Here is a 72,089-nt window from a genome sequence, read left to right as displayed (position 1 = left end):
AAATAAAGACTGTGACAACTCGGATCCCCAACCCCAAATTTGGGGGTGTTACAAAAATGGCATCAGAGCTAAGCGTTATAAACCTCAGAGATGATGTGTTGTTAAAATAATAGGTTCACTAAGATAATAAGAACTCTTGACAAGTTCATAGTCAGACTACCTAACGTAGTACTGACAGTTAAAACCCTTACGGGAACCCGTATAAATACTATGATAATAACATAGTTCGTTATCGTATAGGGTAGCGAGGCACCGAACCCTGAGGTTGAGGAACAACAACATGATGATGTTTTAGTGCATATTGGAGATCTTATCATGGATCCGATAGTGTACCCTAACGAGGGACTGAATGAGATTCATATTGAGGATGTAGAGGTTGAGGATGTTATCCTAGAAGGGATTGTTACTGAGGAGGATCCCATGGAGAATTTTAACAAGACCGAAGAGATGATCACTGAGGAATTGATGACCTTAGTCAGGGTGACTACCAGAGCTAGGATGGCCGCAAGGGCAACACTAGAGGATGGAGAGTTACCAAGGGAACAATGGATAGTGAGGGCAGATGGAGTGGGGCTTCCATGGCACCAGTTGTACCAGTATTAGACCCTCTCTAGGAGGTTCTTATAGACATCCATGAGATTCCACCAGTTCATGTTCCCTCCCCTGTACAGAGCCCAGCCCCTACTGAGGAAATGCCTCAATTATCTCCTGCACCACTGACACCTGATATTGTGCTCGGTTATCCGATTGAATCACCCGGGTCTGCATCACCTGCACCCCATGGACTGCTAGATGCAACCATTTAGGCTTCTTTTATCACTGATTACCACATAACTTTGGGCGGCCTGTCCGTGGCCCGTAATGTTAGAAGTGAGTTGTTGGATCGACTTACTACACCGAGGAGTGAGGGCGGGGTACTTCCGGCAGGCTTAGTTTATAGCCTGGATAGGATTGAGGCTACTACCAAAAGTACATCTAGAGACCATCTTGAGGGTCAGGTTGATCCATCTCTACTTGAGACTATGCTAGACCGCATCACCTCTTTGATGGAGTAGGTTAGGAATGTCGTTCACACCCACATTCCTTGATCCAGAGTATTGTGCAGAGTAAACTCGATCAGACAAGAATCTTCATTTAGCAACACTTTTGGAGGATTAGTCTAGATTGACTAGATGATTATCTGCAAAGTACTATTGGGATAGATCAAATCTGATGATGTAATTCTCTTCCATGTGTTTAGTTGTTATACTCTCAAACCAAAGATTATGTATATAATTGTTTCTTTTAGTTCAAATCAGTTCTTTGGCGATAAGATCGCAAGTTTATTCATATTATTGATTGAACTGTTGATACTTAAAAGTGTTATGAAGTGTATAGAACTGGGGAATTTATATTTTCCCGACCATGTAAGGACTCTACGAGAGAAAGACTTAAGCAAAGTAAGTAAAACCAATATAAAGAGTCTCTCAAAAAATTTCCAAGTATTATGCCCCCACAAGGAATAAGATTAGGGAAAACCCTGAGTTTGATAATCAGGGAGGTCACAAACAAGATATAAGGAACCCAAAACCTTGTGAAGTGGAAAATGAGGATTTAAAATATATATGATGACCCCGATTATGGGGAGAATGATGGAACATTTCATACTAAGAAAACAGAAGTCGAGTAAGGAAAGGAGACCCAGGCCGATACTCCTATGGGTCAATTCATGGACCTGCCTAAACAGAACTTAGACTATTATCCCCAACCACCACCCTGAGGAATCAATGCGGTGGGAAATTATTTTAGGAACTTTATATCGCTTAAGCTCTCAGAGTTCCACGGAATAGCTGACCCAGCCAAGACAAGATCATGGCTAAAGGAAATAGAGGAATCATTTTAGATTCTACATGATTGATGAAGCATAAAAAGACTGTGTTTGCCACTGTCCTTTCAAAAAAGGAGAGGCCAATCACTGGTGGAAGGCCAAGAAATATATAAAAATGATGTTTTAATAAACTGGTTAAGGTCCAATCAATTATTTCGGGGAAAGTACTTCCCCGGGTATAAGAGAGAAATATGAGAACAGTTTCCAAGAACTGAAGAAAATATTGGTGATGACCCTTATGTCGACGTTGCCGGATAAAAAAGGAGATTTTGTTATTATTATGACGCCTTGAACAAGAGATTAGGGTGTGTGCTTATGCAGAACGGAAAGCTAATCGCGTACACGTCCAGACAATTAAACGGATATGAAATTCAATATCCTACCCATGATCTTGAGCTCGTGGAAATAAATTTTTCCTTGAGGATTTGGAGGCACTACTTGTATGGAGAGAAGTGCGAGAATTATGCCAACCATAAGAGCCTCAAGTACATTTTCACGCAGAAGGAGCTTAACATGCGCCAGAGGAGATGGTTAGAGCTAATCAAGGATTATGATTGTGAGATTCTTTATCATTCAGGGAAGGCCAATTTGGAGGCTGATGCCCTTAGTAGGAAAGAGAGGCTCAAGATGATATTGACTTCGGGAGAGCTGATAAGAGATTTTGAGAAGATAGAGAGATTGTGTAAAAGTTTTAGAGACAGATCAAAGGCGAACGAGTATACTGAATTATGAATCTAGGTTCTGGAAGTCATCAAGGTTCGGTGAAGGGCACGGATCCAGAATGAAGGGATGTTTGAAATCGATGCTTATGTTGTGATTGGTTCATGAAATTATTGTATTAGAGATGATAAGTTGGGAGTATTCGATTAAACTTCGAGATAGATCGATGGGTTAATAAGGAAACACGGATAAACCGAGGAGACATGAAAGCAAGAAATTAGGAAATTGGATGAAGGAACTGACCTTCAAGAATGTGAAGTGTATGTAACATCTGTGACTTGATACTCAAAAGAGAGACGCTAGGTATAAAGATATCCCAACAGTGAGAGGACTGTTGAGATAAATAAAAGAGGTAAATGAGTAATTAGAACTAAACATTTCACGTTGAACACGACTAATATCTTCCAGAACATCCCTGATATCATTACCAAATCAAGCAAGGAAAGCGGATAACCGTTGTTATCTTTTGGAGGCCATATGGATTGATCCTAGTTTGAAAAAGAATGCTATTGTGAAACTAGGTATAAACTATCAAGGTAAGAATGATTGAATAAGATACCCTTATCCGGGATATATAACTTGATTTATCCATGGAAAGATGCAAGTACATTTTTAAAGGTGGAAGTAAGGATAGAACCTCGATAACTTGAGATGAACACTAGGGAATGCATAAAGGTTGGCATTTCACCCTTAATAGGGGACACAATGAGTTTTGAGAGTATGAATTGGAAGGATTAAGGTGACAACAACCTTTAAAGATCAGTGGAGAAATTTTTAGAACTATATAGACAATGGTTCTAGTATTAGCAAATGGTATCTTGATATGCCCTGTACCTAGGGAGTACATGATGGAGGATTTAAGGATAACCTTATAGGTTTTACAAGGAGAAATGTAATATTCAAAGTTCTCAAGAATAGAAATTTTGATAAAGGAAATATGACATAATTATAATAATGCCAGGTAGGGCACGTGTTGAACCATAAGAAAGTATAGATCGACCGAATGAAGGTCGATATTGGTGAAAATAAGAAGGACCTAAGATAAGAGACGTCCTAAGTATGATCGAGAGTCAGCCGTGATGTTGTCCACATTTAAAGACTAAGGCAATAACTTATGGAAAAATGGTGATATTTTTTTTTACTCACCAGAACTTAAGAAGAGCATTTTCACATCGGCAGTGATAGGAAATGAGGTAGAAAATTTAGTTGAAGATGGTCAAAAGTCATTGATTGTAAGGAACTATTACTATCAGGAAAGGCCAGTGAGGTGGTCGACACTTTAAGTGCAAGAGAGCAATTAAAGGCGCTCTTGCCAAAGGAATACAATAATGCTGGTTAAATCTGCGAAGGTTGTATTAAGGTGTGGAAGATTTACATTCCTTTCTGCTGACTGTGTAATACTCAATCGTAATAGTAGGTTGATAGAGGTTTAATTCATGTTTTCGCTGTGAGCGAGCTACCCATCTTGGAAGGTCCTACCTAGAGATAAGTTAGGACCATCTACCAAAAAGGACTAAACGAACCCTTGAGTTTCCAGTCTCCTAATGAAGACATATGATTAGTAATGGTATTAACCTATTATCGTTGCTTTGATTGAAACTCTTCTACAATTTTATCTGCTTTATATTGTATAAACATCAAATTCGGAAAATATTGTACATGGATCACAAATGGTGATTATATTATCTCCTTAGAAGATTTCGATATGATATATATGGATTCCGTATTATTAGCCATTAAGATTTCGAGGAAAACGAATGACTACAGTAGGTCAACGGTGGACTATAGTAATTCAGCAATGATTCTGTTAATAATGAGACGATAACAACCATGAGAGTTGCATTGTAATGGATGTTGAGACTGAGTACCGGTAATCGGGTTATGAAGGTGTATAAGTTATCATTGATAGGCTAACTAAGTCGATTATTTACTTATTGAATATTTATTCCTTCTTCTCGACAGAGAGTCGTATTACTATATGAGGAAGGTTGTGGTGAAAACGTAGGATTCTAGTAACAATGATGTCTAGAATGAAATCACAGATTTTATTTTCGATGTCGAGGGAGTTTCAAAGGTGATTGTTTATAAGCTTGAGCAAGAGCATGGGTACATGGAATGATGGAAGGAATAGCAAAAATTTAGGCACGTGAATTGTGAAGCGATAATATTTGATATCGATATATATACATGTATATGTGTTTCATTCTCTGGTGATAAACCTCTATAGTTCAAAGATAGATTGCAAGCCATATATTTTGTGACCATATATATTTTTTATATATAATTCTATTAAATTCGTTCTTTTCTCTCCTTTTCATTTCATGCAAACTGAGAAGAACAACCCTTCCAGAAGGGGAGTTATTGCCGAATGACTATCTATTTGAGTAATAGAAGCCTAGTAGGATACCACATATCATTTAGTTGCTTGTCAAGTACTAAAGGTTGGCCACCTTCTGTACTAACTATGCGATGTAACAAGTGTTAGTGATCATAGTGATCTCTCAATAAATTCCTTTACTTTTATACGATGGATCAAGCTTTCGAAGATAGAAGCAGCTAGAAAAGAAGTAATGTCGGTGCGGTGGTATTCGGAATCTAACGCGTTCGTGATACTAAGGTTGACAAAATTATTAAAAGGTTATAAAATGCCAGCGAATAAAAGTATAGAGCGAATAGTATTATGAACGGAAGATAGTATCGCTTACGAAATGGAAAAGAATGAGTCTTGGGAAGCGAAAGTTGTAGCGCTAGAAGATATGTTGAGGGTTTGTCCAATAGACTTGAAAGAAATTTGGAATGATCATTTAGCATGGATTGAGTTTTCTTACGACGATAGATGATATGTCAGTATCGGGGTGTCACCTTATGAGACCCTTTAGGAAAGGAGATGTTGATCTCCCTGGTATCGGGATGAAGTTGGAGAGCGCAAGATGCTCGGACCAGCAGTGGTCCAAAGGACCAAGGACATAATAAATTCAATTTGAGGACGGTTGGTAGCAACCCCAGGATGGACAGAAGAAGTATGCTATTTGACTCGAAAGGACAAATAGTATGAAGTAGGGGACCTAGTGTTGTTAAAGGTATCGCCTTGGAAAGAATTGATGAGGTTCGGAAAGAAAGGAAATCTAAGTCCATGATTTATTGGACCTTTGGAGATATTAAGGCGTATTGGGAAGTTATCATATGGACTAGCCCTATCCCCGAACCTACAGCAAGTTCATAACATGTTCCACATATCATTATTATGGAAGTATAATCTGAATGTCGTAAATATAAGGGAATACCAGCGCATAAATATGCAACCAGACATGACCTATATGGAGAAACCAGTAAGGGTTATGGATCAAAAGTAACAAGTGCTTAGGAACATGGTTATCAAACTAGTAAGAGTTTTGTGGCAGAACCATAATATGGAAAATTGACTTGAGAGTTAGAAAGCGCAATGCTAGAAAAGTATCCCCAACTGTTTTCTATCTGATTCCGGGACGGAATCCTTTTAAGGAGGGGAGACTGTAATAACCCCAATTTTTGGAAAATTTTGGAACCCTGATGAATAATAACTTTTTGCAGATTGTGCTGATTAAAGAAAATTGTCAGACCACCCTATATAGGGGTTTTTTTATTGATATTCTGAGATCATATTAGGACTCAATAATGTAAATGAGTGTATGTAAAGATCGTCAAAATTCAAATTCGAACACTTTGATTTTTCCCGAAAAATTTACCAGATACCGAAAGAATTAAGTATAAGTAACATGATTAAAAGGAATTAAATTTAGGGATTATAGTAGAGGATCATTAAATGAATATAAGATGTTAAGAAAGGTTAGGGAAGCCCGAGTAATAACATCCCGGATATATCCCTCAAATGAACAACGAGAACAAGAGTAAGCGAATCATAAAACAAATAAGTGACCAAGGGGCAAGCACATGCAAGTAAAATATGAAGGAAGCTTCCAAGAGAAGCTAAAATATGTGGTTAAAAGTTATGCCACCCTCACACCATAAGATTTGGACACGTGGCATGGAGGTGATGTCATCTAGGTGATACAAGCACTTTAATAAAGTAAAGATCAAGATATTTTAGCATGGATCAATTACAACCAAGCATTTTATTCACACTTTCCAAGGAAAACCAAGCAAGCTTCTATTTCTCTCCCCAATTTCTCTTTACAATCGACCTTAACATGAAAATAGAAGAATAGATTTTCAAAACTCAAGCTCTAGGCCATGAAAAATTACAAGGTTTGTCTCTATAGATTCCATATTTTATTACTAAGATAAGCCATGAGTTTAAGCTCAAGAAACCATGCCTAGCTTGTCCAATTAATTCATCAAAGATGATGATGAATAGTAGTGAATAGTAACTTACTTTGATTTTCTTGGTTTTCATGAAAGCTTAAAGTTGATTAAGCATAGATCAAGGTTCCTAAAGGCTTGTTAGTGACTCTCTGCTCTCCAAGAAAGGTATAAACTCTTGAACCCTTAGTTTTAAGTTTTGAGATTGGTTGGATGATAATGGTGATTAGGATGTTGATTTGTTGGTGGTTGATGTTTGGATTGGTGTTGATCGGTGTTGGTAAAATTTGGAAACTGTTAGGTTATGGCCGTGGTAATGGACGATTTTCCTTAAGTATTTTGTGCATAGAGTTTGGACCCGAACAACCACTTCCATGAACTCACCATTTCCATGCTTATATATTTTGGTTTTTAAGCTTCATTTTGATATATGGTTTGCTTTACTCCGATATACGGTTTAGGAGAAACAAACGTTTTAAGTAACGACATTTTGCGAACGAACCCTTACCCCCCGCATAACTTTGAGACCTTGTTTAAGGCCCTTAAAAGACTAATTGGAATACAAAAAAAATTATGTAAGGTTGATTAGGCAGTTGATAGAGTACTCGAAAAAAAGTCACTTTAAAATGCTTAATAGTTAATTTTATACAAATGGTGGGGCCGAGGGTACGCGAGCGACCAATGTGAATCCTTAAGAGCGTTAGGGTATAAATGGATAAATCTAGTTTCTTAAGAAATCGTGAATGAATTACGGCTTATATATTGTTTATAGGTTACTGGACTCACATCAGAGCTATTTCCACCCCAGATCGCTCAGGCAAGTTTTCTACCCGTATAACTGTTGTTGCGATGTTATATCTACCTATATAATAATTCCTGATCCCCAAAAAACAAGCCATTTTACACCCCATGCCCCAACACTTCCCACTAAATTACAGAATATGCCATCTGCTGAATATTTCTGCCTTCCAAGCACACGTGCGGCCTATCACAGAAATCCTACTTTGTTAACTCAGACACACAACCATGCACAGCTTCCCACCTTCTCCTTTTTTATTCTTAGCATGCCTACTTCTGATTAATCTACCTATTCTTCTTTTACCTATTATTTTGTACATTTTTTGTACTTCAGGACATAGGCATTTTAAATTTCAAATTAGAAAGGAGATCTAATCCATCACTTTCACCTTTAATATTTCTTATCTTCTGTTTCTTTCAAAACCAATTGAACATGAAACATGTACATGTTCTTAACCTGTCTTCTCAGTTTTTGTATTGTTTAAAACTATTCCCGTATTTAATACTTTTTCATTTGTTTTTTGTATTAGTTTTGTTCAACTATATGATTTCGATTAGTTGTGTGTATCGTGTATACATTTAATTTTGTTGTTTCAATAATGTTGTGTTTTGCAGGGAAGTTATGAGCATTTGAAATTGGATAATTTCACCTCTTTAGGTAAAGATAAATGTATCATTTCATACTTTCTAAATTGCCTTTTGACTTAAAATATGAACTTTGTATTTAAGTATTGATTTGTAATTGTTAACTTTATTTTAGGTTTCCAACCTAGGAAATTTAGGAGAATTGAACAGTTCTGCCAGGCAAGCTGTGACAACGTTAATAATCGTGGTGATACTGATAAGAGTAATGGAGGTTTGTGTTTCGTTACACTTCTAAGGATGTTGAGTACAACCATTTTATTTTTATAGATATAATATTCTTCACGCAATTTTAGAAATTTAGCTTTTTAATTTCATGTGTGCAGTTGTTTTGGAACGCACTCCTGTTGGCCAAACAACTAGCCCAGTAAAGAATTGTCAGAATATATGCCTTGAGCATACAGGATTTACTTCGTCATCTTCTGTGAACAACAATGTTTCATATTATAAAACCGCTGTTACACCTGTTGCATTTAGAGTTCCATTTGCTGATATCACAAACCAAGACAGGGGTTTTACCAAAATTCTGTTTCATAATTTTTTTGATTGAAATACCACTCTTTATTCTTGATACTTTGTTTTATCACTTAGATTCCAATCAGTTTGCTAAAGAGAAAGGAGGAAGGCAAAAATCCAAAATTCAAGGAGTAGTTAATATCAGAAATCAGGACAGATGTTATACAGAAATACAAGGTAGTGTTTAAGCTCACAAATTAGGGCACTTTTGATACAGAGACCTTACCTCGCTCACTTAATTCTCCGTTTCATGAACTATGAAAATTATAATACTGACATAGGAATGCATTTTTTCTAGAAACAAATCAGTTTTCTACATTCAAACCCCAAAAGGTTGGAGGAGTTAACCTTTCAGAAACAACTCATAGGGTTGATTATGCAAAGTTTTCTCATAGCACGAGGCGTTTGTTTGATGATAATGCAACTGACATTGACTATGATTCAGCCGGTTGTGTAGCTTTTCTTCACCCTCTTTTTCATTTTGGTGCTATTATTGTATTGTTCATTATATGACATTAGAATTTATTATCTTTCTAGAGCATTCTACAATAGCAGAGCTACAAGCAGACGAGGGTGAATTATTTTGGGATGATGGTAATTACAAACTATACAATGTCATGAATTATCTCTACTGCTTTGATGGTAAATATAGTTTACAAATTGAAAAGTTTAATTTTTGTAGACCACGACATCCACGAAGCAGAGAATATGAACATTGAAAATAATCGTGAAACTTTTCCTACAGGTTCTTAGATTAATATAATTTACATTTACCTTATAAATATTTTTTTAAAGCAAATTATGAGTAAACATTCTACCTATTCTGTTGCAGTACCAAAGGGTTTTGCCAGTCTCGGACCCCCAACTGCTTCATGTCAAAAATATGGTGTTGTTATGTGGAAGGAAGAGAGGACAAATAAATATGTTAAGAAAGGCATTTTGAAGTTCAGTTTATGTTATGCACAAGGTCAGATTAAACTCCCCCCACACCACCAACACCTGCCTATTTGATGGGGTTGTATAATGATCCTGTAAAATGCAACTATTTTAAAAGAAATATTCGTTTGTATAATGCAATGTTTGCTTTTACTTCGATGGGGGGTAAAGTTGATCGCACCATTAATTGTGGTAGAGCTCCTTACGTTTATCGTCTAAATGGTCAAAATCATCATGTTTTTGGCATGCTTATACCCAATGAAGGAGATGATCCTAAATTTTGTCGATTATACGTTTATGACACCGAGCATGAGGTTCAGAATCGAATCAAATGGTATAAGGTTGATGATGGTGATGTAATTGCTACTGAAATAGTTTAAGGTTTGGTAAAAATGTTAGATGACTCTAACCAGTTGGTAAAGAAGATTAAAATAAAAGTAATCCGTTCTGAGAGTGGTCGAGAAAACTTAATTGGCCCATCTGACGAAGTTGCTTGCGTGATGGTTGGTGATATTGAGACTACTGTTGGTGAAATGGATATTATTGTTGAAAAACAGCCTGATGTGAATGTTAGGGATATCATAATGGAAAAGAGTGACAAACCCCTTGAACGTATCTCTAGCGTTCATCCATCATTGATGGAACTTCAATATCCCATTTTTTTCCTCTTGGTGAAGACAGATACCATGACGGAATTTCTGATGTGGATTATGAGACGCAGACCTAAAAAAGCGTAAGAGAATTACTATGAAGGAATATTACTCATACATGTTACAGTTTCGCAAGGATGAAGGTGTGTTTTTCATATGATTAAGTTTTTAATATATGTTTTTAGAACCAACATATAACCTATTTGATAAAAAAAATATTTTACATAAACATTCGGGTCTTCATGTTAGGCTAGCTGGACATCTTTGTCAGCAGTATGTAGTTGATGCTTTTTCTTGTGTTGAGCAAGCACGTTTGTGGTGGTTGCGTACACACCAAAATAATCTTAGGAGCGATCTTTATAACTCCATTTCTAAGAAGACTGTTAGTGGTACAAATGATTCGTCAAATATTGGAAAAGGTTTTATTTTTCCTGCCAACTTCTTAGGTTCAACACGCTATATGCAACAAAATTTCTAAGACGCACTTGTTATTTGTCGCGTAGTCGGTCATCCTGACATTTTCCTAACAATGACATGTAACTCTTTGTGGGATGAGATTGTTGAATTGATGAAATTGATGCCTGAATGCTCTGCGAGAGACTGCTCTAATATAATTGCATGAGTTTTTCATCTCAAACTAGAACAAATATTAGATGACATTAAGAAGGAAAAATATTTTGGAACTTGTGTTGGAGGTAATTGTTTAATCTCTAATATGTTTATAAAACCTTATATTTCATGAGCTTGATATCTATCTTATAACAATTCAACCTCTAAGTGTAACTATTTATCGGTATTTTAATCGTTTACAGTCATGTACGTTGTTGAGTTTTAAAAACGCAGTCTTCCCCATGTTCATATGTTGATTTGGCTTGATGGTGCATCGAAGAGGGAACTTGCAGCTAATGTAGACAAATATGTAAGCGCTGAGATTTCTGATCCTCTTACCAATCCTGTTGGTTATGACGCTATTAGATCTGTGATGATACATGGACCATGCGGTCTTCAAAACTCCAAATCTCCATGCATGAAGGACTTCAAGTGCACCAAGTATTTTTCTAAGAAGTAAGATTCAACTTTTCTTGATTCATTATAGTGAAGAAATAAAACATATGCAAATTTTAAGTTGATATTATATTATTTCAGGTTTTGCAGAGAAACCTATTTTGATCAATCAAGCTTTCCAATCTATAAATGACGAAATCTTGGCATCACAGTAAGTAAAGGAAAATGTGAACTTGACAATCAGTGGGTTGTTCCATATAACAGAGATTTGTTGGTAAAATATCAATGTCACATGAATGTAGAGATCTGTTGTCATGCACGCGGTTTAAAATACTTATTCAAGTATTGTCTCAAAGGTCATGACCGTGCTATTGTTAAAATTTCGTCTGAAAGAGAAAGAACAGATAAAGCGGTTGATTGTCTAGTTGATGAGATTAATCAATATTTTGATAGAAGGTATATTTATGCATCAGAAGCTGCCTACCGGATATTTGGTTTTCCCATACATTACCATTCAATATATGTTCTTCGTTTATCTTTTCATCTGCCCGGTGAGCGAAGTTGTACCTTTTCTGAGAATGAGTTGCTTGAGAAAGTAGTTCGTCGTGAGCAGCACAAACATAGTCAGTTAGAAGGTTTTTTCATACTGAATCAAAGTGATCCTAATGCTCGCCAATATACATATGATGAAATTCCACAACATTATGTATGGAATGACACTGACAAATTGTGGACTGTTCGCAAATATGGTAGACAGATTGGTCAACTTCTGTATACTCATCACAGTGCCGAAGAGCTCTGGTATCTTCATTTGTTGCTTTAAAATGTCAAGGGTTCAACATCTTTTCAGTCTCTTAAGACTGTTAATGGTGTGCGTTATGTCACATTTAAGGAAGCATGCCAAAATCTAGGCTTGCTAGATGATGATAATGAATGGCATTCTGTAATTGGAGACTGTACAGTAAGTAGTTTCCCTGAACATATTAGACAGCTTTTCGTTCATATAATAGTGAACTGTCAAGTAACCAACTTGGGCAAATTGTGGGAGCAACATTGGAAACACATGGTTGATGATATTTTGATGAAAAGGCGTTATTCTAACAGAGACGCGGAAACTACTTACTCCGATAAACAACTTCAGTATTATGCCCTCGCAGGTAACTAAATCTCACAATTTTCAATATTGTTTACCTTTCTCTTTTTCCAGATTCTATACTGTTATTTAATTAACTGACATTATTTATTTAAATTTAATGTAGAGATTGGCAAGTTTCTTAAATCAATTGGTAAATCATTGAAACAATTCAAGTAGCTTCCTCAACCTCCTATCAGCTATATTCAGAGTGGTTTAAATAACTTGGTTGTTGAAGAAACCAGTTATAACCTTGATGAAATGGAAGCTCAGTTTACCAATCTTTTCCAGAATTGTAACCCTGAGCAACTTGATATTTTTAATGCTGTTTTGGAATCGGTGCAGAGTAGATCTGGAGGTGTTTTTTTGTTTATGGTAGTGGTGGTTGTGGGAAGACATTTGTTTGGAAGATGATAATATATAAGTTAAGGTCACTTGGTTTAATTATTTTACCAGTTGCTTCGTCTGGAATTGCTGCGACATTAATGCTTGGCGGAAGGACTGCACATTCCAGATTTAAGATCCCTATTGTTCTAGATGATTGTTCTTCCTGTGCAATAAATCATGATTCTGATATAGCTGAGCTCATCAAGCATACAAGCCTCATCATATGGGACGAAGCCCCTATGCAGCATCGTTATGCTTTTGAGTGTTTGGACTGGTCTCTATGAGATATTATGAAAGCTATTGATCCCAAAAAAATATAGTATGCCTTTTGGTGGCATTACTATTGGTGGTGATTTCAGACGGATTCTTCCTGTCATCCCCCTTGGATCTCGTGGTGATGTTGTTTCTGCATGTATCACCATATCACGGTTATGGCAACAGTCCAAGGTTTTGCTCCTTTTTCGTAACATGAGGTTAAACCAATCACAAAGTTCTGCGGAGGCAGAGGGCTTCAAACTTTTTGCGGAATGGGTTCTAAAGATTGGAAATGGTGATAGTCAACCTTGCAAAGACAGTTTATTGGTTTATGAGGAAGACAATATTGTGATTCTACCTGACTTTTTTGATCCTGAAACAAAGAATTATGTTCAAAATATGATACAATGGACATATCCCGATTTTATCTCAATGTACAAGTCACCAATATATTTAAGTGAGAGAGCCATCTTAACTCCAACTAATCATGTAGTTGGTCATTTGAACTCTGTAATTGTTGATACTATTCCTGGTGATGAGTCTACTTACTATAGTGTTGACAGAGCCGAGGATTTTGGGGGCACTGCATCTGAATTGAGTTTTGCTTTCCCTCCAGAGTATTTGAATTCTATCAACATTCCTGGCCTTCCACCTCACGAGCTAAAGTTGAAGCAAGGTGTTGCTTTCATGCTAATGCGAAATTTGAATCAAACACTTGGCCTTTGTAACGGCACTATGATGATGATTACTAGATGTTTGAAACAATGTGTGGAGTGTGAAGTTATATGTGGTGCCTTTGTTGGTACCAAGCATTTTATTCCTCGAATGGAACTCTGTCCCACCGAAATGAAGTTACCTTTTAATTTGATTAGGAAGCAGATGCCCCTACAGATTTTCTATTCGATGACTATCAACAAGTCACAAGGTCAATCCCTTGAGCGAGTTGGGTTGTACTTGCCGAACCCTGTGTTTACCCATGGTCAACTTTATGTTGCTTTTAGCCGTGTTACTTCTCCTGCTGGGCTAAAGATATTCATTGATTCCAAGGATGGTGAATCAACTAATGTTACTAAGAATTTTGTATACAAAGAGATTTTCTACAACCTACCTACATAGTTTTGTTCCGCATTGAACAATTTGTGATATAATTTTTGGATAAATATGAATGTAAGGAAGTAGAGTGAAAGAAACTCTGAAGTGTGCAATTAATTATTTATTTTGTTTTGGTTATTTGGTTTAAAGATGAAGTCATTTTGAAACTACTTGAATCATGGTACACTCGCTTGAAATGAGTGTACCTACTTTGTCTTCCCCGCTCTGAATTATTATATTTGTTTTTCCACTTTTCAAATAGTAGATGGCATCTTGATGTAGTTTCTATTTACAAGTTAAAAAAATAGCTGAAGAAAATAATTCATACGTCATATGCAAATAAATTTATAAACAGTACATGACATCTTTATGAAAATGTCGATAAATGTTATGCTGCTAAGTCGAAGTGTAAATGTCGATGCATTTTATGTTGTTGAATAGAATAAACCAATTAGTACCATTTTTCGTATTAATAATGTGAATACTTCAATTAACCGCAATTACAGTGGAGTAGTAGAAGTTATCTTTATGTAGATGCCCTAATACCGATATATATTTTAAAAACCATATAATTGGTTTTTATATCTTATATAATTTTACCTCTATTTTACAACTTTTATAAATATGTCTGGTACTTAATTCTATAAAAATTATGTTAACTGCATTGTGTAATTTGATTATTGTTTTGAACCTGATAGTAGAACTTTTTAATTTGTCGGGCTTTATGTTAACATATATCAATTGTTCTTATTTAAAGTTGCAAATATATATCACTGTTGGATTAACTTAGTGTAGTAGCAATTTAAACAACCATTTTCAACTTTACGTATTTAAAGTTAAACCATTTAGCACTATTACCTCCATTGTAATTTTGCATAAATATCAAAATTACTGAATACCCTGAACCATTTTATTACGCGTACAAATATTGTATAAATTGAGATATTAAGTTGAAAAAGTAATAAGTTGTTTTGCTAAAACCATAAACGCATTTCTACACGTCATAGCCAATAAATATTGGAATTACCTTCAAGAAAAGCAAGGTACATATATGTAAATGCTCTTTCACACTGCCTATATTAAAAATGATATAATTGGTTTGTTTAATGTTATACTATTTAATGAGGCAGTCTTATTTTTCTGTCGTGCCATGTATACATTGTCTCCGATGTACTATTTTACTAAAGTTGAGCAATATTTTATTAATTTTAAATTATATACGGTGGTTAATTATATTATTATGATTATTTATACCATCGATGCTTTAAAACATATTTACCAAATCTACGTAAGTTATGATGTCGGTAAATGTTATGATGCTAAGTCGAACTGTAAATGTCAATGCATTTTATACTGCTAACAAAAGTAAACAAATTAGCACTATATTCGTATTAATAATGTAAAGACGTTAATAAACCGCAATTACATTGGATATTTGGAAGGTATATTTATGTAAATGCCCTAAAAACCGTTTTTTATGTTAACAACCATATAATTGTTTACATTGGATATGTAGAAGGTATGCTTATACAATATTACCTATATTTTATGTTTTTATAAAATATGTCTGGTACTTAATACTATGAAAGGTATTATAACTGTGTGGTGTAATGTTTGTATTATTTTAAACCTGAGAGTAGAACTTTTGATTTTGCTGGGCTTTATGTCAATATATATTAACTGTTCTTATTGAAAGTTGCAAATATATATCCCTATTGGATTAACGTAATGCAGTATCAAAATTTTCAACCAATTTCAACTTTACATATTTAAAGTTTTAAATATTTTTCTTTGGTATAAAAAACATTCATTTTCTAAAGTAGTATATTACCGAGATGTATTTTATGTAAGTATTTTATTCTGAAAATATTATATAAGTTAAACCAAGATGCACTCTTACATGTATTATACTTTTTTATTAATATCAAAAGTACTTAATACCAAAGTATTTTATTCTGAAAATATTATATAATTTAAACCAAGATGCAGTCTTACCTGTATTGTACTTTTTTATTAATATCAAAAGTACTTAATACCATGAACCATATTATTACGCGTACAATTATTGTACAAATTGAGATATTAAGTTGAAAAAGTAATAAGTTGTTTTGCTAAAACCATAATCGCATTTCTACATGTTATAGCCAATAAGTACTGGAATTGCATTGGAGAAAAGCAAGATACATATATTTAAATGCCCTCTCACACTGCCTATAATAAAAATGATATAATTGGTTTTTTTAATGTTATACCATATGTTTAGACAATCTTATTTTTCTGTCGTGAGATGTATACATTGTCTCGAATGTACTATTTTTCTAATTTTGATCAATATTTTATTAATTTTAATTTGTATACGGTGGTTAATTATATTATTATGATTATTTGTGCCATCGATGCATTGAAACATATTTACCAAATCCACGTAAGTTATGATGCCGGTAAATGTTATGATGCTAAGTTGATGTGTAAACGTCGATGCATTTTATATTGCTATGCAAAGTAAACAAATTAGTACTATAGGCGTATTAATAATGTAAAGACTTTAATAAACCGCAATTATATTGGATATTTAGAAGGTATCTTTATGTAAATTCCATAAAACTGATTTTTATGTTAAAAACCATATGATTTTTTTTCTTATACAATATTACATATATTGTACATTTTTATAAAATATGTATGGTACTTAATGTTGAGTATACAACAACGAAAGCAAAACCCAAAGCGAATAAACAGGAACAAGAAAATAAACGACAATCACACAAGACAAATATTTACGTGGTTCGGAAATTCCTACTCCACAAGCGCACTAATTTTGTATTGATCTCTCACAATTTGTTGTGTTATGATTTTATAATTACATGAGTATTTATAAGAGAAGAAACTAGGCCTCAATCAAAATTACAGTCCAAATCTGAAAAGTAGACTAATCCATAAACTAATCTGAATATGAATCTGAATAGTCTAATTTCATGGGCTTAATTAATAGACTCCACAAAACCCAACAATCTCCCACTTGGAGTCTGGCCAATCTTCACTTCACTCTTGTAAGTCTAGTAAAATCAATTCTTCAATCAATAACTCTAACTAGTGCAGCGCCTTCTCATCAATCAATTCTGAAGGCCAGTTGAAGCTACGCAAAGCTTCAACTTTTCATTCGTAACCACCTTAGTCAACATATCTGCAGGACTCTTTGAACCAAGGATTTTCCTCAAGGACAAAGTACCATTGTTTATCAACTCTCTTATAAAGTGATATCTCAGCTGAATATGCTTCGTCCTAGCATAAAACATAGGATTCTTCACAAGATGATAAGCACTCTGACTGTCTCTATACAAAGCACTGTCCGCCTGTTTCTTTCCCAACTCCTCAAGAAAAATCTTCAACCAAATCATCTCCTTGCTAGCTTCAGAGATAGCCATATATTCTGCTTCTGTGGTTCAAAGAGCAACACTCTTTTGAAGTCGAGACATCTAACTAACTGCGATGCCACCCAAAGTGAAAATATAACCAGTTGTACTTTTTCTTGTGTCCAAACATCCACCAAAATCTGCATCGGAGAACCCTTCCTAGATAACATTTTTTTTACTGAAACATAGTGCAACCTTGGATGTGCCTTTCAAGTAGCGTAACAACCACTTGACTGCTTCCCAATGCTCTCTTCCTGGATTAGACATAAATCTGCTAACAACTCCCACTGCATGAGAAATGTCTAGCCTTGTACACACCATAACATACATTAAACTGCCAACTGCAGATGTATAAGCAACTTTAGCTATATCTTTCTTGCCTTCATCCGTTTTAGGTGATTACTTCTTTGTGAGATTAAAGCGACTCGCCAACGGTCTCTTCGCATCCTGGACACTGAATTTCTGTAACAATTTCTCAACATACTTCTCTTGAGATAATTTTAAAGTACCTTCAGTTCTATCCCTTATGATGCTCATACCAAGTATTTGTTTTGCTGCACCCATATCCTTCATCTCAAACTCCTCAAACATCTGTCTCTTTAACCTATTGATTTCCCTCATATTTGATCTTGCTATGAACATATCATCAACTTACAACAAAAATATGCTATAAGATGAATCAAACTGTTTAAAGTAACAACAATGATCCATAGCACTCCTCGTGTACCCATTCTTCATCATAAAGCTGTCAAACTTCAAGTACCATTGTCTCGGTGCCTGCTTTAAACCATAAAAGCTTTTTATAAGCTTGCAAACAAGGTTTTCTTTCCCAGCTACCTGAAATCCCTCTGGCTGAACCATGTAGATGTCTTTCTCAAGATCACCATGTGAGAACGCAGTCTTAATATCTAGTTGCTCTAGATGTAACTTTTCTGCAGCCACAATACTTATCACAATTCTAACTGTAGTCATCTTAACAACGGGAGAAAATATATCGATATAGTCAATACCCTTTTTTCTGTTGATAACCCTTGACTACTAACCTTGCCTTGTATCTCTTGCTGCAATCATATTCTTCTTTGATCCTGAACACCACTTATTTTGTAAAGCCTTATTTCCTGCTGGTAACTCTGTTAAAGACCAAGTCTCATTCTTCTCAAGAGAACTCATCTCCTCATCCATGGCTGATTTCCACTGAACTAAATCATCCACTTGTACTGCCTTTGAATAACACTGAGGCTCCCCGTCCTCGGTCAATAACATATAATATGCTAAAGGAGAATATCTTTGTAGTGGCCTCACACTTCTGCTAGATTTTCTTACCTCAGTCTGTGGAGTTACTGGAACCCTGTCATCAACATTCTCCGAACTCCCACTATTTCCTGCAAGATCTGTTTCTGTAATATCTTCAAGCACTGCATTCTCTTTCTCAGGTTGTTCCTTTGTAAACTCAGAATCGACTACAAGCTTATCCTTATACACTGCATTCTCATTAAAAGTAACATCTCTACTTCTAAAGACCTTCTTAGTCAGTTCATCCCAGAAATGGTAACCCATATCATCTGAGCCATAACCAATGAAGATATACTTCTTTGCTTTCGGATCAAGCTTGTCCCCGTCGGATTCTTTAACACGCATATATGAAACACAACCAAAAACTCGCAAGTGTGAAAGATTTACCTATTTTTCCTGCCACTCTTCTTCAGGAATCTTGAACCCCAAAGGACTTGAAGGTCCTTTATTTATGAGATACGTAGCTGTACTAACTGCATCAGCCCAAAACATCTTTGGCAACCCTGCATGTAATCTCATACTCTTGGCCCTCTTATTCAAGGTTCTATTCATGCGCTCTGCAACACCATTCTGTTGTGGTGTCTCTGGAATAGTTTTAATCATTCTAATCCCAAATTCGGCGCAATAACTTTTAAACTCATCACTACTGTATTCACCTCCATTATCTGACATCAATCTTTTCACTTTTAAACTGGTCTGATTTTCAACTTCAGTCTTCCACTTCTTGAAAGTAGCAAACACATCTGATTTATTCTTCAAAAAATAAACCCATACCTTTCTAGTGGAATCATCAACGAAAGTGACATAGTAGAGAGATCCACCCAACGATGCAACTGTTGTTGGACCATATACATCTGTATGAACTAGCTCTAACTTCTTAGCTTTGGGGGTCCTCCCTGATTTTGCAAAAGTAACACGTTTCTGCTTTCCAAGAACACATGGCTCACAGAATCCAACTTCCACATTCTTCAACTCTGGAATCTTCCCCTTCGAAGTTAACAGCTTCACACCTTTTTCACTCATATGACCAAGCCTTTGGTGCCATAAATTTGAAGACTCAATCTCATCACTAACTGCATTTGCTTCATAGCTAGATTGTTCAATAATGTATAAAGTCCCCTTTTTTCTCTCCACGAGCAATGACTAGATTCCCCTTTATAACCTTCCACTGTCCATCTCCAAAAGTAACTCGATACCCTTCCTTATCTAACTGACCCACAGATAACAACATCTTCTTCAATCCAGGAATGTACCTTACATCTTTCAACGTCCAGCTAGTTCCTAAAGAGGTTCTGAGATTAATATCTCCCATGCCCGCAATATCCAAAGTCTCATCATCAGCAAGACGAACTTTACCAAAATTTCCAACTCTGAAATTTAACATTAAATCCTTGCAAGGGGTAGCATGGAATGATGCACGAATCCATAACCCATAATTCAACCGAACATTCAACACAACAAATCAAAGTATCGTCATCCTCCACTTCTTCAACTACGTTAGCTGAATTATCCTCTTTACTCTTTCCTTTTGGAGCCGCGGGAGCCGTGCACTGATTCCTGAAGTGACCCTTCTTCTGATAATTCCAACAAATAATATCCTTACGATCTTTGGATTGTCCTCTCTTCTGTGACTTCGATCTGCTACGCCCCTCATTCTGCCCCTTTTCGAACTTTCTGCCTCTACTCTCAGCACTCAACAAGGAACCTGACGACTCTCCTGAGTTTCTCCTACGAATATCTTCTCCAAGAATCGAATCTCGAACTCCATCAAAAGTCATCTTACCGCTTCCAGATGAATTACTAATAGCAGTGACAAATCTCGACCAACTGTCTGGTAATGAGGATGCCAACAACAAGGCTTGTACTTCATCATCGAATTTAATATCCACCGATGCCAATCTTTCCAGGATGGAATTAAATTCGTTCACATGATCAGCAACACAATCTCATTCATTCAATCTAGTGGCAACTAACAAGCGAATCAAATACACCTTATTTGAAGCAGACGGCTTCTCATACATGTTTGACAAAGCCTTGATCAAACCATAAGTTGTTGTTTCCTTGACGATATTGTAAGCAACGTTCTTCGCCAAAGTCAACCTGACAACCCCCAGAGCCTGCCAGTCCAAAAGCTTCCAGTCTTCATCCTTCATTGCAGTTGGTTTCTTCTCTTCCATCGGTTCATGTAGTTTTTCTGATACAAATAATCCTCAATCTGCATCTTCCAAAACCCATAATCTTTGCCATCAAATTTATCGATCTTTACCTTCCCGTCTTCTGTCATCGCTCCCACTCGCCTGAAAACCTAGGCTCTGATACCAGTTGTTGAGTATACAACAACGAAAGCAAAACCCAAAGCGAATAAACAAGAATAAGAAAATAAACGACAATCACACAAGACAAAGATTTACGTGGTTCGGAAATTCCTACTCCACAAGCCGCACTAATTTTATATTGATCTCTCACAATTTGTTGTGTTATAATTTTACAATTACATGAGTATTTATAAGAGAAGAAACTAGGCATCAATCAAAATTACAGTCCAAATCTGAAAAGTAGACTAATCCATAAACTAATCTGAATCTGAATAGTCTATTTTCATGGGCTTAATTAATAGACTCCACAAAACCCAACGATTAATACTATGAAAGGTAATTTAAATGTGTGATGTAATGTTTGTATTGTTTTAAACCTGAGAGTAGAACTTTAGATTTTGCCGGGCTTTATGTCCCTATATATCAACTGTTCTTATTGAAAGTTGCAAATATATATCCCTATTGGATTAACGTAATGTAATATCAACTTTTTCAACCAATTTCAACTTTATGTATTTAAAGTTTCATATATATTTCTTTGGTCTAAAAAACATGCATTTTCTAAAATAATATATTACCGAGATGTATTTAATTTAAGTTTTTTATTCTGAAAATATTATATAAGTTAAACCAAGATGCATTATTACCTATATTGTACTTTTTTGTTAATATTAAAAAACCTTAATACCACGAACCATTTTATTACGCTAATAATATTTGTACAAATTGAGATATTAAGTTGAAAAAGTAATAAGTCCTTTTGCTAAAACCATAAACGCATTTATCCAAGTTATAGCCGGTCAGTACTGGAATTATAATGGACAATAGCAAGGTACATATATGTAAATGTCGGCCTATATTGAAAATGATATAATTGGTTTAGTTTATCTTATACTATATAATGAGATAGTCTTATTTATTTGTCGTGACATGTATACACGATCTCGAATGTACTATATTACTAATTTTAAGGAATATTTTATTAATTTTAATTCTGATAAGGTAGTTAAATTTTATGAAGGAATATGCATTTAAATATATTCACAAAAACCACGTAACTTACAATGCCGATATATGTTATGCGGGTAAGTCGAAGTGTAGTTGTCGATGCATTTATTGTTGCTAACTAGAATTAAATAATTAGTACTAGAATGACTAGAATAAATTAATTTTATGTTGCTAACTATAATAACTAGAATAACTAGAATAAATTTAAAAAATTCTCTTAAATTGGTTAATTTTTTCGTGAAAAACAAGAAAAAGATTTTTTAATAAAAAATTTCCATGTATGCTTTCTTTATTTTAAAATTACAAATTAAATTTGCGAGATGCTGACTAAAATTTGGACCCGCGTGCACTCATGCAGTAAATATCCTACAAATAGGTTAACTAGGTATAGGGTAGACTGTGTACACGGTAAAGTAAATTAAAGTAAAGTAAAGACGCAGTGACTCCACATCTCCCATTAACATTGATATTTATGCACCCTTTATGTCCAATGTATAATACTATATATTACTTCCTGCATCCGGTTACTATTCCACATGTGATCCTGTATATATAGGCACTTAGCTGTGTAGTTGACAACTACAACACTGCAACTTTTCTTTTGGCAGCAATATACTCTTTCATATACTCTTTGAAGAATATCTGTTCCAACCATGGCCTCACCCTCTGTACCCAAGTATCCAAAGCTTAGCTTTTATTATATTATAGTCTTTACAAATATGTAATCTTTATTGAATTTTTGTATGTATTTGGATCTAGAACAATGTGTCAAAAGGTCTCTGTAGTAACAGTGTTATTTTGTAATAGTCCTTTGTCATAGTTTCAAACATGCAAGCTCTTTAACTTTTATCCTTTTATATGATCTTCACATGACCTCTGACTCCAGCAATTCGGACGATGAAGACATAATGCAGCAAATTAACAACTATCAGGAAGATCCACGTGAGGTTCTTGAGAAGTCGATGACCAACTATAATGTGAACACAACTATAATGATGGAGAAGGTGATCAAAATGAACCGTAACCATAAAGAGTTCTGTATCAACTTTGTGAAACATGTTGAGATGTTGTCTAAAGTGATAGGAAAGTTAAGGGTTGAAGGTCGAATGATTCGTGAAGAGATGAAGTTTATGTAGCTATTAAAGGCTCTGGATCCATAATGAATCTTTTTATGACGTTTCTTTAAGTAATTATGGATATTAAGTTATGTGATGGCAATATCTAAGTAAAAAAAATTTGGGTGGTATGACATGAATTATGCGACTTAATGTTATTCCTGTAGTAATTTTATATTCCTCTATTATAATTCATTGAAAGGCTATTTCTACACATCTGTGATATTATTCATGTTGGGCAATAGAGTTTTTATTCTTTAACAATTGCACAAATTTAAGTCTGTTACCGAGATATCCGGACATTTTATTGATGATTAATATTGCATATGAGACCAAAACTTTAGCCTGTTAAGGTACAACTGTTTAGATCCGAATGATACATAAAATGTAGATGTGTGTAATATTTATTGAGAAATTGAATATATAAAATATTTTATAAAAAACACGGGATATGAATATTTTATGTTTTTTTAAAAATAGAAATATAAGTTATTAACCTAATATAAATTGAAAAACGCACCTTATACAGGGTACATAATGCCACCAAATTAATATTATAAGAATTGTAATACATTGCAATATTCTAACAATATCTTTTTCAAATGTAACAAATTATAAATGTGATGTAAAAAAATGTATTCTAAATTTATTTTTTATAGTTTAAATGTAATTTTTATATATTAGAATCAAACATAATCTATCAACCATGTTCTGACCCTAATGTGTTAGAAAAAAAAGCATATGAAACAAGATTGGGTTAACATTTTCCATGAACTTTCTTCCTTTTATAAAATCATACAGAAGAAACCATATTTTCTACATAATTTGGAAAAATAGGTCTCTGTGGCCTTGAATAACTATAACAGTCTTGAAGAATTGGAACCGAATGTAAAAGAAGATTGGCAAATAAAAGCAAGAGTGTCAACGAAATGGAGGAAAGTTCATCGGCATACCGGCCAAGTTACTGGATTATACTTGATCTTGGTTGATGAAAATGTGAGTTATTTCATAATATTCTTAAACACTAAAGTCAATTTTTCTTAATACCAGATATTATACTGCAGGATGCGAGAATACATGTGTGGATAGGTAGTCAAATAATGTCTCAGTTCGATGATCAGATTGTCGAAGGCGACACATACTCATTTGAGAATTTTCAAGTGAGGAATGACATGATTAATGTCATTGACATATGTTTCAAACATACTATGCATGTTGCTTTCACAATTACGACTAATATAAGAAGACTTGATGGTGCTCATCCCCTTATTTCCACGCATGTATGGAAGTTCACTACACTGGACGTGATTTTTGATCTAAATGAGCAACCAAGTTATCTCATAGGTACACCTTCTATGAAGCAATATCTGTTTTCCATTTCTTAATACCAAACCTACAAATTCTATATTTCCATTCTATTACAGACGTTATAGGTGTGGTTCAATCAATCCAACCAATTCGTGAGTACGCCAACCGAAACAATATGGGTGTGAGGTATTTGTGTTTCGAGCTGTGCGAATTGACCAAGTACTAGATGTTTAAATAACTGTTGAAACAAGAACTAATAAACACAAATAGATAGACACGCTGTATATATATATAAACCGGAGAGTTTTAATTTATGAAGAGAAAAGAAACTCTTTTATTCTCTCTTGACATTAAAATGAGTACATGGCTGATATAAATAGATAAATACATAAAGGTAGTTCCTATAAATAAGCAACTAATCTCCTATCTAATCTCAATAACTCTAACGTGCTTATATTTGCCTAGAAAAGCTGAGAACCTGCAGAAAGACTCGGGCTCTGCAACAAAACAAACTTGCATACATGCACGTTTGCATGCTTGAATTATTAAACTAAAACCAAAACATTATCTAAATAAATAAATAAACATATGAATATAGAATTAAATTCCAACAATCTCCTCCTTAATTCTATATTCATCTATCAATTCTTCAGCTACTCGTATGGCATGCCTTGAACTGAAACAGCTTCTTCATGCCCGTATGGCAAATACATTGATCCAGCCCGTGTGGCCTTTCTGTGCCCATATGGCACCACTGATCACAGCTCCTTTTGGATTCCTTGTTTGCCCGTCTGACAATTTATTTCCTGCCCATATGGCATTCATTTCACAGCCCTTATGGCTTTTATTCACAAGCCCTTATGGCTTGTCTTTGTTGGCCCATATGGCCTCTACAACAATGCTGGTTCGTCGTCATGAAACTGTGCTAGATTTGCTTCTTGACAGTGTTCTTTCTTTCGTCGAGGTTTGTCACACTCTGAGGCGAAGTGACCATAAATGTTGCAATTGAAACATTTTATCTTGCTCTTGTCCAGTCTGCCCTTCCATTTCTTAGCTAAGAGAAGCTGTTGTTGCTCACTTTGTTCACTCCTACCTTTCATTCTTTCTTCATGGGCCTTGAGACGTCCCACCAGTTCTTCAACTGACATGGCTTTAACATCTCCAAATTGTTCAATGTTTGAAGCTATTTGGAGGAACTTATCTGGCACAGCACGTAGAATCTTCCTTACAACACTGGATTCTTCCATAACTTCTCCCAGAACTCGAATGTTAGTCATAATGCCACTCAGTTTCAAGCAGAAATCTTCTATCTTCTCTGAGTCTTTCATCATGAGAGACTCGAATTCTCCCTTTAATGTCTGCACCTTTGCCTCCTTCACTCGCTCTGCTCCCACACACATCGTTTTAATGGCCTCCCAAGCTTCCTTGGCAGTTTCTTTCTCAGCAATGGTCAACAAAATATCCTCTGGCAGACCTTGATATATCGCAGCAAGGGCCACCTGCACCGTTCTTTCATCCACGGTTACTTTGGGATCCTTTTGTTCGATTGCACCCCATACTCCTTGCGCCTTCATGAACACTTTCATCTTTAGGGACCAAGTTGTGTAATTGCTTCTCGTTAACATGGGATAGCTCAAACCCACAACACCTTCCTTTGCCTTGGACGTTTGCATAGTGGTTTCGCTTGTGTGTTTAGGTTGATATTTGGGCATAAAAGAAACTGAACACCAGGCTCGGATACCACTGTTGAAACAAGAACTAATAAACACAAATAGATAGACACGCTGTATATATATATAAACCGGAGAGTTTTAATTTATGAAGAGAAAAGAAACTCTTTTATTCTCTCTTGACATTAATACATAAAGGTAGTTCCTATAAATAAGCAACTAATCTCCTATCTAATCTCAATAACTCTAACGTGCTTATATTTGCCTAGAAAAGCTGAGAACCTGCAGAAAGACTCGGGCTCTGCAACAAAACAAACTTGCATACATGCACGTTTGCATGCTTGAATTATTAAACTAAAACCAAAACATTATCTAAATAAATAAATAAACATATGAATATAGAATTAAATTCCAACAATAACATCATTCCCGGTAGTCACATTCATTATATTGAACGACGTGCTGTAATATATAATACTTAAATTCTTCTTTACAGGTTCTTTATCAATGTCATGATTTGGGATGAATTAGCTTTGTCATTTCAAACTGCATTTCATGAAGAAAATGAACAACCGGTGGTAATTGTCATCCAATCTGCTAAAGTTCTTATATTGAACCATTTAACATATTTGACCAATGTAGCTGCCACACGGTTCCACATTAACCCAAACATGAATAGGATAAAGAATATAAGAAGAAGGTACCAATACCGTAGTGATTATCTGTTATTGGTGATTGTAATCCCGTTTTCTTATTTTATACTGTTGTCGTTTAATCACTCTATGATGTGCAGGTTTCGAAATGTCCATGGTGCTGAAGTATGGCTCCCAACACAGAACTGAGTCCCGTGTTTTTCCTCAACATATCCTAATCTATCTTTAATCAATGTATTTTGTGAATCTTATTATTTTAATTTTGTATTAGCTTTGACTTTGTAACTTTCACATTTGTGAAAATGACCATCAACAAATTATCCTTTTCCATGTTTTCTATTCATATACTTAAGAAATTTAACTTAAGATTCTAACTGTCAGGTCATTATAAAACTACTAATCAATCCTGGTATACTTAAAAAAGGTTCTGTAATTTATAATATTTATTTGGTTTAAACCTGAAGGAATTGAAATTGAAAAAAAACACTGTATTTCAAAAACCATTAAAGAATAAGTTTCTGAATACAAGTTATAATATTTACCATACATGGTTACATTTTACATTTTCAATACCAGACCTATTATTCCCTACGGTTTTGCCAAGGTTGCAAATCAACTCTCTGCGAGATATTGTAAAATTTTAACCAAATAGTTAGGTTTGTTCTATGCTCACTCATTATTTTCCAACTACTTTCACCACTCATAGTTTCCCACCAGTAAGTAAATCTTTTATGTAGATTTCCATGTACTATAATTTACTTTATGTCAAAGCCATACTTTCTATAGCCTCTACTTCATATTGGCAGTATTCCTACTTTGTAGGTGTTATGTGTCATATGTTGTCATGAAATGCAGAGATGGAGCAAGGCAAAGTATACAATTTGTTGTCACAAACCTATTCATAATAATTAAAAAACCTATAGGTATACACCTGTAATAAATTTCATTTTGTCACACCCCCAACTTAACAAACAAAATAAATATAATTATTACAATATTTAGAAGAAAGTAAACATAACTGAATCCAAGATCTTACAGTTTAGGGTTTGGAACAGCCCAACATTACCATCTATTACAACTGATTTTAAAATCGAGTCCTCACACAAAACTATCTCTTATTCTACCTTAGGACATACGCATCAGCGTCACAGGTCTTACGCGCTGTCTGCTGGAATCTAACCATAGCTGCTAGCTGTAATATTAGAGTAAAGTAAGGAGTGAGCCAAATGCTCAACAAGTGCTAAACAATACGATACAAAACATAAATCGAGATATATATTAAAGAATGACAATGTGAAGATATAACTAATAATAATCAGATATGAAATTTTTGGGTGATGGCATCATTTGCTTGTATCAAAACATTTTCAAAATCATATCTTAATAAAAATCATTTTATGACGCTACGAATTACAGCCGGTGATCAGCCGCGAAGTAATCCCAAACCTCGCTGGGTTCTAAAACATTAATGGGATCCCTAGGCAACTTTTAAGCCTACAATAATAGTGTGGAAAGGACTCGCGTCTCAGTCCAGATCCACTATTCAAAGAAAACATTTATCCCCCTTTGGGACTGAAAATCCACATTTTAATCATTTCAAAAACTGATGCCGATTTATAACAAAATCTCTTAAGTAGTAAACATTTTTTATCAAGGGATTATAGATCAACTTGAAATACTGGAAATATGTCACAAAATCTTAAGGCCATGATCCACTAGACTTTACTCTATTAGGGTAACTGAAAGGTTTTCATATACAAGAACTTGGACAAGGAAATTTAGCAAGGCTATTGGATATTATGAAAGAGTAATGCCAACTAGGCTTAAAGCAATGGTTTTCGACAAGGTACAAGTGCTAGAACATCAAGAAGATAAGCTTCATGAATACTAAGGGTGTTAAGGTATGAAGAAATGATCTTTAGCTCAAGGTATATCAGGATTGTCAAACTTTAGGGTAAGAAAGAGGGGTATCAATCAATTATGGACAACTTTGATGAATATCTGGCTTTTAGGTATCAAGGTAAAGTTTCTATAGGGGTTCAAGCATCAGGGTAAGATATCAATACTTTAGGAATCATTAGCATGTTAATCAAGAGGATCAATCAAGTATTATAACAACTCTTTATTTTATCATGGCATTCCAATTACTTTAATATACTAACGTGACAAGACCTTTAATCTACTTGCAATACGTACTTGAGGGTTCATGGCATTTCTATATAGTTCAAAGATAGACTTAAGAATCACTTGGTTCAAGTATAACAAAATGACTCAGGATAATCGCATCAATATATATGAACTAATTGTTACACATTTGCAGTGAGTACAAAAGACAGGTTGAATCACTTGCCTTGAGAAAGGCTGGACTGGTCTGGCTGGTAGGAGCAACTGGAAGCTTCACTCGACCTTTATGGCAAGTTTACCCTCGTCTCGAGATCCTACATAAATAATAATAATCCTCATTATAATATATTCTCACCAACTTAACCTATTTACAACACAAATGGCACTTAGGCCTATATGCACGCAATTTATATTCACCTTATAAATATAATTGTACACATAGCCACATATACTCACATATCATATTTTAATACCAAATAATATCACACACACCAAAATGCAACACTAGGCTTGGATGATCTCGATCCCCAACTTAAGTCACTTGGTCGCTAAACTAGACAAAGTTCCCAAATTTTGGCTTCCTTACTCAATGTGCCTTTACTTAACTATCCAAAACCTATTGACCCTCACTTGGGCCTTTTACTCTACTGGCTTTATAATATCTTGGAACCATAGTGGTCAACCTAGATCTCACTCCTAAGTGTTCTAAAACTATGTGATAAGTGAAAGTGCTCACTGGAGTAAATTTCCGAATGACATCTATGGTTTCTTGTGTGTATTAGACACTCTTAAACTACAAGTTTACCTCCAAAACTTTTACAATAGACTCTTCTGACCATAAGGCATCTCCCAAACTTGATGTGGCTCAAGGGCCTAGCTTGGGCCTCCTTGGGCCTAAGCTTAAAGTCCATGGTTCCCCTATTTTTCTGGGCAGAAAACGCCCTGACTTGAATTAACTTGAGACACATGGTTCTAACTAAAATCCTATGAAATATGGCTGGAAAAACTCCTCTGACACTCCCGCTAACTAAGGCCCAACATGGCCTAATGAGGGTCTACCCATGACATGGTCAAAACTTCCTATTTCTAAGTTGCAACAAAACTGTCCCCTGCTGGACAGATTTTATGATTTCACTTGTGCACCTAACCAAACGACTTGTAAACCTTCAACAAACACCTAAAACCTTTTATATACTCATAATGCTAGTTTCTGGTGGCTTGGTCCTCAAAGTGCACAACAAATGCTCATTCAGAACTTCCCCATAACTAGTGCATCAAATCTGGAAAAATAAAAAACACTAACTATTCCCTTTCCACCTTAACTCCCACTTAATAACCAAGCATCCAACTCTTTCCAAAGAAAACCTAGTGTCTTAATGTCCTAAAATAGTGCCTCAACAGAAGGGGAGATCATCCATGCCCAAGAATCAACAACATGCAACTCATGGAAAACACATAACAAGATTTCGGCCAGGCATAAAGTTTAAATGCTTGCAAATTCGGCTTGTACCTATTACTCATCCTTAATAATCATGAAAAATATCTTCTTTTAACTATTAATAAGAAATTTATCGTGGCAACAATCTATTTTAAGCACACATATTTCGAATTTATAGATTTTTTTGACATAGCAACATGATTTCAAAAAGAGTAGCATGAAAAGCATGGTTGATCATCATTTTAATGTCTTGAAACTAGCATGCATGGCTAAACATAAATATATAATGAAATTTCAGTAGCATGCAAAGGATTTTAAAGCATGATATCTCCATAAAACACTTAGTTAGCACATATATAAAATATATCTCATAGAGAGCTCTTGAATTCACAAGAATCAAGAGTTTCTCTTTGGAGATCACATAAGAACTACACATGCATCCATGGAACTTCAACTTCCAAGTCACAAAACTCTTGGAAAGTATATAAGATGAATGTCGGTAGAAGATTTACACTTGGGAAGATGAAGAATGAAATGAAAAATGGAAGGGGGGTAGGGGAATGATGCTTCGGCCGAGAGCAATGGTGGGAGGGGGAGGAGAGAAAAATTGTGGTGTGTTGGAGTGTGGAGTGAGTGGAATGACTTCTCTCACTTTGATTTTATTTTTATTCTTTTTGGTTGACAAAATAATGAGTGGAAGTGAGAATGTACAAAAAATATCCTCTAACTAAAGTTAGGCCATTTTGCATGCAAGACTAATGTGGTAATTTGGTAATCAACAAATGAGTTAGTGGGGTTGGAAAGGTCTTATTTGCCCTTTGAGAGAATAGAAGGGTCATTTGCATGCAAGGTCTTCTATATAATTTGCTAATTATAACAAATAAAATTTGTAAAGATTTATTTTTATAAAATAAAATACAAGTTCAAAAATTATAAAATTTATACCATAAAATAACTTGGATTTTTAGAAATTTTATAAAATCACTTTCGAAATTTGTGAACAAAATAACTTTTAAAAGAAAATTTCTCCGAGGTTTAGAATATTCCTTATAAATCAAGAATAAGGGAAATAAATAAACTCTTGCTTTGAAAAATCATACACTACATGAAGCAAATTTAAAATGCAGAATTTTTTCATTCACACAAGGTACAACCATTAAGTATATTTACTTTTGGCTTTAATATCACACAAAATCCACAGATAATATTACATAAAATGTCGGTCGTAACACATTTTCTATTAAATTAACTTAAAACCTGTCTAATAATTTTGAATAGTTTTGTACACTTTTCAAAAATATGATATACAAGATTTATTTAGGAAATAGATAGAAATTTAAAATTAAATTAATATAAATTAGGAAATTTATTGCCTTTTTCGTCAAACATTATTTCCATCTTCCTAAATAATTCTGAGATGTTACGAATTTATTCTGTAACATAGATTTCTCATTTTGTAATGCTTAGTTTTCACTAAGGAATACTATAGATAAACTAAATTCACTTCATTTATATACAAGTACAAGTAATTTTGATAATCAAGGAGATCACTTTTTTATAAATATACGTCTAAACATTGTTGTCCAGGTTGTCACTCTTTGCCAATTGTAGAACCCACTTTCCTGAATACTTGCTCCTTCATAGATTCAAATAAATGGGTCACCAATATCATACTATGTTGGAGCTGACTACTGATAAGATTATATGGTATGTTCGTGTTAGAGCACAAGCTGTTTGGAAAGGTATCAATTGGAGAACCAGTGAGTTTCGTGGGTTCAATATAATTTTTAATGATGCACAGGTATGACAACAATATAGTTATTATTTCAAATTTATAGTTGCTCAACCACTTTTAAATATTGATAAATATTGCTCTCATATAGGGTTGCATGATCCATGCATTTATTAGTGAGAAGATTGCTATTAGGTTTGAGGCTGATCTTAAAGAATGACAATTATACCGATTATCAAATTTTAAAGTCTGTCGATATAACGGTGATGAGAAAAACAGATGCTTGCGAAATGACCAACATATTTTCTTTGACAACCAAACTGAAATGAAAGCGTTACCTGAGGAATTGTGCACTTTCAAACCTTATTCGTTTGATCTATTTGGTTTGAAAGACATTCCTAACTTCTTAAGTGATGATAATTGCTTTTTAATTGGTATTTAAACTGCATTTAGCTTCTATATTTACCATTGTAGTATTATATATTCTGCAAGAATATAAAGTAAATAATCTAATTGCTATTCATATAAAATTCAATGTCTTCAGATGTAGTTAGAATGTTAAATACCTCATCCGTCAGGTCTTACTGTACCAAAGATGAAACTAGCAAATTACATGTGAAATTTACTATGGCTGATGGGAGGTAATATATAGTAGTTCCATGTTGATATATGCCTCAATGTTAAGTTTGATATATTTTTTGAGTAATAGAAATTAAACAAATTTGTACCAGGAATGAAGTAAACGTAACCTTCTTCAGTGATTTTGCTTCAACTTTTGAAACTGCTATAAAGTCTCTCTCATATGATAAAATAGTGATTATTTTGTCCAGTGCCAACGTCAATAAGTATGAAGGTAAAATTTTAGTACTTAAACTTTAACATTTTTGCCGATCATGAATATGACTTTAACATTTGTAATCTACAACGGTTTTTAGCTACAAAAGAAATATACCTTACAAATTATCCAGCTACTCGGTTCTACATCAATCCATCACACTAAAGTGTAGAGATGCTACGTCAAAGGTATTGATTTCAAATTTATATAAAACTGACACATACCTAGGGATTTTTCCAGTTTTTTATATTAAAGTCATGATATTTACATTTTAGTATGGAAGACATTAATAAGTTGGATGAAAAAGACTCCAAGATTACATGGTTAAAGAAATCAAAGAATTTACAGAAGATTACCTTCAGGTTTAAAGTTTTGTAATTAGTTTCTGTAACTCATAAACAAATGAACAAGGTTATTTATTATTTGTAAAACACTTAAATGATTTCATTTTCTTTTGTGTAGAGAAATGTTTTATGTCATATTACTGTGAAAAAGGTTAATCAAGATTGTAATTGGTTTGAGAACTTTCATGTCAACTGTGACACGGAAGTTATCTTAACAAATGGGAGGTATCGATGTAACAACTGCAACAAAAATTTACCATGTCCAGATAAGAGGCATGCCTTTAACATTAACATAAATATAATGAAGCATTTTAATATTTAAATTTTTATACTTATAACCATTATTTTGTAAATGTTGTAGGTTAAAGTTATCCACAATCTGTTCTGATAGCACTGGGTTCCTATCCATCATATTCCCAGATGATGAACTTCAGAAACTTTATGGCAAGGATGTGTATGAAATTGAAAATGAAAACATGGAGGTTTGCCACCCTTATTTGATATATCAATTATTACTGGATTAAACTAAATTAGTCCATACTTATGCAAATTTCCTATGTTACAGTCCGGTGATGAAAACAGATTTCCCCCAATAATGAAAGGATTACAGAACAAGGAGTTCATCATCACGTTAACACCCGGAGCTGACAATATAAAGAGCAGGTCCAATGTTTATGTTGCTAAATCAATCACGAATCCTAATGATATTTCTAAGGCAAGTAACCCTGCTGAGCCAAAAAGCCCATAAATACAAGAGTTGTCTACCAGCACAGTGAGTACACTATTATTATTTACTATGACATTTGTACATATTAGTGATTTTACATATTCTTAGATTTTTTTACACCTTTACGTATAAATATTTAGGAAACTAAATCTTCTAACTCGTTGATCCACCTCACAAGCCCTCCCACCAGAAAATCTACTAACTGAAACTGTGGTCATAAGAACAAAACGGTTGTGAAGTATGAATTGGACAATACACCCAGGGTTTTGAAAGTGAAGAAGTGCTAAACAGTAAGTTAATAAGGTTGTGATTATGTTTGCTATTGTCTTGCGTCCAAAGTTAATATTTCTGTTGGTGTGCAGATTTGAAGATTTCGCATTGGATGCCTGTTATCAATTCTTCCATGTTATTTATTTTTAAGACTTTTGTTTAATTACTAAGATTGGATTTTTATCACTCATATTTAATTTGATGTAATTTTGAGACATTGCCTATTTATGATGATTAGACATTGTACTAAGCAATCCTTTCAATTTAACTACTGTATTTAAATTGTGTAGCTTCCTACTATGTTATTTCTTTAGTTGTTGAAAATTAAATTTGCTATAAATTTTCATATCATCTATAGTACTTTAACTAAACCACGACTACTACAAGTGCACATAAGAGAGTTAACTTTCAAACAAAGCAGTACTCCTGTTTCCAAACATGGGAAAATACGACTGTATGGTATCTGCCAGAGTAATGAATCTATGGAGGGGAATCACTAAAAAGGAGAACTCTTCACTTCCTTCAACTTATTACTTTTGGATAGTAAGGTAATATTTGATGTTAACATAGTTTCTGCAATTGCATTTTCCCCAAAGTTAACGTCCAAGTAAATTTCTACTTTGTAGCGCTGCAGAATTCATGTTTTTTCCCTGGAAACATTGCTGTTATGTTTGAACCAGCTATTGAAATAGGATACATCTACTTATTCAAAAATTTCACAGTTAAAGATTATAAAGAATTAGATAAGTTTCGATGTGTAATTAAAGATATTCAAATTGTTTTCTCCTTCGAGATAAAAATATGTGACTTTGATGAAAAAGAATTATACATTGAGCCTACCGTGTTTGATTTTTATGACCTTACTGATCTCAAAGACCTAATAGAACAAAGTACTTATCTAACAGGTATATTATAATTTTTTTAATATGAATTCGTTGCAATATATATGTCAATAACTCTGACCACTATTAAATGGTTTCCTACTAGATGTTATTGGTGTAATTCAAGAACCGCAAATCAACATGTCAAGGTTCAAGAACAAGTTAGGGCAAGAGCAAACCTAGATGAAATTCCATATAACTGATGGAAAGACCTCTGTTAGAGTAACATTCTGGGATTCTTTTGCTGAATTGTTTGAAGATACATATAAAGAAGATTTTGAGTATCCTTTAATCATTATAATATCATGTTATAGAATAACGAAGTGGCAAGGTACGTTATCAATTTATAATCGTCTACTTTAACAATTTGATGCCTCCTACTAACGAATTTAATTTTACATTACAGCTATAGTTGAAGTAGACATATCAAATGTATTTGCAATATCCATTTTTATCAACAGTAAACACCACAGTATATTTCAATTGAGGAAAATGTAAGATGTCCAACACTCATTATACAATTTCACCTCAAATCCATTATTTTTAACCAGTCATTATAAATCAAGTTGAGATAACCAGAGTTTGCAAGCCTAGCTTCTGTAAAATGACAGAACGAAGCACCCAAACTATTCAACCTTAAAGAGATCACTGAACTTGGTGATGAGTACATTCAGGTACAATTTAAGGTCTATTGCCAATTATGTTTTTATAAAAAGTATTCAATATACAAACTAATTACACCCATTCATGCAGAAAAAAGTATACTGCAAGATCACTATTGAAGCAGTCAAAGAGTCTAAAAAATGGTATCGCAAAATCTGCACTTCCTGCTATAATGAAACTACTGTTATTGATAAAGTTCAATTCTCCTCAAACTGTAGAAGAGAAGTGCTCTATCCCCTCATGTGGTATATTGTAAATATTATGAAGATTAGTTTTTTTAACAATATTGTTAACAATACTCTCATTCTAATTTGAATCCACCATTTCATAAAACCAGGTATGACCTTTGTGTGCAAACATCTGACCATACCGGTGTTGTAGACGTAATTCTTCAAGATCTGGCGGGACATAAATGCTATGGAAAAGACGTCTGTGACATTGTTGACATGGTACTGAATACAGAGGACATTCATTATATTTTCCATTCCAGAATCTACCCATTTGTTCTTACTGTCCCTTGAAATTTTGTACAGAAAATTGAAAAAGCTTTTCCTGTTTTCTTGAAAACTATCGAGAAAAGAAAGTTCATGATGACAATTTTGATAAAACATGAAACATTCGATTCAATTCAACCGTTTATCAGGTAATTGACATTGTCAATGGAAACTCTCCACCTTATGTCGAAGAAAACCAACCAAGGCCAGTTCAGGAGTCATTTATGGAGGTTAGTATAACAATATATGAAGATTTACTTTGTATAATCAGTACTGCAGAGTTGATTTCTATTGCTATTAAACATTTGAAATTTATATTAATTAACTATACACTGAAGAAATCAATATCTACCTATCAACAAGAACCTGTTTCAGAGACTAGCTAGATACAAGTGAGTCTACCTGATGAAGATCTACTTTGTATGATCACTCCTGCAGAGTTGAATTTCTATTGCTGTTAAACGTTTGACATTTATATGTTATTAACTATGCACAGCAGGAATCCAAAACTAACTGTTTTGATATATATGTATTATAATTTTGGTGCGACGACCATGTGTTATGAATATTATCAGATCTATATATATAACGCATTATTAAAAGATTCCATAGCAATGTTGCAAACTTAACAATAAATTAAGGATAACTGAAATATGAGTACATGATATTAGACGAACAAGACATATTTAACTAACCAACAACAATTACTCTAAATGTAAAATCACCCAAATACTGGAAGAGGAGATTTTAGTTAATTGTTAGACTATTCTCTATTGCAAAATTGTCCCATCCAACTCCAAATCTACATTGTTTTTTGTGTTTGCGAGCTTCAACATCTCACTCACGACCTCTGAACAGCAGAATTGTGTTGGTTATGTTTCCCCAATTATGGTAGAAATTACGGAACTGAGGAGGTATATACTGCATCATAGAAAGGAATGTTTTGAATGTTATGTAGAATACAACATGAATCAAACACATGACATAATCCAAAGAGATTCTTACAGCTCCGTGAGATTTACTGTCGAGATGAGACTTACTTATCATCACATTGAATTCAAATTGCACTTCTTCATATATTTCTTCGTCATCTGTAACCATGAAAGAGTTTTACATATTGATTAACTCTGTTTAATTTATGTTTACATAACATTGTATTCATACCTCCACTTCTTTCACTTCCAGTAGATGAAAATTGCATTCCCGTGTCATCACTTTCTAAGCCTATTAGCAACACAAACAGTAACAACCATGCCACATTAATGTGTTAATTATTTATGCAAATATATCTATATAATTGACATGTGCTACACAACTAGATGTAATTTCATTCTCTTATAGATATATCGATAAAAATATTTTGAACCTTCTGATAGAGTATTTGTACTATCTGATATGTCAACAACGTCAACATCGTAACCAGGGAACATAAAATCTTCAAAACGGAACCCACCATAACAATGACGTAAGTGATTCATGCCTTGGGTATAAGTCGATAACTCAAAACTTGAATTTCCTATGTAATTGAAGATCAAAACATAATTTGTATTTATGTCATATTTTTTAAGAAAACGCATCATTCCGTAAATCTTCTTCTCGGCGGAGCAAGACATGAATTTTGCCGTAAAACTTTCACCAAGTGATACTTCAACTCGATTCTTAAGCTCACCGCCATATTTTTTTACAAACAGATGTGGTACTTCCTGTATTTATTTAAGTTAATTCAGTATTGTGCTTAAAATGGAAATAAGATCATTGACAACAAACAGAACATACCAGCTGTCCAAATTCCAAGGTATGCTCAATTATGACCTTCATAAATTTTGAATTATATTCTACTGTTTTCAAACATCCTGCCAAATATTACACTTAAAAAAACTACAAATGAAAGTAAGTAATTATTTGAAGTTTGAATACCAAAAGATTACCATGAATAGGAATATGTAGTTGTAGCACAGATGAATCAAATATAAAAACTTTAAACTTGAGAGGTTTATCAGTAAACTGAAGAAACATCATATCACCGACTTTAAGATTAGAATCCTCTACAAAATAATTCCATTTTTTGTCAAACAATGGCATGCCTTCATCCCATTTCACCATAATATTCCATTTATGTTTTTTAAAGGAAAATCTGAACATTGTTGATTTCTCATCAAAACCTAGCTTAGAGGCTACTTTCGGTGAAAAAAACCTAAATGATAGTCATGAATTAGGATACAGAAATAGTGTAACTTTATTAAATTTAAGTTGTAGACATTAAAATTTACCTCAGTGAATGAGCACCCTAAAAGATGTTTTTCCTCAATACATAATTGATGCACGACAACAAAATTTCCCAACGTATTGAAAGAGAAATTTGATAAGAGTTTGTCTACCTCAATTGGTCTGCAAAACATGTTTGATGTTGATGCATGTACTTCCATTGGATATATCATTTCAACCGCATAAGGGTTAAAAACTTTGAATTGGAAATCAGTTCCACCTTCATACTTTAGGAGCACCAAATGATGGGGTTTAATTTTATAAGACGACATCATCGCACTTATCTCTGTGATGCTCTTTTTTTTTTATCAATTCTCCCAGACCAAACATTAGAACAAGGACCATGCAATCTAACCTCACTTGGCAAATCTTCAACGCAGTCAACATAAAACACCAATGGAAGTTTCTGCAAAACAACAGTGATATTATAAACAAACCATTTTCATTGATATATATAAGGATCATAATATAGTACAATTGAAACTTACCAAAGAACTAGGGTTGTAATCAACCTCCACATTGGGGCAAATGAAACTGATTTGATTTTCTTCCAACTCCATTTCTAAAACTTAACCCCTAAACCAACAATTCGAAATATTAATTAACAACTATATATATAATAGAATGGCATATGTTTGTTTTAAAAACTGTTGCACATTATGTAACCCCCCAACTAATAGTGAATTGAATGAAGTCATCAATATTTCTCACACAAATCAAGTATAGCAGAACCGTTACACCATTTGAATTTGTTAAGTTTTTAAACTGATTTAATTGAATTATACTGCTTATTCAGTCATATCATTGTTTATTCTAATTATATTTAAAAATTCAGTCATCTCATTGAATTTTACTGTCATTTCCTATTAAAATTTTGAATAAAATACAATTTCATAAAATGTTTAAATTGCGTAAATATTTATAAGTTTTTTTAAAATGTTTCAATTATTCAATAAGTTTAATTTATGTTAATCATACTCATTTTTTGAAATCTAAAAGTGAAATTTATAATTCATTATTACTACACTTTTTTAAGATCTTTCTAATTTACATGTAAATTTAGTATGCTAACGTCTTCTTTAATAATTATGCCTCGGCGTAGCGGGCACATTGACTAGTATATATAAATGCATTTCTTGAGATAAGTGCATGATTGTTATTAGAAAATCTTGCTATATATTGAAGTATGTTGATATGATATATATATATATATATATATATATGCATGCCTGCTGTGAAATCTTGATATTTCATTGTCAATTCAATTATTTATAAACTACATTATACATATGCTAGAGATAAGCAGTAGTGGCGTATACCCTTAGTATAGGGGACCCAAAGTTGAACATTTTTCCTAAAACCGGGAGGCGAGGTTCCCGAGTATACTTTATATAGTTTTCTATAACTATTAATCGAATAAGGTATATTCGATACTTTTGAATAATAATCAAACTTTATTTTCGATTATTCAAATAAAGATCTTACTTTCATATATGTATATCCTTTGTTATTTATTATTCGTTTTAAGTATTAGTTTCAAAATTTTACTTCATTTATTTTTATAAAAACTATTCTTTATGGGAATATTATTTTAATAAAAATATTCAGACATTTTCTAATATATCGGAACTGATTTATTTTATTAAATCATCCTTACTCCAGACGTTTTCAAAAATATTTTCGAGTCTTCAAAATGATTTAAATATTAGAGCGGATCCCAAAACTCATTTTTATTTTAAATCTTTCTTTTCGTTGAGGGATTTAAAAACTCGCTCAAAACCTAAGGGAGCCGGATCCGTGGTATATTTTTATCGCAAGAAAGTTATTGATTGATAATAGAGTCTTTAATTACTTGCCCAACATTCGGGAAGTAAGCCTAATCAAAATGCATCGGTATAGGCGACATGGGCTCAGTGTGAGTCCATCAAAGTGTAAGTGGCTGAGTGGCAGTCCATTAATACGTAGGAGGCCGAAAGACGGTCTAGCATAAGTTCCTAATGCGGGCAGGGTGATGACCAGTGGGGAATTCATTCATCTACTAGTAGAAAATGTGATTGATTGATATCTGTTAGGTCACACACACTGTAGAAGGGGGTTGAATACAGTGTATAGTACAATCAAATCGAATTAAGAACATAAGTATGAAACACAGAATAATCTTATTAATAAAACAGTATTACAATGAAATCGTTCTCTCTCAGTGATGAACAAATATCACGGGAGCTACTAGGGTTACAATGAATTCTCGATTAAGATAACACATATAGTGTAAACCCTATGATGTGTTTATATAGACACACAGTTACAAGATAATCTTCTAATTTATATCAAATATAAGTCTGCATCCTAAAATATATCAATTAGTTATCTTTTCCTCCAAGTATTCGATTCTTCATAGAATTCTTCTCCATGCATATCTCTTCTTGTTTTAGTCTTGATCTTCTTTCCTTTCAATCAGCCGCCTTCTTTATCTGAAAGTCTTCTTAAGTCCTGATGTTATCTCCTGATAAATATCTTCTGATATCTTAAGTTCTAATAACTTAAGTCCTGATATCTTAAGTTCTGACTTCAATATAAGTACTGATTTCCAGTTGTCCTGATTTGTCCTGTTAGTCAAGATCTGAAAACTAAACACAAATCACTATTAGACATGACATCACAAATATATCTAACAATCTCCCCCAACTTGTAAATTAGCATAATATACAAGTTCAATAGATATTTGATGATGTCAAAAACAGTAAGTACAAATGCATATAAGAATTTGACTAGATAACTACAACTCACAGTCCTTGTAGCTTTTACCATCCTTAAAGTCTGATATCAGCTTTAGCCTGTATATACTTCTAAATTTATCAACCGTAGTTCTTGACTTGGCTTCAGTGTGTGATCTATTTAATGTCAGGAGTTGTTCTGAGATAGTTCTTCAACAGAGTTCTCTCAGCATATTCAAGTTCATTCTGCATCCTCCTTTTTGCATCTTTAAGTTCAACTGTATCTTCACTTGTCTGAAAGATAGCAGCCCTGAGATCATTTATTTTTGCTTTCCTTATCTCCTGATCCAGTCTGATGACATAGGCTTTATCAGACTCTATATTGAATTCAAGACCCTTAATACCAAGAAATGTAGTGATTTTGGCAGTATTAGGCTTCATCTAAACTATATCACCATTGTGAGCTCTGTACTTAGGATAGTATGGCCTGTCAGACTTTACAGAGTATAATTTCTTCTGTCTTTCAATATTAGACTTATGTATCTGGCAGCACCATCTATTGATCTGTTCTTCACTTGATGTAGAAATAACACATGTTGCAATTCTTCAAAGTACTTCAAATGAATAGCATCCTTTCTTATATGGAATACCCTCCCATCTGTCATGAAATATAACATGATATCTTCTTTTAGCACAGAGTGGTAGACCATTTGTAGAGACTCTAGTTGATTCAATCTTTCAGGAGTTGTTCCCACTCCTGGTTCACTCAAAGAGGTTGGATCAGAGGTAGTATTATTTACTCTCTTTTCTTCAGAACTACCCAATCCTGATTTATCTCTAGCTTCCTTTCCTCGAATAACTCTTGCTTCAAAACCACTTGATGTAGTCTTCAAAAGTTGAGTAGATTGTTGAGCTTTAGTAAACCCAGGTAGTAGAATTTTTGAAGGTTTAACATGAGCAATGTCAGAGGTTTCCTTTCCTTTATCTTCTAATATCAAGACAACTTGAGCTCTATCAGAGGTTGCTTGCTTCATTTTCATCTCAGAATTTACTAAGTCCTGATCTTGAACAACAGGAGCTCTGTCAGAGGTTGTTTAAATATTCTTTTTCTTCTTCAAAATCAGACTAGTATCGTCATCATCCTTTGCTTCCAGATCCATAATTGGCAGATAGATTTTTACAGAATCATCAACTTTAGCTTTGACCTTGAATCTAGGATCTACCTCTACTTGTGATTTGGCTTTGGATTCAGATTTGGTTGCCTCAGAGTTTGTCTACTCTTTAATCACAATGCCCTTAGGCTTTGGAGGTTTCTTTGCAGTAATAGAAGCTTTAGACTTGGATTTGACATTTTCTGCTTTAAGTCTAGCTTCTTCTTTCTTCAGACTTTCAAAGTCCATTCCTGAATTGTCTTTGAGAAATAGTCTTTTTAAAATTTCTTCATCCAGCTTCTGTAACTTGGGGTCTTGATAGGAGATTGTTGCTTCCTTCCCCTTAAGCTTCAGTGTCTTCATAAACTTTTGTGATTCTTGACTCTCACCCTATATCAGAACATCAGGCTTAGTCAGAACTTGTTTATCAGAACTTATTCTTCTATCAACATCAGAGCTTGATCTCTATATAGAAGTTCCTGCTTTCCTAGATGAAGAACCTTTTCCTTGACCATGACCTCTACCCTTTTCAGAGTTTCCCTGGTCCTTATTTTCATCATCCTAACCCTTCAGTGGTTGATCAATTTTGCATTTGGACTTAATCACTTTCTCCCCCTTTTTGGCATCATCTGGTAGAAGGAGAGAGACAAGCAATTCCACAAAGTTTTGGATTTCATTGAGTTGATCTTGTTGAGCAGCTTGATTCTTTAAAATATCAGATATTTGAGATTGATGCTTTTCTTGAGTCTTTTCTATATACCCAATGCGGTCAAAGACTGGCTTAAAAAACCCGTTCTTTTCCAATTTGACATTCATATCTTGCTGAATTAGTGTTTCTTGAATTTTGTTCACCTTGGCTTGAATTATTGAGTGTTGACCTTGAAGGTGCCTTGTACTCAATGCAGTAACTCTGAGCTGTGCTTTGAAGTCATCATTCACCAGCATCTCATCAGCTTTAGCCAGGTGCTCAGCAAGAATATTTGCAGTAGGAACAAAATCAACTATGTTCCACTCCTTGATCCATTCTTGTCCTCTTGGAGTTTCACTCCAAGGTACTGGTGCATCCTCTCTAACAAAGTTCTTGATTAGATCAGCTTTGCCTAGAACTTGTTGAGGTGCATGTCCTAAAGGACCAGCTGCATCAGCATATAGATTTGTAGCAGCTTCACCAGTAGTGTCAACATTTGCAGCATCAGAACTTATAGAGTCTGCAGAATCAACATCCTCTGATAAAATGATAGTATGTGAGGCTATAGAGGTTTCAAAATCATCCTCTAAGTTCTGATCAACATCCAAATTCTGATGCTCACCTAATATCTGATCTGTATCATCTAGATTCAAAGAGGTGTTGGAATATCTGTATTGAAATTAGCATCTAAAATTGGTGTTGTTGGTGGAGTATGTTGAAGAATGGTTGGAGCTTCTAAGTACAGAACCTCAGGCACTACCAAGTTGTGAATATCTATTTCAGCACTTGAACCTGGGTCTTCAGCATGTACGTGTTCAATGATAGGATACACAGGAGGTGTAGGCACTCTGTCTTGAGCAGTTTCTTCAGCTTAAATTGGTGACAGTGGAGGTGTAGATTCAGTGGCTTTAGCACATTCTGGTTGTGTAGATGGAAGGGATTCAATCACAATTGGCTCCTTTGGGATCAGAGATTCCTGATCCCCTTCCTTAGCTGCTGCTTCCACATCCTCTGAATCTGACTCAACTATGTCCCTGTTAGCTCTTTGTTTCTTCACTCTCTTCAAGGGTGGAGAGACTTTGGAAGCTTTATCATCAGAATGTATCTTTCTAAGCCTTTTGAGGGGCCTAGAACTCCCAGTTTCCTTTGTTTTCTGAGGAGACACTTCCGCAGCTGCTATTACAACATGTTCTAATGTTTGAACCTGTGCCTCATCTTCTAATTCATCTCTCAGAATCATCCTCCTTCTTTTCTGCTGTGACTGAGGTACTATCTTAGTCCTCTTTGCTCTAGAAGAAGAAGGCTGCACTTATCACAGGTTCAAATGCAAGAACCCGTGCTTCAATTGTTTCCTCAAACCATCAAAATTTATTATTGACCATTATTAAATCAAAATATTCATCACAGGATAAAGTTAAAAATGATGAAGTAAAGATTAACAAATTGCAATTAAAACATGCACAGTCACATAATTTGAGAAACAAAGACCAAATCTTGCAATTTAAAGGAAATTTCATTAATATATCAGATAAGTACATTTCATGAAATTTATCAATTACATGCAAAAATTACAAGATAGTCCAATTCTAAGAATTCTTAACATCAACAGCCTTAGTCCTAGTCTAAGAAGACCTAACGACTAGCTCCTTCTGCTGTTGACGAAGAGCACTGCAAGACGGATGATCCGTTCTTGCTGACGGAGAGCTTCTCTCCTTTCCTCTTCCAGATGATCACAATGGTAATGATATTCCATATAAAAGAATAAGAGGTCTGTGTGAACCTCTTGTGGAACTGAGTTCCAGATCTCTTCAGGAATGATAGTTACATGCCACTCCTGCCGCCAATCATCACAACTCAACTCGATATTAAAAGTATCATAGTTCAGGAGCAAGTTGAAACGAACCATGTTTTTGATGAGTATGTAAAAAGAGTGAGTTTCTGAGAAAATGGAAGATGTATTGGCTAGAATGAATAGTTGGTTTAAATAGCCAATAGAATACCAAAAGACGCGAGGAGTATTTAATAATTACTAGTAAAAATAATGATACCTCGTCTCCCTAGACCAATGTGTAATAATAACAGTCAATTAAAGATCTAAAGCCAGAGTTAATGGGCACGGGAAATAATTAACAATTACTGTGCACATGTAGGTTTTTAAGACATACGCGTTAACCACTAACCCATAATGATTATGACTGATTTATCTCACATAAACCAATATTCTGATAAAATATAACCGTTCAAGTATTGACCTAAAAATAAATCAAGGAAATAAATACTGCCACGTCAGCATCAGAACTTGATTATTATCATAATTTAAAAGTCATCAGAATATGGCTTCTTCACTCAAAAACTGAATATTTATTTCTGTAATTCTTCACACAAATAATGATATGGTTTCAACAGAACTTAATCATCAGAACTTCCATCAGAACTTGTCCTCAGAATTTATGCAACTGAAACTTAAACTGTTCATCCAAAACAACATTGATCACCACAGTAATTTTCATCATTCATATGGAGTGTAAGTGTGTGCTTTAAGCTAAATATCAGAAAAAAGAGTAAAGTCTAATTCACTTCAGTACATCTTAGAAATAAGGCATAACTAAGAACTTTGCTTAAAATCTATCATTAGTCTGAAGTCTACTATAGAATGAGTTCATGCATGAGTCCACCTCAACTGTTTTGTGCTCATTTTATGTATCTTTTGAAATTCCTTTTTACAATGGCTTCTCAGTGTAAGCGAGTCACGATTGCTTATCAGAATTTATGATGTTATCAGAGTATTTCTCCATTAATCAGAGAATGTGAAAAGTCACCAACAAAATTTTATTTTTCTATTCTAAAGCATATTACTTAATACCAGCAATGCACTTGGGTCTTCCCTTCCACATATATTTTTCTCTAGATCTCAAAGGAGTACCTATATGTTTTTCTTTTCTTTTCTTTTTCTTTTGATAAGTGAGGCTTATCAGCACTTAGTACATCCATAAGATTTACCAACATCAGAACTTAACAGATAAGAAGCAATATTCTAGTTTTTGACTTAGTAATAAGATACACAAAGTAAATCTAACCAAGCTCAATATCAGAATTTGCTTGTGTTAAAAGATTTCCACATAAACAATTACTTCAAACATGGGATCTTTAGTATATTAAAGAAATTCATATCAGACAACAATCATCACTTAGTAAATTTCAATTTAAGCACATATTACATAAAGATAGTAATATCTGTAAATACTGATCATAAAGTCTGATGTATCAGAACATAAACTAAGCAGATTTAGAGAAAGAACCTGAAACCATTCCAAGTTCATTTACCAATCTTGTAAAAGTAGCTTCACATAGTGGTTTTCTGAAGATATCTTCTAGTTGTTGATCTGTTGGAACAAAATATAATTCCACTGTACCTTCCATCACATGTTCCCTTATGAAGTGGTACATAATGCTGATGTGCTTTATCATAGAGTGCTGAACTGGATTACCTATCATAGCAGTAGCACTTTGATTATCACAGTAAATAAGGATTTTAGAAAATTCTAACCCATAATCCAGTAACTGATTCTTCATCCAAAGAATCTATGCACAACAACTTCCTGCAGCAATGTACTCTGCCTCTATAGTTGATGTGGAAATTGACTTTTGTTTCTTGCTAAACCAAGAAACTAATCTGCCTCCAAGAAATTGGCAGCTTCCATTTGTGTTTTTCCTGTCAATTTTGCACCCTGCAAAATCTGCATCTAAGTAACCTATTAGCTTAAAGTCTAATTCCCTAGGATACCACAATCCCAGATCAGCTGTACCCTTAAGGTACTTGAAAATTCTTTTCACAGCTATTAAGTGAGGCTCTCTTGGATCTGCTTGAAATCTTGTACAAAGACAGGTAGCATACATAATATCAGGTCTACTTGCAGTTAGATAGAGTAATGAGCCAATCATACCTCTGTAATCAGTAATATCTACTAATGTACCAGTATCCTTATCCAATTTTGTTGCAGTGGCCATAGGAGTGGATGCTCTTGAACAGTATTGCATTCCAAATTTCTTCAACAAGTTTCTGGTGTACTTAGATTGAAAAATAAAAGTTCCTTCTTCATTCTGCTTGACTTGAAGGCCCAGAAAATAGCTAAGTTCTCCCATCATACTCATTTGATATCATGACTGCATTAGCTTGGCAAACCTTTTACAAAGTCTGTCATTTGTAGAACCAAAAATGATATCATCACTTATATCTGCACCAAAAGTAAGTCCTTTCCATGGTTGAGATAGAATAAAGTTTTGTCAATTGTCCCTCTGTTAAATCCACTTTCAGAAGAAACTGAGCTAATGTCTCATACCATGCTCTTGGAGCTTGCTTAAGGCCATAAAGTGCTTTATTAAGTCTGTAGACATGATGAGGAAATTTTGAATCTACAAAACCTGGAGGTTGTTCAACATATACTTCTTCTTCCAATTCTCCATTAAGAAAAACACTTTTTACATCCATTTGAAAGACTGTAAACTTTTTGTGAGCAGCATAAGCCAAAAATATTCTTATGGCTTCTAATCTAGCAACTGGTGCAAATGTTTCATCATAATCAATTCTCCCCTGTTGAGAATATCCTTTTGCAACCAGCCTTGCTTTATTCCTTGTAATTATGCCATTACTATCAGTTTTGTTTCTGAACACCCATTTTGTACCAACAACTGATCTGTTCTTTAGTCTTGGCACTAGGATCCAGACTTTATTTCTTTCAAATTCATTTAACTCTTCCTGCATTGCTTGCACCTAATCAGCATATTGAAGAGCTTCTTCCACTTTCTCTGGTTCAGCCTGAGAAAGAAAAGAGATAGAGACATTCATTTGATGTTGTTGTTCTAGTTCTAATACCTGCTTCACGATCTCCAATAATCAAGTCAGGTGTATGTGCTTTAGTCCAATTCCTTGTACATGGAAGGTGATCTCTAGAACTGGATGATCCCCCATGATTGTTAGTCCCTTAACAATGAAGCAAGAATTACAAAAGGGGGGTTGAATGGAATTCTTGACCTTTTTCTTGAAATAGAAATGTTCAACTCGATTATTGATATATTTGTTTTGATTAGCACAATGCGGAATATAAACTTGAATGAATCAAAACACAAGTAATTAAAAACGAGAGTATTTAAAAACTTTCTGGTGGATTTAAACAATTCCACCAGAGATATATATAATATATCAAGAGGACTCTGTGTGCAGAAATGCTCACAGCTGCTTACAAAATAGAACTAATGAGAATACAGGAAATGCTAAAGATTATGCTTATAAAGATTTCTCTGTTTTTGAGTTTTTCTCAGCTATCTCAGTTATTTTTCTATTTGCTACTCTCTTGGTTTATATAATACCAAGATTACAAAGTCAAAAAGACTGAACAAATATAAAATCTAACAGTCTTAATCTTTGCTGCTTTTTTTGTCCTCTATTACCCAGTTAATGGGCTTCCACAATGTGTTTTTATCCAACTCGACGGCTGTGTGTCAGCTTTCACTGTTCAACTGATGTTTGAATTCTTGATATGATCATCCGTCGACTTTTAGATCATCCGTCGATGACTTAATTGATAATCCGTCGACTGCTATGTTAAACATCCGTTGATAGTCTTTTGATCATCCGTCGAAGGCTTTGTTAATCATCCGTCGGTAGCTATTTTGGCACTTGACTTCATTTCACTTATACAGAATTACAAGACATTACTTATGTACAATTAATCAACCTATTCTGCATATCTAGATAAAGTCAACATGACTTATATGCTACTACAGATTTTATACAAAGATGCATAAATCACTGTGCTACAAACTTATTATTACATAAGCTACTCACTCGATGGATAATAAGTTAATCATCCGTCGGGACTATAATGAGTTATCCGTCGGGACTATAATTCTTATCCGTCGAGTGCTACATTATTTCACTAAGTAAAATCTACTTAGATGTTTTGTTTAAGTGATCATCAAGTACACAACATATTCACAACAATCTCCCCCAATTTATGTCTACTGGAATTGTAGCCATAAATTAAGAGACACTTGATGATAACAAAACATCCTAAACATATATCTTTAAAGATAAGTAGATAAAACTGAAAGTGCTTCAATTGAACAAAATGTACAAGGTTTGGCTCACAGTCAGTTCAAGATGCTCCTCTAACTTGAGCAGATTTTTCTAGTTTCTTGAAGGTCTGGATCTTCTTCCAAGCTTTCTGTTGTTTTCTTCAATTTGATTCTGGAGCTGCCTGTGGAATTCTAGTTCATCAGATTCTGAGAGATCTAGCATTTCTTGCATCTCCAAGAGAGTCTCATTGCTAGAGATACTCAATTGGTCTTCTAGTCTGAAGAATCTTCTCACACCCTTGTCATCCATGAATTCCATCAGCCAGTAGGGCCTTAGATGCACTCTTCTCCCTGTGTATGTGATGATTAGAATCTTTGGGAGTGCATCTTTAGCTCTAACACTCCTCAGCTCTTCAATCTTCTTCAATACTAGTCTTCTTGCAGTTACATTGAACCCAAAGTTTTTCTTGAAGGATGAATAGACTTTGATCAACACAACTTGGCTTTCTTGAAGTATCCTGTGAAGAGGCCACTGCATCTCCCTTCCTCCTTTGTACTTGAGCACCAACCTTTCAGGTAGGTTTCTGTATGCATCAATTGCCCTTACTTCATCCAGGTCTTTCAGATAAAGGTTTAGATCTGAGAATTCTTTGATGTCACACAAGTACAAGTAGTCTCCCCTGTTGACCTTGGGTTGAGCTTTGACTACTGACTTGGATTTGAGAGGTGACAACTTCACTTTCTTGACTGCCCTTGATTTTGTCCTTCTTGGCTTAGTAAGAATTAGCAAGTTGAAGTCAGGAATTGGTAGTTTATCCCACTCTATTGGCTCATCCTTTGGCACAATAGGCTCTCCATGTATGTTCCTGTAGGGGTCCACCACCCTTATGTCTTCAAATACCACAGAGGGCTTTGATGCTTGAGTTTTAGCTTGAGTGGATTCCTTAGGAAATTGATCTTCCAATTCCTTGTCAACAACATCCAGTTTCCTTTTTGTTCTTCTAGCCAGTTCTTTCTTTCTTGGGGATTTCTTCTGTTCTTCAATCTTCTTCTTTGATTCAGCAGCTTCAGATGGTTGAGAGGGAATTTGTTGAGAAGAGTTTACAGCCTGTAGCTTGGCCAAGATAGCAATATGTTCTTTCTTTTGTTTGGACTTCTTTGCATCTAGAGCAGCTTGCCTCTTTTCCTCCTTTAATCTGGCTTTTTCTTCTTTCTTTGCTTAAGCAAACTGTGGATGTCCAGCTACCATACAAATTTCCTTTCCAATTCTGAATATCTTAGCAATTCTCCTTTTTGAGGCTGAATCAGCTGGATCTTTATATAAGACAATGGATCTTGACAGAAGCTTCTTTTCATCAGGTTTGGGTGTCTCATACACAGTATCCAAGGGATTCTTCAAAGATGACTTTGGATAATTTGCCCTTGGTTTGAGAATTATTTCAGCCTTTTGTGATTTGATGCAGGAAGATTATCCTTTCTCCAGATAGTTCATGCTCATCTCATTCACACTGATTGGCTTGACATGAGAGTGATGGATGGATGACTTAATTGGCTCCTTGACTAGTTCAAACTTTTTCTGAATTTCCTCATCAATCTTTTCCCAGTTGATTAAACTCAACTTTCCTTTTTCAACAACTTTCAAATTTACTTTCAAATTTGCTGCTGCTGCTTCAATTAGATCTATACCATCTGCAACTGGTGGCTTGGAGATAGTAATTGAAGGTATAATTACTTTGCTAATTTGTACTTGAAGTTTCTCCCCCTTTGTTGGTCCTTTCTCCCCCTTACTTGATTCTTTCTCCCCCTTTTTGTTATCATCAAGTTGAGGAGTTAGGCCTTGTGCTTTAGCCAGTTGCATGAGAAGATTTGTCTGAGTCTGTTGATTTTGAAGAAGAATAGCCACTGAATCTTCAATAACTTGAACTCTGTTTTCCAGCTTGGCTAGCTTCTTTTCAGAGTCTGATTCTCTCCTCAATCTTAGTAGTAGATCTTGCATGGTACCATATGGCATTACTGAATCCAGCTTCTCAGAGTTATAGGTCTTCAAGTCAGCTATATCTCTTTTCAATTCATCCACACTGAGATTATGTCTTAAGTGCTGGATCTTCATTAGATGTAGAGAGTCTAGGTGAGCTTGAAGAACAGCCTTGGTACCAGCATCTGAGGTTTCCTGAAGGGCCTGTTAAATAGCCATTACTTGTTTGACCAAGGACACCTCAAATTGTCCTGGTGTAGATTCCTTTGCCCATGCCCATTCAGGTAAACTTAAAGCAGAACTTGGGCCTTAAGCTCCCCCTAAGTTCATGCTTCCATCCAAAGAACCAGAGTCATCATCATTAGAATTTACTTCAAATTCTTCAGATGGATCTCCATCTTGAGAAGGCATCCTGTTTACAGCAGCTTTATCTCTTTGAAGAGATTCTGTGGTGTGCACCAAATTCAAAGTCTGCTCTGCCTCTACATTGCCCTGAGCAGCCAAAAATTGATAGGCTGGAACAGTGTGAGTAAAAGTGTCAGCATCCAAGGAAATTTTATCAATTACAGCTTTGTAATGTTGCTGAAATTGTCTTTCCTTTTCAGTATCATCCACAATCATTGACTCACTAGCAGTGGCTGGATCCATCCTTGTTTCTCCTGTACCTGCTTTTCTCCCATAGTCTCTCTTTTGTTGCATTAGGGTCTCACCCTGGCTCCCCACCCTCACACCCTCACCTTCACCTACTAAGGTGGGACTCCTCTCACTCACTTTTGTCAATCCTGAAGAAAAAGATTGCTGAGATTCACTCTTTTCCTCTCCTTTTTCCTGGGAGCAACCCAGCTTCTCACTCAATGCACTCTCCTCTCTCAGTCCTAAGAGTGATTGTATTACCACTAAATCTCCTGCACTTGAAATTATTGAAGTTTGAAGTTGTGCAGAGACACTCGACGGATAAGTGATATCCGTCGGGTGAGTGGTAAAGCTATCCGACGGATAACTGCTGTTAAGCTTATCCGTCGGGATACAATCATTACTCGACGGATGAGCAATATCCATCGAGAGAGTAGAAATGAATGAGGTGGGAAGAGAAACTATTGTAGACTCTGTGTTGATTGAAGTTATTTGAGGCACAGATGTCACAATAGAATCTGAAAGAATTGGCAAGTGAGCCAACAAATCATCTAAAAGATGATGCTCACTTGCACTAGATTTTGGCTTCCCCAACAGAGTTAAAGAAGGGGAATCAGGAATTGAAGTGTTTATCATGTCCACTTCCAGTGAGTTAGTTGGTGAGTATGATGTTTCAGTGGCTTCTATAATGAGAGATTTTGGCTGTGACTCCACATTTGTTGGAGCCACGTCAATCTGAATTTGAGAAGGTGCAGGGACTGTGTCTTTAGCACCAGTTTGCACTGTGTGTGTGCCCTGTGCATCCCCAGTTATTTTGGATTTCTTCTTTCTAGTGTAAGTTTGGGGTGAGCTTGTGTCCCTAACCCTCTTGGCCTGTGCTCTTGGATGAGAGCTTTGTTCAATAGCCACATCCTTTTGGGAGGATGCAGCTAGAAGTGAGCTTTTGTCCTTTTTAAGCACTGCAGTTTGTTGGGAAACTGCAGTGTGGCTGGGCTGGGGTTCACTCATCTCTCCAACCTTATCCTTGGGGTTACTTTAATGTTCACCCCTTCCCTCACCTATCTGTCCCTCCTTCACACTCCCCTCTTTGGCTTTGGTAGATTTTTCAAGTGGTACCTTTTGAGAGATACCAGAGGGGGTTTTCTTTAATTTGGATTTGGAAATTATAGTTGTTTTGGCAGCTTTGGTAGGCAACTGTTTGGTCATTGTCACAGTTGCCATAACTATGCCTGAACTCAAAGAATTAGAGGAGATTGGAATGGTTGAGGGTATGGATGAACTTACCTCACTTACCTGAGGTGTCTGCATTGCAGGGAAATAGAATATTGGCACATCCCTGTGATGGTTGGCTCTGTTCAAGTCTGCAATGATTCTTCTCTCTTGAACCCAACAAGCCAATTTGTTGTTTGGGTTCTCAAGTACAATCTCTTGACAAAGATGGTTATCCAAAAGCATAAAAATCTAGCATAGTAAACATTCTTTCCTCTTTTGGCTAAGTCACCTAGTTTAAAACCTAACTCATACACAATAAGGTCACTGAAATTGTAAAATTTGTCTTTAACTAGCATGTATAGCATGTTAAGCATGGAAATGTTCACAGAATCAAAATTACTGATTTTTCCAGAAAAGACTTTAGTTACAACATCACACATGTAAAGCTTGAAGAGAAAGAGGATTTTTGCTTGAGAGAGAATGAAATAAACACAGTTGAATTTGAGAATGATAAAAGAAAATGATTAGAATGAAATAAGCTTTTATACTTTGCTCAAAAACAACGGATAAAAATAATAAAGAGAAGTAAATTACCCAATAGAAATTGCCTAAATTAGCCATTTTAAAAATGAACTGTAAAAATTCCACTCATTATCCGTCGTGTAAAGCTTACAAACTGTAAGTATACTCGATGGATAATGTTCAGGGAATTAACGGTTAAGATTTAGACACTTCGACGGATGTAAATAAACTGTTATCTGTCGAGTTTTAAAAGATTCCAGAAAAATAATTAATTTTTATTTGCACATTGTATATCGACGGATGGGTCATCCGTCGAGATGTAAATTTTGACTTCGTCAAAATTTCATTCATGATTAAAAATCAGTTAAATTTCTGGCTACTTTTCAACTTGCAAAATAACTCAGATAGATTCAATAGTAATTAAGCATACCTAATTCACTTACCAACCTAGAAAAGGTGGATTCATCCAGTGGCTTGGTAAAAATATCTGCAAGTTGCTTCTCACTTGGAACAAAATGTAACTCTACAGTACCATTCATTACATGTTCCCTTATGAAATGGTACTTGATATCTATGTGCTTTATCCTTGAATGTTGCACTGGATTTTCGGTGATGGCAATTGCACTTGTGTTATCACAGAAAATAGGAATCCTCTCAACTTGCAAACCATAGTCTAGCAATTGATTTTTCATTCATAAAATCTGTGCACAGCAACTGCCAGCAGCAATATATTCAGCTTCAACTGTAGAAGTAGAAACTGAATTTTGCTTTTTACTGAACCAGGACACAAGCTTGTTTCCTAGAAATTGACAAGTTCCTGTTGTGCTTTTTCTGTCAATTCTGCAACCTGCATAGTCTGCATCTGAATAACCAGTTAGATCAAAACCAGAATCTCTAGGATACCAAATGCCAAGTTTTGGTGTTCCCTTGAGATATCTGAAAATTCTCTTAATAGCTATTAAGTGAGACTTTCTAGGATCAGCCTGAAATCTAGCACATAAACATGTAGCAAACATTATATGTGGCCTACTAGCTGTTAAGTACAGAAGTGAGCCAACCATGCCTCTATAGCTTGAAATATCCACAGACTTTTCAGTAGTGTTTAGCTCAAGCTTAGTTGCAGTGGCCATGGGAGTTTTTACAGATGTGCAATCCATTAGATCAAACTTCTTTAAAAGATCAAAAATATATTTAGTTTGACTAATGAATATTCCATCACTAACTTGCTTAACTTGTAAACCAAGAAAGTAAGTTAGTTCTCCCATCATACTCATTTCATACTTACTTTGCATCAGTTTGGCAAACTTTTTACAAAGTTTCTCATCTGTAGAGCCAAAGATAATATCATCTACATAAATTTGAACAAGTATGCTAGAGCCATTAACATTTCTGAAAAATAAAGTTTTATCTACAGTACCTCTTGTGAAGTGATTTTCCAAAAGGAACTTTGATAAAGTGTCATACCAGGCTCTAGGTGCTTGCTTCAGTCCATAAAGTGCTTTCAGTAGATAATAGACATACTCTGGAAAATTTGGATCTTCAAAGCCAGGAGGTTGACTAACATACACTTCTTCCTCCAAATCTCCATTTAGAAAGGCACTTTTGACATCCATTTGATAGACCTTGAAATTGGCATGGGATGCATAGGCTAAGAAGATTCTGATGGCTTCAAGTCTTGCAACAGGAGCAAATGTTTCATCAAAATCTATTCCTTCTTGCTGGCAATAGCCTTTGGCAACCAATCTGGCTTTGTTCCTTACTACTATGCCATTTTCATCCATCTTGTTTCTGAATACCCATTTGGTGTCTATTGGATTCTTTCCTTTAGGCTTGGGTACCAGCTTCCATACTTTATTCCTTTCAAATTGGTTTAGCTCCTCCTGCATAGCTAAAATCCAATCAGGATCTAACAAGGCTTCTTCTACCTTCTTTGGTTCTTCCTTTGACAGAAAGATGCTGTATAGACATTCTTCTTGAGTTGCTCTCCTGGTTTGAACTCTAGAAGAAACATTACCAATAATCAGTTCAAAGGGGTGATCTTTTGTCCATTTCCTCGGTTGAGGTAGATTAGCTCTAGATGAAGAGACTTCAATGTTGTCTTGATGTGTGATTGAGTTTTGATTGCTAGAAACCCCCCTGAGTTTGTGGATCTTTGATTTGTGAAAGGGGTACTTTCTATAGGTGACCTTCCTTGATTACCTGCTCCTTTAGATAACCCGACGAATGGTGAATTTTGAGTATCGACGGATGAGGCAGGTTGTCTTCCGACGGATAACACAGATTGCCTTCTGACGGATGAAGCATTATGTAACTCGACGGATGTTGAGTTATGTGCTTCATTGGTGGTAGATTTGTCTGCATTATCCTTAGACACTATTTCTTGACCACTCTCATCATCACTTTCATCACTGACCATCTCAACATTGTCGAATTTGAGGCTCTCATGGTAATCTCCATCTTTTAGTCCTTCAATCTTTTTATCATCAAACACAACATGTATAGATTCAACAACAATGTTGGTTCTTAGATTGTAGACTCTATATGCTTTACCAACAGCATATCCAACATAAATTCCTTCATCTGCTTTAGCATCAAACTTCCCATTTTGATCAGTTTGATTTCTCAGAATATAGCATTTACAGCCAAATACATGAAGAAAGTTTAGAGTTGGCTTCTTGTTCTTGAACAATTGATAAGGTGTCATGCATCTTGCTTGATTAATCAGAGAAATGTTCTGAGTGTAGCATGCAGTGTTTACAGCTTCAGCCCAGAAATATGTTGGTAATTTTGATTCTTTAAGCATTGTCCTAGCAGCTTCAATAAGAGATCTATTCTTTCTTTCCACTACTCCATTCTGTTATGGAGTCCTTGCTGCTGAAAACTCATGCAAGATCCCATTTTCCTCACAAAATGCTCTCATGACATAGTTTTTGAACTCAGTTCCATTGTCACTCCTGATTCTTCTAACTTTGAAATCAGGATGATTGTTAACTTGCCTTATGTGATTGATGATGATTTCACTAGCCTCATCTTTAGACTTTAGGAAATATGTCCAAGAGAACTTTGAGAAATCATCTACAATTACTAGGCAAAATCTTTTCTTTGAAATTGACAATACATTGACTGGTCGAAACAAATCCATGTGAAGCAGTTGCAGAGGCTCTTCAATTGCTGAATCAAGTTTCTTCCTGAATGATGCTTTGATCTGCTTCCCTTTTTGGCAGGCATCACACAGTCCATCCTTTGTAAACTCCACTAGAGGAATACCTCTTACTAGCTCTTTCTTTACCAGCTCATTCATGGTCTTGAAGTTTAGATGGGATAGCTTCTTGTGCCATAGCCAACTTTCATCTTGACTTGCTTTACTGAGAAGACAAGTTACAGATTCTGCTTTAGTTGAGTTGAAGTCAGCTAGATACACATTTCCTCTTCTCACACCAGTGAGAACCACTTTGTTGTTTTGATTGTTAGTCACAACACAGGCTTCTTTGTTGAAGGTTACTGAGTTGCCTTTGTCACAAAGCTGGCTGATACTCAACAGATTGTGTTTGAGACCATCCACTAAGGCAACCTCTTCAATGATGACATTATCCTTTGAAATCAAGCCATATCCCACAGTATATCCTTTGCTGTCATCTCCAAAAGTAATACTTGGGCCAGCTCTCTCCTTAAATTCTGTGAGCAGGGTAGAATCACCAGTCATGTGTCTTGAAAAACCACTATCCAAGTACCAAAGATTCCTTCTATTTCCCTGCACACATCAAAATCAAATCAAGTTGATTTTGGTACCCAAGTTTCATTGGGTCCTGCCTTGTTAGCTTTCTTCTTCTGTTTTTTAGGTCTTAACTCATTTGACTTAGGAATTTCAGATTCTTCCTTAGTCATTTGGGTTGGGCCTTTGAAACCACTAGATGCAACAGAATTATCATGCATATTATGGCTAACAGGAAATGGCATGCTTGGTGCAAACATGTTATTCCAGAAAGGCATGCTAAATGGCATTTGAGGCATATTGTATGAAGCATAATATGGATTACGTGCAAATGGCATATTAGCAAACTGTGCATTCATATTCTGTGTAGGCATAGCATTAACAGGCATGGGAGGCATGACATTCATGTTAGGGAATTGAGACTGAACAGACATGGGAGTAGGCATGGCAGATTTGCAATTAACAGACAAATGATTTACACTACCACACTTGACAAAGATCTTTCTAGGAGCATATTTATCAGGTGTGTAGTTATTGTGTTTGTTAATCCCTACTTTACCATTCCTATTGTTTTTCTTTTTAGTCTCTGTTTTTACCTCTATTTTCTCAAGTCTGTCACTTAACTGTTTGACAGTCATGTGACCAACATTAGCCTTTTTCCCTTTCTTAGCTTGACTTGACTCTCCCGAAACAAAGTTCTTGGAAACAGACCCATACTTATCATTTAGCTTGGTTAATTTGGCTTTGCTAATGGGTTTGCTTACAGCCGACGGATGAGGAATTTTATCATTCGACGAATAACACTTTTTGTTATCCGACGGATAGTCCTCATCATCCGTCGAGTCTACATCTGTCAGCAACCCATCTACCAAAATAGGTTCTAGTTTCTCCTTATTCCTTTTCCAGGCTTCATCACAAAAAGACTCAATTCCTTGAACCTTGGTGATTTGAGCATGAACATCTCTGGATGTTTTCCATGCTTTAATCACCTCTTGTTCACGATCGAGCTGCTTCTTTAAAATTTCTTCCTTTTTCAAGGACTCGATTAATTCCTCCTTGGCAATCCTACACTCAATTTTTAGTTTTTCAAACTCAACAAACTGAGACTCAAGCACATTATTCCTCTCACTTAAAAACAAGTTATTTTCTTTGATTTTAGCATTTTCTTTAGTGAGGGACTTAAGTGTAACACGCAAATGATACAATTCTGTAGACATGTCATTTATGGCATCATTACACTCAGCTTTAGATAAATGTGCAAGGTTTGTAGTGATTACCTGATTGCTTGAGGAACTTGTCTATGTTTCATCAAACTTGGCCATAAGGGCTAGATTGACATAGCTGACATCTTCATCTTCATCCAAGCCATCAGCTGCCCAGTCATTCTCTTGTGTAATAAAAGCCATTTCTTTTTGTTTGAGTAGATCAAAGTATTTTTGCTTGTAATCTACAGACTCAAATCTTTTCTTACTGGAATCTGACTTTCTACACTCATTTACAAAATGCCCTGCCAAGCCATATTTGAAACATTTGAATTTTGACTTATCCACCATGTTTCTATTTGGCTTGGCTGCTCTAAAGTTCTTTTTGAACTTGAGCTTGGCAAATCTTCTTGAAAGGAATGCTAGGTGCTCATCAATGTCCTCCATGTCATCTTGGCTCAATGAATCTTCATTTTCTGTAGCTAGCCCCTTACCCTTGCTTTCACAGACCTTTGAAGTTGATTCCACAGCTTCCATCTTCACTTCCTTCTCCTTTTCCAGATCAGCAACTAGTGCAATGGATCCTCCTTTCTTCTTTCCTCTCTCCATTCTTTCATCCTGCTCTATCTCACGCTCATAGGTTTTCAGAATGCCATACAGTCTCTCTAAAGTAAACTCCTTATAATCCTGTGAGTTTCTCAATGAGACTGTCATTGGTTTCCATTCCTTTGGAAGAGATCTGAGAAATTGCAGATTGGAGTCTTTAGTCTGATAGACTCTTCCATGCAACTTAAGAGCATTTAGTAGTTTTTGGAATCTACTAAAAATGTCAGTGAGTGATTCACTTTCTTCATTATGAAAATGCTCATATTGCCGAATCATGAGCTGCATTTTATTTTCTCTTACTTGCTCAGTACCATCACAGATTATCTGTATTGTGTCCCAAACTTCCGTGGCAGTCTTGCAGTTGATGATGTTATCAAACATGTCTGCATCAACACCATTGAACAGAATGTTCATGGCCTTTTTATCTTTCCTGACTTGTTCAATGTCAGGATCAGACCATTCATGCCTTGGCTTTGGAACAGATGGCTCATTTCCTGTTGCAGCTCTCATTGGAACATGAGGGCCTCTTTCTATGCAGTCCACATAGGCCTCATCTTGAGAGAGCATGTGAAGATGCATCTTTACCTTCCAATGATGGTAATTATCTTTATCAAGAAAAGGAATCTTGACTCCAACATCTTTCTTGTTCATCTTGCTGAATTGTCTTGATCTTTAAACTCTTTGTAGATTAAGAGCTTGCTCTGATACCAATTGTTAGTCCCTTAACAATGAAGCAAGAATTACAGAAGGGGGGTTGAATGGAATTCTTGAACCTTTTTCTTGAAATAAAAATGTTCAACTCGATTATTGATATATTTGTTTTGATTAGCACAATGCGGAATATAAACTTGAATGAATCAAAACACAAGTAATTAAAAACGAGAGTATTTAAAAACTTTCTGGTGGATTTAAACAATTCCACCAGAGATATATATAATATATCGAGAGGACTCTGTGTGCAGAAATGCTCACAGCTGCTTACAAAATAGAACTAATGAGAATACAGGAAATGCTAAAGATTATGCTTACAAAGATTTCTCTGTTTTTGAGTTTTTCTCAGCTATCTCAATTATTTTTCTATTTGCTACTCTCTTGGTTTATATAATACCAAGATTACAAAGTCAAAAAGACTGAACAAATATAAAATCTAACAGTCTTAATCTTTGCTGCTTTTTTTGTCCACTATTACCCAGTTAATGGGCTTCCACAATGTGTTTGTATCCAACTCGACGGCTGTGTGTCAACTTTCACTGTTCAACTGATGTTTGAATTCTTGATATGATCATCCGTCGACTTTTAGATCATCCGTCGATGACTTAATTGATCATCCATCGACTGCTATGTTAAACATCCATTGATAGTCTTTTGATCATCCGTCGAAGGCTTTGTTAATCATCCGTCTGTAGCTATTTTGGCACTTGACTTCATTTCACTTATACATAATTACAAGACATTACTTATGTACAATTAATCTACCTATTCTGCATATCTAGATAAAGTCAACAGGACTTATATGCTACTACAAATTTTATACAAAGGTGCATACATCACTGTGCTACAAACTTATTATTACATAAGCTACTCACTCGATGGATAATAAGTTAATCATCCGTCGGGACTTTAATGAGTTATCCGTCGGGACTATAATTCTTATCCGTCGAGTGCTACATTATTTCACTAAGTAAAATCTACTTAAAAGTTTTGTTTAAGTGATCATCAAGTACACAACATATTCACAACAATGATCCATGTTGTCTCCATCAACATTTTCTGATGCTCCCCCTGAAATTATGCTCTCTAATTTGGATTCTTCAGAATTTGAGTTTCCAGAATTATCAAAACTTGGCCCATCAGAACTTGACGAATCAGAACTTGAAGAGCCTGTTCTAGGTTCTGATGCTTTTTGAGATGTAGTTGGATCTTCAGTATGCTCCCCCTGCATAGGTGCATTTTTCTTTGGCGTAGTCACCACAGTTTCAATAACATCAGAGTTTAACCCATCAGAATTTGCAGTATCAGGATTTAGACTATCAGAATTTACAGAATCATAATTTAAAACTTCATTCTCAATTCTCAGCTGATCATGATCATTAAAATCTTCAAGTCCAGTAATCTTCTTATCATCAAAAGAGACATTGATAGATTCAATGACAACCCTTGTTCTTAAATTGTAGACTCTGAAGGCTTTTGTGGAAAGTGGATATCCATCAAAAATTCCTTCATCAGCTTTTAGATCAAATTTAAATAGCTGTTCAGGATGAGTATTAAGAACAAAACACTTGCATCCAAATACATGAAAGTACTTCAGATTTGGCTTCTTTTTCTTCACCATCTCATATGGTGTCTTTGTTGGGTTCCGAGGCATAAAACGCAGCGGATAAACGTAAATAAAACAAAAATTTCGAAACCCAAAACAGGATCCATGTATAATTATGGGCAGATTATGGAGATAACGAATCATACCTTTCAAGAGCTTAACTTTCACGAACTCAACGGAGATCCTAGCTATCACGCTTTGTGTCTACCTCTCGGAAAAACACCTCTATGGTATCCACATGAGCACCCCCAAGAACGTCTCATGAACTTGACTATAGAATGGATGTACTAGCCTCCTTCTTGATGATCCGAATTGCCTCTGCCTCTCTTTGCTGCTAGGGTTTTCTCAAAAATGTACAAGCCTCTTTAACCTATCATTATGTATTTATAATGGCTGATTAAAAAGGCCCATAACAGCAAAGCCCAACCCTAGTAGGTATTGGATTAAATAATAAAAACGAATTTCTATTATTTAATTAATAACTAAGTCATACTTAATTTTTATGGGCAAAAACATTCCTTTTAATCGAATTTATATTATCTCAATTAAGTCTTACTTAATTATATTAAAATTTGAATAATCATCAATTAATTTAAATCCATAATTTAAATTAACTATTCCAATAAGTGCTCTATTTGTGCGACCCTTTAGGCTATTATTTAATTGACAAAAATTTTATTCTCTAATAAAATTATAAACAATGAGTGATATCTAGTAATACATTATTGTTACCCAATTAAACAATAATTAAATCGTGATTAGATAAAACCATTCGTGATTAATGTTTTTCATGTAATATAATCCCTTTAACCATACATATTATAGATTAAACTCGAGGCATGTATTTAGTCATCCTCTTCAACATTTAATCCGGGTTTACTTGATCCATGAGTAGATTATCAAGACAAATCATTATTTGAGCATGGCTATGCTTTTATAATCTCACTCAATCAAGAGGCCAATAATATCTCTCCTAATTATAGGAGAGTTAAATCTTTTATCTATCATTCATATTTCTCATACGACTCATGATATACCCGATGTCCACTTTTATCATCACCCAATTAAAAGTAACTTTTAATGTAGTCAAAGTATATTAATCCTCGTATAGAAATATAATGATTTCAAGTCAAAGGATCGTTACACCATTATCACTATGAGTCTTTCTTATGACTTTATTAAACATGAAGAATCTCACTGTGGGTCTGTCCAGTACCATGTACTCTCATATGTACCTATGTATTGACTTTAGTATCCCCATACTTATAACCAATGAGATGTGGTTATCTTGTCAAACAACATACTAGTCTATCTATGTATTATTATTGTCCTATATAATAATACTTGACTAGGGACCTTTAAGAATATGATATATTATATAATCTCATGTTCAAGTCATGTACTTAAACTATACAATGTGTATTATGATTTTAAGGACATTTATTATGCTAACAAAATATCGCAGTAATTAAGGTCATAATAAATACATTTATTGAATGATCAACTGACATAAAGATTTAAAAGAATATGTATTGCCTCTAGGGAACCTACACTAACAATCTCCCACTTGCACTAGAGCCAATCACCCATATATCTAATACCCATGGAACTAGTGTGACCATCGTGCTTCTGCTGCGACAAGCCTTTGGTCAGTGGGTCTGCAATGTTATCATTTGTGTGCACTTTACATATGTGTATATCACCCCTTTCATTAATCTCTCGAATAAGGTGAAATATCCTGAGTATATGTTTAGCCCGGGAGTGTGATCTAGGTTCTTTAGCCTGTGCAATGGCTCCATTATTATCGCAGTATAGATGAATGGGATCTGCGATCGATGGAACCACTCCCAAATCAGAAATGAACTTTCGAATCCAAACAGCCTCCTTAGCTGCTTCACAAGCTGCAATGTACTCAGCCTCCATTGTAGAATCAGCTACTGTTTCTTGCTTTGAACTCTTCCAGCTTACAACACCTCCGTTTAGACAAAACACAAAACCAGACTGTGATACAGTATCATCTCTGTCTGTTTGGAAACTTGTATTGGTGTAACCTTTTACAACGAGTTTCCCTTCTCCTCCATACACCAAGAATGAATCTTTAGTTCTTTTCAGGTACTTAAGAATATTCTTGACTGCCGTCCAGTGACCTTCACCCGGATTAGACTGGTATCTGCTCGTCATGCTCAAAGCATACGAGACATTTGGGCGAGTACATACCATTGCATACATGATAGATCCAATTGCTGAAGCATATGGAACTTTATTCATGTGGTCCTTCTCATCCAATTATTTTGGACACTGGTCCTTAGAGATCGTTATCCCTTGAGACACGGGGACATATCCCCTTTTTGTATTTTGCATTCCAAAACGATGCAAAACCTTATCAATGTATATGCTCTGACTTAGACCGATCATCCTTCTAGATCTTTCTCTATAGATCCTCATTCCTAGAATGTAGGATGCCTCTCCTAAGTCTTTCATGGAGAAATTGCTCCCTAACCAAGTCTTAACAGCCTTTAGAGAAGGTATGTCATTCCCCATTAGTAGTATATCATCAACATATAGTACTATGAATGCCACATAGCTCCCACTAACCTTCTTGTAAACACACAGTTCATCTTCGTTTTGAACAAAGCCATACTCTCTTACTATTTCATCAAAACGGATATTCCATCTCCTAGAGGATTGCTTCAATCCATAAATGGATCGACGCAATTTACATACCTTTCCAGCATTCCTTGGATCGACAAAACCCTCAGGTTGTGTCATGTACACATCATCTTCAAGGCTTCCATTAAGGAAGGCTGTTTTTACATCCATTTGCCAGATTTTATAATCATGGAATGCTGCAATGGCAAGTAAAATCCTTATAGACTTTCATAATCATGGAATGCTGCAATGGCAAGTAAAATCCTTATAGACTTGACCATAGCCACTGGTGAGAAAGTTTCATCATAGTCAATACCAAGAATTTGTTTGAAACCTTTTGCAACCAGCCTAGCTTTATAGATCTGAACATTTCCATCCATGCCCTTTTTTTTCTTAAAAACCCATTTGCACCCTATGGGTTTTACCCCTTCAGGTGGATCAACCAAAGTCCATACTTGGTTTTCGTACATGGAATCTATCTCGGATTTCATGGCTTCAAGCCATCTCTTAGAGTCTGGACTGTTCATAGCATCTTGGTATGTGAGAGGCTCATCTTCATCTATGAGCATCAAATCACCACACTGAGTCATGAGAAATCCATATCTCTCTGGCTCATGGCGAAATCTACCAGATCTACGAACAACCAGTGTTTGTTGAGCATTATCATTATGCTGCTCTTATTCCACTTCAGGTTCAATGCTATTTTGCGGTTCTCGATCTTCATCGAGATCTATAGTTCTCCCACTGTTTCTTTTGGAAACAAAATCTCTTTCCATGAAGACAGCATCTCGAGCAATAAACACTTTCTGCTCAAAAGGACTATAAAAATAATACGCCTTTGTTTCATTAGGGTATCCCACAAAAATGCACTCTTCGGATTTAAGTCCAAGCTTGTCAGATTCTTGACGTTTCACAAACGCCTTACATCCCCAAACTTTCATAAAGTTCATGCCTGACCGTTTCTCCTTCCATATCTCATATGGAGTCTTTTGAACATTCTTAGTAGGAACACGGTTAAGTGTGAAAGCCGCTGATCCTAGAGCGTAACCCCAGAAACTTATTGAAAGATCTGCATGACTCATCATCGATCGCACCATGTCCAACAAGGTGCGATTTCTCCTCTCTGAAACTCCATTCCATTGAGGTGTTCCTGGCGCAGTGAGTTGTGATACAATACCACACTCTTTCAAATACTCTCTAAATTTGGTGCTTAAGTATTCACCCCCACGATCGGATCGTAAGATCTTAATACTTGCATCTCCGCCAATTTGCTTCTCTACTTCAACCTTGTATTCTTTAAATTTTTCAAAAGAATCGGATTTGTTCTTCATAAGATATATATATCCATATCTACTGAAATTATCAGTAAATGTTATGAAGTAGTAGTAGCCTCCTCTAGCCATTACACGCATTGGGCCACATACATCACTATGTATTAGCTCCAGACGTTTAGTGGCCCTTTGACCCTTACCAGTGAAAGGGGCTTTAGTCATTTTACCAAGCAAAGAAGATTCGCATTCTTGGTATGATTCAAAATCAAACTTATCCAAGTATCCATCATAATGTAATTTGGATATGCGTTTCTCATTTATGTGGCCTAGACGACAATGCCAGAGGTATGTTTGATTTGAGTCATTCATTTTAAGTCATTTGTTTTCTATATTACAGAAAGGATTATCTAAATCAAGAACATATAAACCATTAAATAAACGCGCAACACCATAGGTTAAATCATTCAAAGCAAACGAGCAACTGTTGTTCTTTATTGTAAACGAAAAACCTTTCTTGTCCAAATAAGAAACAGAAATAATGTTTTTGCGAATCGCAGGCACGTAAAAACAGTCTTCTAGTTCTAAAACAAGCCCAGAGGGCATAGATAAATATTAAGTTCCTACAGCTAAAGCAACAACTTTTGCTCCATTGCCTACTCTTAGGTCCACTTCTCCCTTAGACAAAGTCCTACTTCTCTGCAGGCCCTGTACATTTATACAAATATGAGAAGCACATCCAGTATCAAATACCCAAGATGTAGAAATAGACAAATTGACTTCTATAACATAAATACCTGATCCAGAAATCTGAACTGCTTTCATTTTCTTCAGATCCTCCAAGTAAATTGGACAGTTTCTCTTCCAGTGACCAGCTTTCTTACAGTAGTGACATTCACCCTTGGCCATACCACCTTTAGGCTTTAAAGCCTGTTTTGGACCTGATTTTGGCTTGGGTGTAGAATCAGATCCAATCTTCTTCTTACCCTTCCACTTGCCCTTCCCTTTGGCCTTACCTTTATTTCCCATCATCAGTATGGGAACAGGTTCATCTGTCTTCATGTTGGTCTCATATGTTCTCAACATATGCAACAATTCAGTAGGTGTTTTGTCAAATTCATTCATATTGTAGTTCACAACAAACTGAGTGAATTTGTTGTTCAAAGAATTCATGATTAGGTCAATACCAGTTTCCGAACCAATCGGGAAACCCAAAGTTTCAAGGTACTCAATGTAACCAATCATCTTCAGAACATGTGGGCCAACTGGTTCATTTGCCCCTTATTTGCAATTAAAAAGTGACTTACTCGTGTTGAACCTTTCTTGACGAGTTTGGCTTGCAAACATGCTTTGCAAGTGCTCATTGATAGTATATGCATCCATATGCACATGCTGTCTTTGAAGCTCAGCACTCATAGTTGCCAACATAAGACATGCAACATCATTTGCATCATTTTCATCCCTTGTGCGTGCTGCTCGTTCATCAGCAGTAGCACCCTCGGGAAGGGGGCCTGGAGGAGGAATATCAATGATATGAAGCTTGCGCTCCTGCCTGAGGACGATCCTCAAATTCCACTACTAGTCTAGGAAGTTGTTTTCTCCTGTCAGCTTGTCCTTCTCAAGGACTGAACGTACGGATAGTGTGTTTGTGTTGTTTGCCATTACTCAGTATCTACAATAATAAAAGCACAAAATAAACATTAGATTGTCTGAGTTAAAATTTTATGTTCATATGATTATGATATATTCATAATATATCTCCCACTATTTTTTATCAAATTAATAGCCCTAACTATTAATTCGGAAAGTATATCCCATAAATCTTTCTAGTGAGCCAAGATCCATATTTCGTCATGTCCTAAGTCAACCACTGGTATCCTTAAAACATGATTATTTAGGTAGACAACAGTTGTCAATTATATCATATATAATTCTTGGATAATTTGGTGAACAATAATTGATCTTATCTATCTAATAGATTTTTAACCAAACTTTATGCTTCTAAGTTCATAATAGTTGAATATAACCGTTTATATTCACCTTATTATGATGACTCAATTAAGTTAGACCCAATGATACAACGTCCGAATATAACCGTTTATATTCGTCACATTTCACCACGATAGATAGGAGTCCCCTGCCACTGACAGCCCTTCCCCTTATCGATCTAGGATTCAATGAGTGTTCATTCATTGGAAAGCATCTGATTAAAACTTAATATTTTTACTTAGGGAATTTTAATTTAGAACGATCATGATCCCATCATAAAGAGATTCCAAATTTTTCCTTGAATAAAATACTTCAAATCAATACTCGTCAATGGTTTGATTTCCAGGTAGTGGAGGAGTCACATCGGTCTCGCTTAAAACCCACAGCCTTACAAGTTCTATGAACCCGTTGTTGATAAAATCGCCCCATGTCAGAAATAAAGAAAATTCGTATTTTATTCCGTGTTTCATAAACACGAGAATCTCATGATCGTTTGTTAATTTTAAATCTTGAGTTGTTACAGATTTTATCTTGTTTAAAGGCATGGAATGGGTGATGTATCTAATACATACATGCATCATTAATCTAATTAAAACATGCATTTTCTACTCTACACATACTATTTATACATCATATGAAAAGTGCGTAAAGTAAACGTGCAATAGTTATGGCCCAATCCTATGTGATCTTTTCAGGCTAATGAAAAGATCAAGGTCAATCTATGGTGTAAAAATAACTATTACATATGTCTTCTCTATTGATTCCATTGTCTCATTGGCCTCCATAGGATGCCTCCTTGTTCCCTTGTCCTTCTTGGATGTTACATTAAGAATTATACTAATGAACTTACAAAAGAACTCGAGTTACATTCGAGATAAAACAACTACAAATAGAAAACGACATGCAAATCGTATTTATTACAAACCAAAAGAATAAACCATTACAACTAAGGTCTTAAGGCCATAACTATGCACCATGCTCAAGTAGCCATTAAGGAACATGATAGATCATATAAAGATGACATATTATTTATCACTTATCATGATCCAATCAAGAATAATAAATAAGTAAAGCATATGTCATAAGCACAAATTAAAAACGAAACCCTAAACACGCGGAAATTTTTGCAAAATCAAGTATCAGAATACTAGCAAAACATGTATTAGAATACTATTCCAGAAGCATGTATCAGTATACACACGATCCATATCCCAGTTACCAAAAACATGTATCAATATACATATTTTAAGAGATCACATACATATGAGTTATGGCAGATCTTAAACATACTAGTATCATCATATAGATCATTAACAGATTCATCATATCATTCATATAACATAACTGTTATCATGGCAGACTCATATAACATAACTGTTATCATGGCAGACTCATCACACATGCATACTTGTAAAAATACAGTAAACACATAACCAAATCAGCCCCTTAAACACGTAGCCATGATGCCATTGTTGGGTTCCGAGGCATAAAACGCAGCAGATAAACGTAAATAAAACAAAAATTTCGAAACCCAAAACAGGATCCGTGTATAATTATGGGCAGATTATGGAGATAACGAATCATACCTTTCAAGAGCTTAACTTTCACGAACTCAACGGAGATCCTAGCTATCACGCTTTGTGTCTACCTCTCGGAAAAACACCTTTATGGTATCCACACGAGCACCTCCAAAAACATCTCACGAACTTGACTCCGGAATGGATGTACTAGCCTCCTTCTTGACGATCCGAATTGCCTCTGCCTCTCTTTGCTGCTAGGGTTTTCTCAAAAATGTGCAAGCCTCTTTAACCTATCATTATGTATTTATAATGGCTGATTAAAAAGGCCCATAACAGCAAAGCCCAAACCTAGTAGGTATTGGATTAAATAATAAAAACGAATTTCTATTATTTAATTAATAACTAAGTCATAATTAATTATTATGGGCAAAAACATTCCTTTTAATTAGAATTTATATTATCTCAATTAAGTCTTACTTAATTATAATAAAATTCGAATAATCATCAATTAATTTAAATCCATAATTTAAATTAACTATTCCAATAAGTGCTCTATTTGTGCGACCCTATAGGCTATTATTTAATTGGAAATAATTTTATTCTCTAATAAAATTATAAACAATGAGTGGTATCTAGTAATACATCATTGTTACCCAATTAAATAATAATTAAATCGTGATTAGATAAAACCTTTCGTGATTAATGTTTTTCATATAATATAATCCCTTTAACCATACATATTATAGATTAAACTCGAGGCATGTATTTAGTCATCCTCTTCAACATTTAATCCGGGTTTACTTGATCCATGAGTAGATTATCAAGACAAATCATTATTTGAGCATGGCCATGCTTTTACAATCTCACTCAATCAAGAGGCCAATAATATCTCTCCTAATTATAGGAGAGTTAAATCCTTTATCTATCATTCATATTTCTCATACGACTCATGATATACCCGATATTCACTTTTATCATCACCTGATTAAAAGTAACTTTTAATGTAGTCAAAGTATATTAATCCTCTTATAGAAATATAATGATTTCAAGTCAAAGGATCGTTCCACCATTATCACTATGAGTCTTTCTTATGACTTTATTAAACATGAAGAATCTCACTGTGGGTCTGTCCAGTACTATGTACTCTCACATGTACCTATGTATTGACTTTAGTATCCCCATACTTATAACCAATGAGATATGGTTATCTTGTCAAACAACATACTAGTCTATCTATGTATTATTATTGTCCTATATAATAATACTTGACTAGGGACCTTTAAGAATATGATATATTATATAATCTCAAGTTCAAGTCATGTACTTAAACTATACAATGTGTATCATGATTATAAGGATATTTATTATGCTAACAAAATATCACAGTAATTAAGGTCATAATAATTACATTTATTGAATGATCAACTGACATAAAGATTTAAAAGAATAATGTATTGCCTCTAGGGCACCTACACTAACAGTCTTTCCATGCTTGTTGATAAGTGTTGCATTTTGAGTAAAACAAGCAGTCTGCATAGCTTCAGCCCAAAAGTAGGTTGGTAACTTTGCTTCATCAAGCATAGTTCGTGCAGCTTCAATAAGAGTTCTATTCTTTCTTTCAACAACTCCATTTTATTGTGGAGTTCCAGGAGCAGAAAATTCTTGCTTTATTCCATGGTCTTTGCAGAACTCTTCCATGATCATATTCTTGAACTCAATGCCATTATCACTTCTTATGATTTTCACAGAGTCTTTAACCAATTTATCCAGTTGTTTGACATGATCAATCAAGATAGATGCAGTTTCACTTTTTTTGTGCAAGAAATACATCCATGTGTACCTGGTAAACTCATCTACTATGACCATAACATATTTCTTCTTTGCAATAGACATGACATTCACTGGACCAAATAGATCAAAATGTAGTAGGTGATAAGGCTTAAGAATTGAAGATTCAGTCTTGCTCTTGAATGAAGAATTTCTTTGTTTTGACTGATTTTGGCAGTCCTCTCACAAGATCTTTCTTGACTAGTTCATTTATATTGTTGAAATTTAAATGAGAGAGTTTCTTGTGCCAATCCCAGCTTTCTTCAATTGATGTTCTGCTTAACAGACAGATTGCAGAACCATCAGAACTTGTTGAAATCTTGGCTTCATAAATGTTACCATTCATGTATCCCTTCAGAACAGCTTTGCCAGTAGATTTGCTTACAACTTCACAGTGTTCTTCAAAGAAATCCATATGATAACCTCTGTCACAGATTTGACTAACACTCAGCAGATTGTGTTTAAGTCCTGAGACTAGAGCTACTTTTTCAATGACATTCCCAAGGTTGATATTGCCATATCCCAGAGTTTTTCCCATGTTGCCATCTCCATAAGAAACTCCTGGGCCAGCTTTCTCCACAAAGTCTGATAGCAGGGCTTTATTTCCAGTCATATGTCCTGAACATCCACTATCAAGAATTAGGATGTTCTTCCTGTTGCCCTGCAATCACAAAGACCACTAATGTATAGTTTTAAGGACCCAGACTCGCTTGGATCCTTTGGCCTTATTAAGTTTGTTAACATTTGCAGCGGATTTAACATCAGAGTTTATGTTAACATTTTTCTTATCAGAATTTACAGTATCAGACTTTGCATCAGAACTTACACTAGAAGGAATAATGCTAACTTTCTTTAAAGAAGGTTTTATTTGATAATAATCATAGTACAAACTATGATATTCCTTACAACTATAAATGGAATGCCATAAACTACCACAATAAAAACAAGGATTTTGTGGCTTAAACCTAACAGACTGACTCTTAACTCCTGACTTAGAAACTAAGGAGTTTATATTCTTACTCTTCCTACAAAAAGAAGCCAGATGGTTAGAATTTCCACAGTTATAGCATTCCGTTCTAGGAGCATTAGGAACATGCATATAATTATTGCTTTTATTCACACCTTTCTTTCCATTCCTATTTTTCCTAGGTGGCTTTACCTTGTTTACATTCTTAATCTCTT

The 72,089-nt window shown here is 35.0% G+C and overlaps 2 protein-coding genes and 1 long non-coding RNA gene across 3 annotated transcripts; all 3 read left to right on the top strand.

The window, feature by feature from the left end:
- The first annotated feature begins 10,170 nt into the window (after positions 1–10,170).
- Positions 10,171–13,236, top strand: LOC141701678 (uncharacterized). Its single transcript, XM_074505315.1, has 5 exons — positions 10,171–10,511; positions 11,272–11,429; positions 11,575–11,644; positions 11,698–12,234; positions 12,945–13,236. Exons 1-5 carry the CDS (start codon positions 10,171–10,173, stop codon positions 13,234–13,236), a joined length of 1,398 nt encoding a protein of 465 aa, XP_074361416.1.
- Positions 13,237–13,273: 37 nt separating this feature from the next.
- LOC141701669 (ATP-dependent DNA helicase PIF1-like) lies at positions 13,274–14,323 on the top strand. Its single transcript, XM_074505305.1, has one exon. The coding sequence runs from the start codon at positions 13,274–13,276 to the stop codon at positions 14,321–14,323; it is 1,050 nt and encodes a 349-aa protein (XP_074361406.1).
- A 9,857-nt stretch (positions 14,324–24,180) lies between these two features.
- On the top strand, positions 24,181–27,391 carry LOC141706338 (uncharacterized). Its single transcript, XR_012568770.1, has 4 exons — positions 24,181–24,439; positions 24,508–24,787; positions 26,918–27,121; positions 27,215–27,391. It is a non-coding gene; the product is annotated as an uncharacterized LOC141706338 (long non-coding RNA).
- The last annotated feature ends 44,698 nt before the right edge of the window (positions 27,392–72,089 follow it).

The sequence above is a fragment of the Apium graveolens genome, chromosome 2 (assembly GCF_009905375.1).
Source record: "Apium graveolens cultivar Ventura chromosome 2, ASM990537v1, whole genome shotgun sequence".
Classification (NCBI taxonomy): Eukaryota; Viridiplantae; Streptophyta; class Magnoliopsida; order Apiales; family Apiaceae; genus Apium; species Apium graveolens.
This window is presented reverse-complemented; position numbering and strand designations above follow the sequence as displayed.

Bases quoted from the DNA above. Each gene is read 5' to 3' on its own strand.
- LOC141701678 (XM_074505315.1), top strand. From the start codon at position 10,171: ATGTTAGATGACTCTAACCAGTTGGTAAAGAAGATTAAAATAAAAGTA. The intron at 11,430-11,574 runs GTCTTCAAAACT...ATATTATTTCAG, and splicing joins GATGATACATGGACCATGCG to GTTTTGCAGAGAAACCTATT. The intron at 11,645-11,697 runs GTAAGTAAAGGA...TCCATATAACAG, and splicing joins GACGAAATCTTGGCATCACA to AGATTTGTTGGTAAAATATC.
- LOC141701669 (XM_074505305.1), top strand. From the start codon at position 13,274: ATGCCTTTTGGTGGCATTACTATTGGTGGTGATTTCAGACGGATTCTT.